This window comes from Olea europaea, chromosome 22 (genome assembly GCF_002742605.1).
Source record: "Olea europaea var. sylvestris chromosome 22, O_europaea_v1, whole genome shotgun sequence".
NCBI lineage: Eukaryota > Viridiplantae > Streptophyta > Magnoliopsida > Lamiales > Oleaceae > Olea > Olea europaea.
The window spans coordinates 1,153,231-1,224,035 of NC_036258.1; the positions used below are offsets into that span (position 1 = coordinate 1,153,231).

Here is a 70,805-nt window from a genome sequence, read left to right on the forward strand (position 1 = left end):
TGCTCCAATTAGTCTCCTCTTGTTAAGAACTCGTTCCATGACGTTGTCATCCAGGAGAAGACAACACCTTAATCCCGTCACGAGGAAATACTCTTGGATCCCAAACCTGGCGAGGTGGCCTTGTAAGTTAAACCATAGTTCTTGCCGCTTATCTGTTCGTATACAACAGAATACGAGCTGTTGGATTAAATGGGCAGAGAACTGGAGATCCAAAACCTCCGACAAGAACCCAAGGCATGAGCTGTGGAAGTCTTCTCGTTGTCGCTCGTTAAAATGTTCGACGACTGTTTTTACATAATGTAGATTGCTTCTCTGCGATATATGGCCCCGCAGACGTGCATTCTCTGGAACAAGAGGCCCGAAATTCATGTCTGCAAAGACAACAAGAAATGAATGTGTCAGACGAGAATATAAACTTTCTAGCAGCATATACACCAAAAACCACAAACATGTTGTGAAGTGTCATTCAATAGTTCCATGCAGTACAACGAGTACCACCCACAACATCAAAATCAGCAAATGAAAGCAAGGTTATGACACACATAACATAAACATTGAAATGGAAGATATGGCCACATCAATCAAGAATTCCACCAAATGCATAGGACTATCACCCATATTACTTCAAGTCATTGGAAATTGGATGCTGCATTTTGGTTAGAATCTTCATAATGGTTTTCAAACAATAAATAAAATAGCCCTAATTCAGCCTACTTCACTTCAGAGATTGTTGCATGCAAAAAAAAGAAAAAAAAAAGAAAAGAAAGAGGAATACCGAAATCTGAACGCATATGATATAGGAATTACATTTTTTATTGGTAGGGTAGGGCTAGGCAGGCAGGAACCGAACTGTCGGTCCCGACTTTTTATCCATCCACAAGTTCATCTGTCGAGAATGACTGAGGCTTACTGTTGAGAACGACAGTTCAGCCACAAGTGTCAATAGATGAACTATCGGGAATGAAACATGAAATCCACAAGGATGCTGTTAAGTGGATCGAGAGTTCCAAACGAATGCAGCGAGTACCATTGATAACAGATGGATTGCAAGTGAAAGCAAGGTTTTGTCCACATTACACAAGTAACATAAACATTTGAACTGAAGATATGAGTGTCAATCAAGATTTCTACCAAATGCATACGAGTACCATGCATATAACTTCAAGTCACGCTTTAGGAATGTACTTTTGTGAGATCGAAATAAGAACTGAACGTTAATTGTTCATCTCAAAATTTTCAACCCAAACGAATTGTCATATAGATGCAAAAGCTAAGTAATTTATCGATTCTAGAACACTTCCAAATTTAAATGATGAACATAATAGTGGTTTAGGGTCATACATTTGATTGAGAGCATATCTATTTACCAGATTATGAATAACACTCCACTCATTCAAGTATTGTACTTTGGTCATGTCATCCAGTCCTCCATGTTCAATTTATCTGTATCCCATAAATGCAATTTATCCGTCATATTGTTCACAGTGGAAAACCCAACAAATAACATCTATGCAATTTCCTTGATTTTTATTTCATACTATTCAAACCAACAGTCATATGTGCACTACATTTTTCGAAATGAACGTGTTTAACTGAAAAGTCGAGGAGCATCCAAGACTTAATCAAGAATTGTAAAACCATACATCAACAGTAAAATAAACATTTTATTATCTTTTTTAGTTTTCCCTTTTTTCTTTTCCTGTTACACCAGTTAAAATTGCCACGTGGGACTACCCTTATCCATTTAAGCATTTCTGTTATTTATACGAAAGGAATCCAACATGACGATCGAAACAAAAATGTAACTTAAAAAGAAATTCTTCCAGCTATTTTATGATGTGCTCTAGGAGAATTTACCTGTCTTTGCTTTCTAACGAACCTTGTAAACTCGGCCGAACCCACCTTCACCCAGCAAGCACTCTGGCCTAAAGTTTTTTGTAGTAGCTGCAACTTCACGAAATGTAAATGTTTGTGCAGCAGTGTTTGCTATTAGTTATTTTGGAATCATTGCTTCCTTCTTCGAATCATTGCTACTATGAGGTTTTGATTTATCTAGGAAATGTAGAGCAAACGCGGAAAGGTTAAGAGGATGGAATATATAACAAAAATAAAATTGGTGAACATGAAACTGTTGAAGAACAATAAACTTGAAAATAAATCCATTCATGTGGACAAACAAAATCCCTACACAAACCTAGGACCATCCCCTCCTACATATCCACACAAGACCCGAGTGAAAGCAAGGTTTTATCTACATCATCGTATGATCAATTCTTTAGTTTGATCCAATGATTTTGGTGACTTTTATCTACGCCTAAAGTCTATCAATAATATAGCAATAACATGATGTCAAATCTCATTTGGAGATTAATAATATTTTCACCTCTGATGCTAAAAGAACATCATATGTGACATATATTTGGGTAAATATGTAAGCTCAATTAAATGTGGTGCTATGAGACCTATTTATTAGACATATAATGTACTACCACATACAAGTATGTTTTTGTAGCTACAGTATTATATAGCATTACTCTTTGAATTCTAGATGAAACTAAAAACAAAAATAAGATTTGACATCATACCAATTTCAGTGCAAGGATCAATGTGTTTGTGTAACATTCATTACAGTTCTACTCTCCACCTTCCCTTGCTTAGGGCCATTACAAGCATTATTTACAATTGATGTTTAACTAATAAATATGAATTTGCTTAAGCAAGGGAACATACAATGGCAAAAGAAAAATCACTGCAAACCCTCATCGGGCATAATACATTATGAACTCATATTCAAGGTGTGTTTGACATAGAAAAATGAAGGAAATATTCATTGTGTTATAGATTTAGAAAATTATACTTTTATTATTTTTTTAAGCTATATGTACTAAATATTTAGTAATGTACTAAATATTTAGTAATATACTAAATATCGAAGTGCTTGAATTATTTTCATCTAATTTCTCCTTCGTACCTAGAAAGAAAAGAGTGTTTTCATGGAAAACCCATAAAAATTTGGTAAGAATTAAGAGTTCTAGGTGCATCAAAATGAAATTGCATTAATAAGTTCTACCAAAAGATCATAGAGGTAATAATAGGCTTAGCATTCCACCACATAAATACTTGCCTATCATGAAACTACGTTAAAATTAGATTACATTAAGGAGTTCTATGAGAAATCGAAGTACTAGTTAGCATTATAAATCAGTTCCACCAGAAAATCGTAGATGTAATAATGTCTCGAACCACTCGGGCCCACCTTCAACATATTAATAATCTAACTTACTAGTACTGTTTCGTTTTTTTTTTTTTACATTGTTTGGTACTTTTGTCCCATCAAGTTTTTGCTGAAGCTTTTAACAAGCTATTAATTGTACAGATAGCCATTCTGGAGGGTGTTCTGTAAATAAAATAACATTTTGATAAACTTGTTAGATTTCCACAATTTTTTGATCTGAATTGGTATCTTTAAAATATGTTTATCAACTAATTGTTTATCCCGCTATATATGAAAAAATGGGAAAGGACAATGACAATGGCCATTCATTGAGAGGATTATTACTAAGACAATGGAAAACATATGGCTTTCAATATAAAAAATTTCGTAGTCAATTCAATTACAATAGCTTCTTTGCTAATCAGTTGAAGAGGACGTAAGCGAACAATTTAGGTATAATGTGGACCATCAATATGAAATTTGTACCTCATGAATTACGTTTTTGAGCAAATTGTTTAAAAAAGTTTACTTATTGGCGGCCGAATCCAAACTAAGAGAAGAAAATTATCCCGATATATTAATATCAATAGTAGAAGCTATTTGAGATTTTTTAATGCCTTCATTTGATAGACTTTTGAGATTTCTTCACTTGGTTTTAAGAAGAAAACATCACACCATCACTTATTAGGGGTGGCAGGAGGTTGGAAAAAGACAACGCCTACACGAAGATCGATGGACTTGTTCTATATCCCATGGAATTTTTCTACATCATTGTTGTTGCTAGGTAACTTATTTTGCTAAGTTTGCAGTCACAGCATTGTTGAATAGCAATACAACTAGAGGAAGTCACCAAAACTGCTCAACAAAATAGAAATATCCAATCACCAAATACCAGAAAAGGTAACTTATTTGGCTAAGTTTGCAGTCAGAACATTGTTGCATAACAATACAACTAGAGGAAGTCACCAAAATTGCTCAACAAAATAGAAATATCCAATCACCAAACACCAGAAAACAACTTATTTGGCTAAATTTGTAGTCACAACATTGTTGAATACCAATACAACTAGAGGAAGTCACCAAAATTGCTCAACAAAATAGAAATATCTAATCACCAAACACCAGAAAACAACTTATTTGGCTAAGTTTACAGTCACAACATTGTTGAATAGCAATACAACTACAGGAAGCCACCGAAATTGCTCAACAATATTGAAATATCTAATCACCAAATACCAGAAAATAGAACCTTGCATAACATATGCATAAACAAAACTTGCCTTATGATTCAACTGGGACACTGTATCAGTCCCATATTTGCAGGTGTCTTTAGGAAGGGAAGATAGAACCAGATCCAAAAGAGAGTCTTTGTCAATGCCTTCAAAGTAAGAGTGGAGCACTTCTATTTCTTTCTAAATTGGCTGGCATCTTCTGAGACATACCCGTTCCCTGGAAGGCATAGAAAAATTAAAAGATAAATTCTCTACCAAATACAAACACAACACAATAGAAACTTAGATAAAAAATTTCTTCACTGATTTGAGTTAGACGAGATTTATGCGCAAAACCCCTCCCAACAAAAACTTAGATCAAATATTCAGCATGAACAAAACACAAAATGGATGGATTTCCATGAACAATTATTCGAAAATTCATTTAAACATTCAGCCTTCAGCATACTTGAATTGGGTACTCCAAGTTGGTTCACAGAAAATGTCTAGCAAAGTAAGTTTTCAAGAGTGAAAGTTGGGTCTTCGTCAGTGAGGGGGTCATTGACGATGATCGTTGAGTGTTCATCGTTGGGTTGTTACGATTCGCTGGTTTAACATTGGGCTGTTATGATTCAAACGACAGAGGGATGGGAGTGAGTTCGCCAAATGCTTTCGGTCTTTGTCATCGCCGACCTTCATCATGGTGGTCGTTAATTGGCTAAGCTTTAGTTCGGTGAGTGAGAAAGGGGAAAGGGTTTCACACTGTTTGGGCCTAATATGAGAGAGATATGAATGTGAGTTTAATTGTCTAGTTCAGTTTTCATCTTCTTCTTTTTTTCATTTTTTTATTTCCATCAATGAGTACAATTATACCTGACATGTCATAGTTCTTGTACAATTAGGAGTCAAGTCATGTCTAATTTATTGAAGGACATATAAGGGATTCAAATTAATTAGCGGGGGCAAAATTGTCCAGAATTGACAATTTTGCAATTGCTTTTAAAAAGTGACATTTTTGTAAATGATAACCCAAATTATGACATCCAGTGTAATTTCCACTACAATTAAAATATTACATCAGGAGAGAATCATTTTTTGGATGATTTTAACTCCCTACAATTCAATTATTTCAATAATACCATACTTTTCGTTTTTCGGTATGTAATAAATACTACATAATTATTGTCGTTTGTGAAATTTTTGTTCTTAATTCTCAATTAATTAACATTCACATTAATCTAGATTCAATGAATTTTCACTTGATGAATCTTGAATTACATAAATCTAAAGTTATTATAGATGAATTTATTCATATTCAAGTAACCAGAAATTTTAATGAGTGTTTAAATTTATGTATTAACAATTAATTTTTATGTATCAAATGTAATATAAAAAGATTGCTCATTATAGTATTTCATCATTACAAAAATTTGAATTATAGATATTGAGTTTTGAAAGTACAATTCTCCTCTTAAATTTCTATACTAAATTTTATTTTTTTAATTCGTCCGAGACTCATCAAATCCTCTAACAAATTGGTATCAAATATTACTTTTACATCACTTATAAAGTATTTTAGAATAGCATGCAAGGCACTCTCAACTTTGACTAGTATATAAAAAATGGAAATGGACCTCGTGAGCTAATGGATCGGACCAAATTCTAGGCCAATATACAATTGTTCAATTAAATAGTTCGAGACGAGGCTTCTTGATTTAATAGGCCAAATCAAATTAAATAGCTGATGCCACATTGGCCAATGTGGGACCACCTCCATCATGTGTATGCCATGTAATTAATGGATATAACACACTCGAAAAGAAAAAAAAAATTCAAATCATGCACTTCATAAAGCAAAAAAGAATCCAATCCACCATATTATAATCCCAATAATCATTACAACAATCAAATGATATATAAGAATTCCAAAACAAGAATAAAATCTTTCATTGCATAGAACACTAAAAACCCATCTCCAAATCATACTGAAATTGATAATCATCATGCTCGACAAGAAAAAGAAAAAAAAAGGAAGAAGAAGTAGCACGCACCCGTGACCATCAAGAATATTTCTAGATATTTTCATTTTCTTGGCACCACCCTTATTCAATGGGTTTTCCACCAGCCGTGCCTTCCTTAACCCCCACGCCACTCCACCAGCACCAGCCACTGAATAATCCCTACTCCCACCACCATTCATCGTTGAACTCCTAAAGTACCCATCCCTTTGTTGGAGACGACTTATAAAAAGGGCTATGTAAGGGTTAATTTTTGATACATTTGTTTGACCAGTTTTAATCCGCAAGAGCGTGATCAAAATACAATTTATATGAATGAAAATTTGGATAGAGTTTTGGTATAATGATTATGCAAAACAAGGATTAAGAAGGAGTAGAAATAGAGAATAATCCAAGGCGAGACGTTATCTCTTTCCTTAAAACAAATTGCCCGACTATGGTGCTCACGGTGAATGGCACTTATCTTCCAAGATACAATAGATTCACAACTTGTGGTAGCAACACTTCAAACCACAAGAAATCGATGAACTTTTGACAGAATTTCCCCTCTACAAAGGAAATGCATGAAAATGCTGTGGAATTAGAAATGAGAGAATTGCAAGAGGAGAATGAATGCTCAATGCAATTGGTGTACCCAAAACCATGTCCATAGGGTTCTATTTATAGATGTAGAAATGATGCAAATGAAGTAGTATGGGCCAAAACATGCATCCTTTCAAAAAGTTACAACACTTGGCCAAAACCTGCATCCTTTCGAAAAGTTGCAACACTTCATTTCTTCTGACTTTGGTCTGCAATTTCTCATTTATCCATAATTGGTTTTGAGATTCCAAATATACAATAAGTTATCTATTTACTTTTGTAATTTGACCATCGGATCAAGTCTGAATATTTGGTCGAAGTTGATATGTAGTCATACCTTTTCATTTTCCACTTTTACATACCTTTTCATTTTTCAATTTTTGGTTAATTATTTGAACCAATTTCTACAATCCCCCTCATGAATGGAAATTTGGATACGCATATGCAAATGCGATGATATGATGCAATGTAGAGAGGGTACGAAAAAATACTGCATCAGGGATGGTGGCTTCTAGCCTTGAACCTCCCTTAGTGAAATACTATCGGACTTGCTCGGCTAATTGGTAAACCATAGGTCTTGAATCACTCAACCTTTGGTGTAAGTCAAGACAAAAGAACTCACATAGGTATCTTCCCTATTCTGTACTTAGTTCTCATGACTTGGTTCATTTTGACCCTGAACCCTTCTTGGTTTCATAAGTGTTTACAGAATTCAAACCTTAAACAATTCTTATCAAAGCGGCCCCACTTCACACTTACATAGGTGACCTCCTATTAAGAGTATTCTGCCCTACTCCACTTGACTTAGTCAAGATATAGGAATCATTAAAAGATAATCTTAGCCTCTATCCACTCTGCAAAAAGCACTTTAGTATCATAAGAATGAGTTAGGAATTCTAATTTCCTAATTACTTCATGAAATTTTCACAACTTAGTTGTCCCTTTGAACTAAGATCTTGGAATCTCCAGTCAACAAGGTAGGGTTACCATTGCAAAAACTCTTACGTAGTAGACTTTAATCCCATTCCTCTCGATAGGTAACACACTTGATCTCTAAGCAAACTTTTCGTAAGTGGATCCGCAATATTCTCCTTTGATTTCACATAATCTATGGAGATAACACCATTTGAGATCAGTTACTTAATGGTGTTGTGTTTACGACGAATATGTCTAGACTTACCATTATACATTCTGTTTCGAGCCCTTCCAATTGCTGATTGACTATTACAATGTATACTTATCGCAGGTACTGGCTTGGGCAAACATGGAACATCTTCTAAGAAATTTTGAAGCTATTCTGCTTCTTCTCCAACTTTGTCCAAAGCAATAAACTCAGATTCCATCGTTGATCGAGCTATGCACGTTTGCTTTGTTGATTTCCATGATACAGCAGCTCCACCAATGGTGAATACATAACCACAAGTGGACTTGGAATCCTTCATATCGGATATCCAATTCACATCACAATATCCTTCTAGTACCGCAGGATATTTTGTGAAGTGTAATCCATATGTTAAGGTATACTTCAAGTACCTTAGAACCCTCGTCAAAGCCTTCCAATGATCACGGTATGAATTACTTGTAAATCTACTAAATTACTAAGTTTCTCCTGTATTCTTGACTAAGTGCATACTCGAATCAAGAGGAGTTCTCGTAGGACTTTTCTTAAACACGTCAAACTTCTTAAGTACTTTTTTATATAGTGAGATTGTAAAAGTACAATTCCATTCTGCGTTTAAGAGATTTTAATCCCTAGAATTACATCTACCACACCCATATCTTTCATATCAAAATGCTTTGTTAGCATCTTTTTGGTGTTAAGCAACATTTCGTGACTATTACCCATTATTAACATATCGTCCACATATAGACATACAATTACATAGGCATTTGGAGTATGTTTAATATATACACATTTGTCACATTCGTTGATCTTGAATCTATTTGACAATATTGTTTTGTCAAACTTTTGGTGCCATTGTTTAGGAGCCTGTTTTAATCCATACAAGGACTTAACAAGTTTACACACTTTGTATTTTTAATTAGGAGAAATGAACCCTTCATGCTACTCTATGTAAATCTCCTCTTCTAACTCACCGTTTAGGAATGCTATTTTTACATCCATTTGATGAATCTCAAGATGTGTATTGCTGCAATTGCAATTAACAACCTTGTCAACGTGATTCTAGTCATAGGTGAGTAGGTATCTAAGAAGCCAAGTCCTTCTTTTTACATGTATCCTTTAGAAATCAATCTAGCCTTATATTTATCAATGGGTCCGTCAGGTTTCAATTTCTTTTTGAATATCCATTTACATTCTAAAGGCTTGTTACCGAGAGGTAAATCAACAAACTCCCATGTATGGTTTTGTATTATAGAATCTATCTCATTATTAATAGCTTCTTTCCAATGCGGTGCTTCCAGTGTAGACATTGTTTCATCGAAAGTCTTTGGATCATCCTCTACCATATAGGTTAGAAAACCTGGGCCAAACGTCTTGGAAGTCCTAGCCCTTTTACTATGCCTTGGTTCTTCCTCATTTGAAGTTTCATTGGTAGTTTCATATGTTCTCTTCTTAGAACTCGTATTTTCCTTATCTTTGCGAGGAAAAATATTTTCAAGAAATGTCGTATTCCTTGATTTAATTATGGTCCCTTTGTGTACGTCTTGTATTTCAGATTTGTGTACAAGAAATCGATATGCATTACTATTATTGGCGTATCCAATAAATATACAATCTATCATTTTAGGATAGATTTTCACTTGTTTAGGCTTAGGTACCTCAACCTTAGCCAAACACCCCTACACTTTTAAGTATTGGTAGGATGGAGGATGGCCTTTCCATAATTCATATAGTATCTCTTCCATTTTCTTAAGAGATATTTTATTAAGAAGACTACTTGCCATTAAAATAACCTCTCCCCACATGTTCTATGGTAAACCTGAACTTATTAACATGGCATTCATCATTTTTTTAAGTGTTCGATTTTTGCGTTCTACAACACCATTTGATTGAGGAGAGTAAGGTGTCGTTGTTTAATGAATAATTCCATGTTCAGAACAAAAGTCTTCAAATGGTGCCCCATATTCACCTCCTCTATCACTACGAATATTCTTTATTCGTTTTTCAAGTTGTGTTTCAACTTTAGCCTTTTATGTTTTGAATGCATCTAAGGCTTCGTCTTTACTTCTCAAAAGAAAGACCTATCAAAACTTTGTACAATCATCAATAAATGTCACAAAGTATTTCTTACCACCTCGAGTTTGTACAAATTTTAGATCGCATATATCGCTATGGATCAATTCAAGAGGGGTTGTGTTCCTTTGTATTGAATGGGACGGTGTTTTAGCCAATTTTGCTTCAACACATATTTCACATTGATGATTAGAATTGATTTTATGCACTGGAATTAAACTTTGATTCATTAGTTTGCGCAACGATTTGTAATTCACATGTCCTAATCGACTATACCACAAATATGAAGGCTCAAGCAAGTAAATGAAATTTATAGTTTTATTTATAATGACTTGCTTTGGTACAATTGTAAGAACGTTCAACTTGAACATTCCATCACACATATATCCTTTCCCTACATACATCTCATTCTTAGACAACACAAATTTATCGGATACAAATACAAGTTTAAAACCATTCTTGCTAAGTAGAGACCCGGACACTAAATTCTTTCGTATATCCGGCACATGTAGGACATTGTTGAAGATGAGTTCTTTCCCGGATGTCATTTTCAAAGTGACTTTACATTGTCCTTCAACTTTGAAACTTGCAGAATTTTCCATGTATAGTAGTTCCCCATTCAATTCTTGATACTTGGAGAACATCTCCTTGTCCGCACACACATGGCGAGTAGCGCTGGTGTCAATCCACTACTCTCTAGTATTTCCAATCATGTTGCATTCGGACACTATTGCAGATAAACTCATTTCTTACAGTCCATCAGATAGAGTGTTATTTACAACCATGTGAGCTTGAGCATTTTTCTTTGGCTTTCGACATTCACTTGAACGATGTCCAGCCTTGCCACAGTTGTAACAATTCCCCTTGAACTTCTTAGCCTTCTTGGAATTATCTCTTCGCGGTGCATAATTAGGAGCCTTTCGTCTCTTGTTTGTTGCCTTTGATTCCATTTAAACAAAATTTGCACCATCTTGATCAATCGGCCTTCGTTCGGTTTTTCGATTTTCCTCTTCAATCCTCAAGCTCACAATCAATTCTTCCAAGTTCATTTCCTTGTGTTTGTGCTTGAGGTAATTTTTGAAATCTCTCCACATAGGAGGGAGTTTCTCAGTTATGGCAGCCACTTGGAATGATTCACTCAATTCCATTTTCTCGGCATGGATGTCGTGCAATAAGACTTGAATCTCTTGCACTTGGCTAATCACAGTTTTGGAATCCACCATACTGTAGTCCAAAAATTTTCTGACAATGAACTTCTTTGTTCTAGCATCCTTAGTTTTGTACTTTGTCTCCAAAGAATCCCATAGTTCCTTGGCTAATTCCTTTGAACTATACACCCCATATAGTGTATTATCCAATGCGTTTAGGATATAGTTCTTGCATAGGAAGTCTGAGTATTTCCATGCATCAAAAACAAAAATCAATTCACGATTATTTTCCCCTTCTTGTACAACCGGTTTAGTTTCCTTTAGAAATTTAGCCAAATTAAGAGTGGTGAGATAAAACAACATTTTTTGTTGCCAACTCTTGAAGTCTACTCCTGTAAATTTTTTCAGCTTTTCCCCTTGTGGGATAGTAGTATTATGCAACGGTATGCCCATGGGTGGTACCATATTATTGGAACCATTTTGACTTGACGAAGTCCCGATAATAGTCATTTCTGTTACACAAACGGAAGTTCAACAAAATGATGATAATATCGGTGGAGGAATAATACACAAAGCACTAATCAAACAAGGTAATGGTTGTCCACAACCAACCACAAAGACACAAAAATTTGTCTTAAATTTTTTGGAGACGACTTATAAAAAGGGCTATGTAAGGGTTGATTTTTGATATATTTGTTTAACTAGTTTTAACCCGCAAGAGCGTGACCAAAATAGAATTTATATGAATGAAAATTTGGATAGAGTTTCGGTATAACGATTATGCAAAACAAGGATTAAGGAGTGGAAATAGAGAATAATCCAAGACGAGACGTTATCTCTTTCCTTAAGACAAATTGCCCCGCTATGGTGCTCACGGTGAATGGCACTTGTCTTCCAAGATACAATGGATTCACAACTTGTGGTAGCAGCACTTCAAACCACAAAAAACTGACGAACTTTTGATAGAATTTCCCCTCTTCAAAGGAAATACGTGAAATGCTATGAAATTAGAAAAGAGAGAATTGCAAGAGGAGAATGAATGCTCAATGCAATTGGTGTACCCAAAACCATGTCTATAGGGTTCTATTTATAGATGTAGAAAGGATGCAAATGAAGTAGTGTGGGCCATAACATGAATCCTTTCAGAAAGTTACAACACTTGGCCAAAACCTGCATCCGTTCGAAAAGTTGCAACACTTCATTTCTTCCAAATTGTCCAAAATTTCCCATTCATCCGGAATTGATTTCGAGATTCCAAATATACCACGACGATCTACTCGACGAGTAGAATAAGTTGGTCTATTTACTTTTATAATTTGACCATCGGATCAAGTCCAAATATTTGGTCGAAGTTGACACATGGTCACACATTTTCATTTTCCACTTTTACATACCTTTTCATTTTTCAATTTTTGGTTAATTACTTGAACCAATTCCTACACCCTTCTCACCCCCACCACCTTCATTATTACTGCTACTACTATTACCAGCATTGCCATTACTACTGCTTTCCCCGAAAGCCTCCGCGTATATATCATAGGCATTTCTGGGATTGAATCGAAAATTCGGGTCGGGATGCTGCTGATTACTATAATAAGAACCCTGGTGGGTTCTTGTGCTTCTTGAAGGAGTTGAGATTCACCCAGATTGGAGACTCTTCTCTCCGTAAAGATCGTACATCTGGCACTTCTGTGGATCACTTAAAACTTTATACGCTTCCGAAATTTGTTTGAATTTGACTTCAGCTTCAATCTTGTTAACATTCTTGTCTGGGTGCCAAATCATGGCCAAACGCATGTAGGCCGTCTTCAAGTCATCCTCGCTGGCGTTCCGATTTACCATCAGTATGTTATAATAATCCATTAAGTTTTCTTTACTTTTTCTTTTGAATTATGCTATTATTCTTTTATATTGTGAGTATATATGTATATGTGTATATGAAGCGCCGAAGCAGGAGTACGAATTTTGTGGGGTGAAGGGGGGAATTTTGCTGAAATTTGAAGTAGAATCGAGAATGTGAATTTATAAAATTATAAAATTTGTTAGGACGAGCTGAGATTGGCGAGTAGGTTACTGCGGGTTTAGTGGGCCCCCAAAGGGTGGATCTAGGATAAACAAGAATAGTTTTGTGATGGATAAAGCTATTTGTACCTTGGCTTTTACCTCTTGGCCCCATTTCAATCTCACTGGCATTTTATGCATCAATGAATGATATATGAACTAATTTTAATTACTATTATCATTTTTAAAATAATAGAGGTAAATTATATTGTTAAAGGGAAAATTACAATTCAGTGTGTTTACAAGTTTTTATGAAATTATGTATATGACTTGAAAATGTTAAATAAACTAACATGTAATGATATGATTACAATATTATTTCTTTGTACACAATATTTTTTTTAGTAATCAAATGTCCCAATTAATATATTAATGCAACTTTTAGCACATTTCTTACCTCAATAATACATTAATGCAACCTTTCAATTTTGTAACATCAATTAAACAATAACCTAATGGACAGATTATAATGTAAATCATAAAGATTAATAAGGGATTTGTTGATAAAAAATAAAAATTGCTTTGTTAATAAAAAACAATGGATGAATTATAATGTAAATCATGAAGATTAATAAGGGGTTTGTTGATGAAAAATAAAAAATTACTTTGTTGATGGAAAATAAAAATTGTAAGAACAAAATACTCATTTGAATGATAAGTCACTAAATTTTCGTTAATTTTTATTTAATAATTGAATGTCAGTTCTCCTTATATTAATTCCAACCCAAATGATAAATACCAATAAAATATTTCACCACTTATATTAATTCTAAATCAAATGATAAATATTAATTAATTTGGTAACACAGGCTTTGTTGATGAAAATTACAATTTGTAAAGAAAAAAAATCAATTAATGTTAGTCATTATTGGTGTAATTTCTTTTTTATTCATTGAATGTCCTCATTAATATATTAATGCAGTCTTCAAAATATTTGTAACCTCAATTAAATAATAACTTAATGGATAAATTATAATGTAAGGCATGAAAATTAAAAATTGCTCTGTTGATGAAAAATAAAAACTTATTGCAGGAATTATAATGTAAATCATGAACATTAACAAGGGTTTTGCTGATGAAAAATAAAAATTGTTTGAACAAAATGGTCAATTGAATGATAAGTCATTTATTTAATATAATTGAATGTTAGTTTCACTCTTTATATTAATTCAAATCCAAAATGATAAATATCAATTAAATATTTCACTAATTATATTATATTAATTATACACCAAATGATAAAATACTAATTAAGTTGTTATTCCAATTATGAAGGTATAGTGGGCATATAGTTAAATATATAGGGGTAAATTTGGTATTTAAAAGTTTTTTCACTATCCCCACTTTTAATATACTAGTAGTAAGCACGTGCGTTGCACGTTTTATGTATCGGACAAGTGATATGCTTAATATTTTTAAGTACTAATAATGTTTTTGGAAGTAGTTGATGTAATAAATTTTACTAAAGGAAAAAATAAAATTGTTAAAAAAAAATATGTACATGAATAACACATTTTACGAAATTATTTATATAATGTGAAAGGTTTAATAAATTGAAATGTAATATTTTCATGTGAATAACACTTCTTCGCACACAATATTTTTTGTCAACATCCTACAACTTTTCTTCTTTGTGTTTTCTATTTTTAGTCTGTTATCAAGACTTTTGTTGTCTGCATTGAAACTCCACAAAAAAGTGTGAGATATAATTGTCCATAAGATAATATATGCCCAGAAATATATATTTTAATAGTAAGCATTGTTTGTCCTTAAACTTTGTTAATGATAATTGCAAGTATACGTGTAGTGAAAATTGTTATCTCTTAAATTTAAATAAATATCCTTCATCATTTGTTGGAGTTAATGGGATGCGCAGATACTGTTTGACAACAATGTATTTAGGAATTCCTCTTGATAAAATTGATTTGCATTTAGATTCCAGACAAAATATAAAAATGAGAATCAAATATGAAATGAAATTACTAAAAATAACATACCTTGAGGATAAAGAACTAAAATAATCAAATATTGCATTGAATTGACAATAAGGAAGCATGTCAAAGAATAACTAAATTCTATTACTACTACAAACAAATGGGGTGCTTAAATTCGTAAGAATGAATTATTATTATTTTTGCTTTATTTTTAATGTCAATTTCATATACATTACAAAATTTTTACTTTAACATAACAAAGTTCTTATCTGATTTGTTTGAATATAAATAGGTCAAATTAAATTTAAAAAGTAAAGTATGTATACATGTAAATATTAAAACACCAAAATGGATGCATAATTTATATTCATTAAATATATCCAAAATCACAAAATATAAAAAGTTATACTTATTTAATTTGTCAAAAGTAGTGACATATTTAATCTCTTGCTTTGATTTGCCTAAATTCAAGTAAATATATTTGACTTATTTCGATTCAAAACGATCTGATTAGATCTGGTATCATTGGAGACATGTATCTCTTTTTATACTAATCCTGTGAAAGTAGAAAAGAAATGATAATAAAAAACTATAAAAATAATTGGTACGAACTTAAAATAAAAAGCTAGTTTTCTAAATATTGTTTGCACATAGTATAATATTAAAAAAGAATTTTTATAACTTGAACAAAGTTATAAAGTCAAATTTAAGATCTTTCAGCATTTAATAATGTTGATATTTTTAGTAATAGTTAAATATAATAAAACTTTAATAAGCATCAATGATACTTACAATTTTTTTAGTATATCGTATAACAATATTTTAATACAATAACATTAAAATTTAAAATGTACATTTTTTTAGTATGATATAACTAATATTCTATTATTATAATTGATAAAAAAATAATAATAAAAAAAACTTTTGAAATGCCTACAAAATTTTAAAATATCAAAACACTTGGACAAAAAATTGTGGGTTGCGACATAAACCTTAAACTATTTGATTATGCAATTAGATTATTTACGTAATTAATTTTTAACTATAATTTTGCGTTAAAACCAATATTTAAAATAAAATTAAAAAAAAAAGTTGGGAGGCTGTGCATTCAAGAGCTTTCTTAATGATTAATAGTCATAATTAATTAAAAAAAATATCTTTCCTACAAATTAAAGGTAACAATACTAAGTGAATATAAATTATGGAAATGGCTATAATCAATAAAATTAATATCTCAAAAAATATTAATATTCCATGTAAATGTGTACTGAATCAAATTTTTAAGGGTTAAAAACTCTAAGAATATGACACTCAAAATTTGGGAAATTTTAATTTTAGATTTTGATGATTTTTTCTCTTTATTCAATATTTAAGTGAAAAAATAGCAAATTTTAATAAGCACCAAACTATTTTTCAAACTGACAGCTCATACCTAAATTCCTTGCAAGTGAAATTGACATTAGAACTTCCAATTCCTCAAAACTAACATTCACACATTGTAAGATTATAACAATAAGAAAGAAAATATATTCACCAATTAATGAATATAATAAAGACAAAAAGCACAAAATTCGAGTTGAGGAAATAACGAAAAAATTGTATTGCATTGAATAACAGAATGCAAGTAAATTTTGGTTTAAAATATAATATTTGTAAAAAATAAATTGAAAATAACTATCCAATGTAATAAATCTTTACATAATCCATACTATTAAAAGTCATCATTGAGAAAAGTAAAACGTTTTTTATTGGTTGTTGTGCTCTATAAGCAAAGAATGGCCATCATTCCGATCAAAAGAGACTATAAAAATTTGTGATTAATAATTACACATCAATAATTACTAGAAAAAGTAAAATAAGAAGAGAAATAATTTATAAACACATACTCAATATGTGATCTGTGAGTGATGAATTATGAATTCATAATTGAAACTTAAAGAGTAAGGAAGCTATTATGTAGTTTTTTATTTTTTATTTTTTTATTTCCTTCATTTGTGTTAAAACTTTTTTCGAAAAATATTTGTGTTATGGACAATGAAATGTCCTGATTATGTATTTGATTAATAAAATATTTAAAGATTGCGATTATGGATTGAATTTATTATTTTCAAAAGAATTTTTTAGAAATGTAATACTATTTTTAATATGTATTATTAGGTTTGAAAATATTTAATTATGTTAGTAATTTTATTTTTTAGTCAATTCTATATATTAATATTAGACTTAATAAAATATGTCATTTCAAGAAAATTATATATAAAAATAGTATTACTGTAATTTCTTTTAATTGTGTGTAATGACATTTTTATTAATTGTGTGCTAATAATTAGTAATAATTGTATTTAGTGAAAATTAATTGACTTAATTTTTGAAAGCAATAAGAATTATTAATTATCCTTTTTAGAAGTTATAAATTGAATATTAAGGGTATTGTTCACCACAAATATAAAAACGTATAAGTAAAATGCAAAATTGAATGTTTAACATTTATTCACACCCAGGTTATTGAAAAATGATTTTTTTTGTATCATATTTTATCAAATTAATATAGATTAATGGTAATTAAAAAGTTGATGGATTATTATAAAATGACTTTTTATCTAATCTTTATTAAGTAAACATTACTTAACGGGAATTTTTTTTTTTTTTTACTGTTATGTTTTATGAAATCTTTTAGGAATGCCTTTTAATCTATAATATTAAGTTTTAAAAAAATTAATGTATATATAATTTTATTGTTTTTATAGATCTTATATATTAATATTATTTAATAGTCTATTCCATTTCATGTTAATTATATATGTGGTATTGTCATAATTTTTATTTTGTTTTTATATAAGTTTTTATTAATCATATACTAATAATTAGTAATAATAGTGTTTAATGAAAATTATTTGACTTAATTTAAAAGATAAATAATTTTAATTTTAGTAATAATTGAATTTAGTTGAAATAAATTTAATTTTAAGGGTATTATTGACCATAATCATAAAAATATAAGGGTAAAATGGAAAAGTAAAGATATGAGGATAAATGAGGGCATATTGGGCTTAAAGTTAAATAAGTAAGGGTATAATTGGTAATCAAAAATTTCTTATCAATCCACACTTTTAATATATTGTAGATTAAATTACATTTCATTTTTTCTCTCTTATTTTTAACCATACAATCTTTCGTAAAATAATGTTACACGTATTTCAACCATCATTTTTTTATTTAAAAAAAAACAATTCCACCCATTTGCATTTCCAAAAAATGGGGGCCAAAGGGGACTTTGGATGATAGGTGGATGATGTGGCAAATTTATAATGGTGTCATGGATCCGGGATAAATTCTATAAATCATAGTGTAAAAGAAGGTATATATAGCAAGATTATAGGATTCACCAATGACTTTGTGAGCTTAAATGTGGGTGATCTTTGGGGTTCCAAGAAATTGAGAATCAGGAGCAAGTACATGGGTGTTAAGTGGGGTGATTGAAAACCAAACTCAAACAGTTCCATAATTAGATTTGGACCCAACAATTTCACTTTCTAAATACTTGAAAATTCTGGTTCGATTCGGTTCTCTTTAAAATCGAACTAAACCGGATCATGTCCAGTTCTAATCTAAATTACAAATATATATACATGAATCCAATGGATTGGTAATTTTGCGTTTAATGAGTTATAAAAGAAAAGAGGTGGGTCGAAACCAAACTGCGCCAACATTCGACATCATTTATTTCAAAATTCCTTTTTTACACATATATCTATTTTTACTTATGCATTTATATAATTAAATATTCTACATGTAAATTTAAAAGTTTTCTTACTTTTTAACCATACATTCTTTAAAATTTTACTATTCAGAACATTAAAAATTCCAAATAATGACAATCAAACAGGGGATGAATCGAGTTGTTCAAATTGGTTGTTTCAAAGTAAAAATTGATGGCTTAATTTAGTGTTAATTTTTGTTTACATTCCAAAACTAAGCCCCCCGTTTGGCCCTTATTTTTTTCAAATTTTAATGGTTGAAATTGTTGGGAAATTAAACTGATATTGTGCATATTATATTCATAAAACATGCCATTTATGTTCACGAAATTGAAATGCAATTTCGTCTTACCAAAATGGATTTAGGAAGATGAAATGATAGTTTCAGTCATTTTCTTTCTTTATTTCAAACCTACATGAAATCAAAAGAATGTTATTAATTTTCTGAAATCAAATACGAAGGAAGAAATCAAAAAGAATTAAGATGAGATGCGAGTGATGTGATCGGCTGAGGCAAGTGTTAAACACTTTGTCATTAAGATGAATTTGCCCTGCTTTTGTGCTAACGATTTTTCGGCAATCATCTCTCAAGATACAACGACTACGTCAAGTCATAGGAACACTCCAAATGACTTCGACCAACGAACTCAAACGGAGTTCCTTTCTACCATAACCATAACTTTGATGCAAGTGTTTTATGCAAACTAAAGTGTAAGCATGGAATGGAATGATATGGAACTATCTATTGACTTTCATGAATTTCTTGAATGATAAAATTCAAACACATGGGGTCTATATATGGTAGTTGGAAAGGTATGTCAAAAGACACAACTATACCAAAAGTCACATATCTTGAAATTCATAATTATTGGAAAATTATTATACCATAGGTCATAACCGTTCATATGAAAATACATCTTTTCATCCAACTCTTTTCTAGAATATTCCACAATATTCTAGACAATTTTTCAACAATTTCAAGTATAAGCAGCTTAAAATTGGCTTAATTTCTCATTCGCTAAATTAAGAAATCCACTTAAATAATCATGTAGAATTGATCACAACCAATTTTCGATACAAAATTCCAACAATCCCTCACATTAATGAAAACTAATGCGAATGTCTATGCAGACACTGATAGAGAGAAAGAGAGCAGAAAAACACTGCATCAGGTAAGGTAGTTTATAGCTTTGAACATTTCTTAGTGAAATACCATCGAATTTACTAGCTAATTGGTGAACGCGATGTTCTTGAACCATCAGTCATTGGTGTAAACCAAGACAACGGTACTCACACAATGTTTCCCATAAACCGTTCAAAGTTTTCATGACTTGGTTCATTTTGGCCTTGAACCCATCTTGGTTCTGTAAGTGTTTAGAGAATTCAAGCCTTGAATAATTCTTATTGAAGTGGCCCCACTTCACGCTTACATAGGTGATCTCCTATTAAGAGTATTCTGCCCTACTCCACTTGACTTAATCAAGATATAGGAATCATTAAAAATTTATCTTAACCTCAAACCACTCTGCAGAAAGAACTTTGGTATCATAGGAATGAGTTAGGAAATTAGTTTCCTAAGTGTTTTATGGAATCCTCATAGTTTAGTTGTCCCTTTAAACCAAGATCTTGAGATTTCCAGTCAACATGGTAGGGTTACCATCATAAGGACTCTTACTTAGTAGGCTTAATCTCATTCCCTTCGATATGCAGTATACTTGATCTCTTGGTAAACATATATAAATTGATCCACAAGTTTACAACAATGAGATCAACTGCTTATGGTATTATGTCGTCTAGACTTACCATTACATGTGACTTACTATCTTATCAAATTTAGCTAGCCAACAATCGATTCATTTGATAGATACACATTGTCACCACCAAGAAATCCTCTTATGATGCTACATGCATCTCATTAGCTTTATCTAAAGCTTTATCAATTTCTTAACATGATTGGAAGATTTCTATCAAACCATTACACTAGTCTATCATATTTACTACTGGATTTCATACATGGGTATTTAATATCATCATTGAAGCATTGCAATGCATTTGAACTTTATGAATATTCTCTAATATTCCAATTGTTCTTATATATCAAAATAACCTTCATGATTGGCTTTCATCCCATTTCATCCACTTTAGGGCTTTTATCCCTTTTCATAAATAGACTTAGTGTATACCATCGCATCACAATATCCTTCAAATACCACAGGATATCTTGTGAAATGTAATTCATAAGTCATGGTATATTTCAAATACCTAAGGGCCCCTGTCAATACCACCCAATAATCATGGCCTGGATTACTGAAACTACTTAGTTTATTCATAACAAAAGCATTATCCAATCAAGTACAGTTCTTAATATATATTATAATGCCAATTAATTGTGAATATCTCAGTTGTGACACCACCCTTATTTTGACCAAGTGTAGACTTGTGTCAATAGAATTTTTACTGAACTTTTCTCTAATACTTCATACTTTTCAAATAATTTCTCAACATAATGAGATTAGGAAAGTACAATTCATTCCGATGTTCTAGAGATTTTTATCTCCAATATTACATCTACCACACTCATGTCTTTCGTGTCGTAGTGTTTCGTAAGTATTTTCCTGACGTTTAACACGACTTCGTGACTATTGCCCATCACCAACATATTGTCTACATATAAACACACAATCACATAGGCATCTAGTGTATTTTTCACGTATACATACTTGTCACATTCATTTATTTTGAACTTGTTTGACACTATCGTTTTGTCAAACTTTAGGTCCCATTACTTAGGAGCTTGTAAGGACTCAACAAGATTACAAACTTTATGGCTTTCACTTGGAGATACCTTCAAGTTGCTCATGTATATCTCTTCTTCCGACTCACCATTTGAGAATCCTAATTTCACATCCGTTTGGTGAATCTCAAAGTTATGTATTGTCGTAGTTGCAATTAGTAACCTTATCGAAGTGATTCTATCATGGGTGAATAGGTAAAGAAGTCAAATCCTTCTTCCTGCTTATATCTTTTGACAACCAATCTAGCCTTATATTTGTTAATGGATCCATCATGTTTTAATCCATTTACACCTTAAGGCTTATTTCCATGTATGAATGAATTCACATTATGGAATCTATCTCACTATTGATAGCTTCCTTCCAATGCGGTGCTTCCAGAATAGACATTGATTCTTCAGAAGTCTTTGGGCCATTTTCTACCATATATGCTAGAGAATTCGGGCCAAACGAAGTGGACGTTCTAACCCTCTTACTATCCCTTGGTTTTTCCTCATTTGAAGACCCATTTGTAGTTTCATATATTATGTTATTCAACTTACATTTTTCTTATTTTTGCAAGGGAACACATTCTCAAAGAATATCACATTCCTTGACTCAATTATGGTACCCTCGTGTACATCCGATTTGTATACGAGAAAACGATATGCACTACTATTATTGGCGTATCCAATAAATATGCAATCAATCGTTTTGGGACCAATCTTTATTTGCTTAGGCTTATGAATCTCCATCTTTACCAAACACCCCCACACTTTTAAGTGTTGGTAGGAAGGATGATGACATTCCCATAATTCATAGGTATCTCTTCCATTTTCTTGAGAGGTATAGGAAAGTATAACTTTAAACTAAGTTACCCGCACAATTCCTAAATTAGGGTTATATATCCAAGTAGTAGCGTTATACCCACACGACTTGAACTTTTCACATAAGTTCTCAAGAATTTATGATAACCCTCACATTTTTGGATTATTCTTGAACTTAGAGTTTATCAACTCTTTCATAGTTCAATCCATTTATCACTTAGATAATATCCGAATCGGATGCTTGGTGAAAGTCTAAGTACTTTCAAAATATTAGTCGTTGCTTCACATGAATGAAAAATCATTTTCCATTCGAAATTGTACTTCAATCAACTATATTAATTTGATCATCACTATACGAACAATGCTTTTTCAAGAGTAAACCAACTTAATTGATTCCACGATTGAAGTCAAATTCAACAATGAAGAAGACTAATCATCTTCAACCATATGCAGCTTTCACATTTGTGATATTTCACAAATAATATTATTCACATCAAATAATGAGATACATTTCACCTTATTCAACCATTAGTTGAAAAGTTGTATTTGCAAACAACACAACCTTACAAGAGGTACACCTCTTAAAATTATTCCTAAAATATTTTATAATATTCTTCACAATTTTTGTATAACATAATTTTTATCCTTTATAAATGAATGTCATTTTACAATCATTATTTTTAAGGATTTTAGGCACCATCACCAACTATAGACACCATTTGTGCTCTATAAAATATTTTCATATCCCAATAATTGGGTAAGCAATTTCCACTTTAAAATGATTATGACAAAATCACATTTTGTCACTCTTATGCAACTATAATTTTACCCAAGTCATCTCATATAATTTCATAAAAATAATTGAGGCTATCATCATTAATCAAGGTTTGTATAATTTTCAAACCAAAATCCATAGACATATACCTGATTTACAACTTCTTACCGTATATGTCACTTACCGGATTGACGCATACCGTATATATAACTTACCGTATATGCGACTTACCATATACACCGCTTACAGTCTATGCCGCTCACCGTATATACAACTACTGTATATGCGGCTTACCATAGTTGCTGCTTACCGTATATGTAATTTACCGTATTTACACCAGCATACCGTATATTCAGTTTATATGCAACTTATAGTATATACTGGATTTGCATATACAGACCAAAGAGTCTATCCGAAATCCAAACCCTTGTATGGATTCGCCAAATGAATTCACTATTTGGAATTCACATTTATACAAATGACACTATAATGTCACATTCCATATTCGCTTTTCATGATTATCATATAGACATCCAACAAGGTTGTCTATCCAATGGAAGGAACATAGATTTCCTCCATGCATATTTGTATAATCATTCCAAACAAGGCGCAGGCCATTGTATTGACAAATAAATTCTATACGTCAAAATCATGAAACTACATGTCTGTTCATAATTTTTAACTTGTTTCATTGTATTTAAAATGAAAAGTCACATTATTCCAATCATTTCCTCCCATGGTAGTTACAAAATATATAATGAGTCGTCAAAACGTATTCCATAATTTCAATAAAGAGGAAATTACTAATTACATGAATCACAATCAAAATCATGAATTGTATTAAACATATATTTAATGAATCTTTATTTCACATGCAATAATTCGAAGTCCCTACCACTTTTAAATTAATTCATAAACACTCATTTCCGATTTTCAGTTTAAGAATGCAAATAGATATTGGCAAATGAAACTACCAAAAAGGATAGATTAACTGGTAAATGATTTTTATCTATTACCCACCATGATAACGGTAAATGATTTTTATCCATTGCCCACCATGGTAACATTATCTTCCAATTGTTAAATGATTTATACACATCTTATGTACAATTTTTTTTCCATGCAGTTTCTCCATTGACGGGCGGTTGATCAGACAAATATTCAAATATAATTCAACATATCTATAGGCAACAATTTAAAAGTAAAGAGATGTGAACCAATGGTCACAAAATCTTACACGTTCCCGTTGTTCATGAAAAAGGATCATTCATACTTATACACAATCATGTGACAGTGGTCATATTATTAAATCCAAATTACTCTACCATAATATCATGAATACAAAGATTGACTCTCTGATTCATCTATTTCCATGCAAAAACAAATTATAAACCATTTGCAGAGAATACACGTGATGGTATATTTGTCAATTCTAAATAAAGTTTTGGAATATAAATGCACAATAAAAACCACTTGAATTCATCTTAAGATTGTTGGAAAATTAAATCGGTATTGTGTATATTATATTCACAAAACATGTCATTTATGTTCACGAAATCGAAACGTAATTTCGTCTTACCGAAATGAATTTAGGAAGATGAAATGACAGATTCAAATGGATTTAGGAAGATGAAATGACAGATTCAATCATTTACTTTCTTTATTTCAAACATACATGAAATCAAAAGAATGTTATTAATTTTCTGAAATCAAATACGAAGAAAGAAATTAGAAAGAATTAAGATGAGATGCGAGTGATGTGATCGGCCGAGGCAAGTGTTAGACATTTTGTCCTTAAGATAAATTTTCCCCGCACTGGTGCTAACGGTTTTTCGACAATCATCCCCAACATACAACGACAACATTAAGTCATAAGAGCACTCCAAATGACTTCGACCAACGAACTCGAACGGAGTTACCTCTCTACCATAACCATGACTTTGATGCAAGTGTTTTATGTGTAAGCATGGAATTGAATGCTATGGAACTATCTATTGACTATCATGAATTTCTTGAATGATAAAATTCAAACACATAAGGTCTATATATGGTAGTTGGAAAGGTATGTCAAAAGGCACAACCATACCAAGAGTCACACCTTTTGAAATTCATAATTATTGGAAAATGATTATGCCAAAGGTCATGACTATTCATATGAAAATACATCTTTTCTAGAATATTCCACAATATTCTATACAATTTTTCAACAATTTCAAGTATTAAGCGTCTTACATTTGGTTTAATTTCTTATTTACTAAATTAAGAATTCCATTTAAATAATCAAGTAAAATTGGTCACAACCAATTTTTGATACAAAATTCCAACAAGAATAGTATTTTTTTTTTAAGAATGTATGATTGAAAAAGAATGAAAAATTTTCGATTTACGTGCAATATTATTTTATGAAAGATTGTGTGGTTAAAAATAAAAGAGAGAAAAATGAAAGAGAAATGGGAGCCAAGAAGCCTCCGTTTGAATCTCATTAAATTTCATTACATTATATTCAATTTTTTCTCATATTTTTTACCACATAATCTTTTATAAAATAATATTACACGTAAATTGAAAATATTTTCAATTTTTCAACAATCTATTTTAAAAAAAAACACTATTCCACCTAGGACTAGATATGGTTTAGTTCGGTTTGGTTCCATATTTTATTATGGATCTGTTTGAGTTCGGTTCCATTCGGTTCGGTTCGATTCCATTTGGTTTCCATGTTTCGCATTATAATTAAATTTTTTAATATTTACAAAGTTATATTAATTGAATTAATGATATGTTCAATTTTAACTCTTACAAAATAACGTAATCTAATCTTATATGGCTTTTGCAGCTCTCTTTGCTCAGTTTTTTAAAGATTTGATTGTTAAAATTACATGAAGATGGAGATAGCGAGCTCACAATAATTAAGAGAGGCGTTGTCAAACTTCAATTTCTTCAAAATGGTAAAAAGGGCACTACGGTAGAGTAATAGATTTGTATAAAACTTAGATCAATTTGATTAAGTTGGCTTCGGCTCTAAACTGAAAATTAGAGATAGGAAAATCATATTTTTGGGTTTGAGCTAAATTAATTAGTTAGCAAATTTATTTAAAAAAATAAAACAATTGGCTTATTCAAAATAAATAAATTAATTAAAAAAATTAGGGAGATTCGATTTTTGATCTAGAATCGAGAACCGAACCGAACCGAACCGAACCCATCGGTTTTTGATTCAGATGCTCATTCGAGTATTTAATTTAAGAATAACCGCTCGGTTCGATTCGAATTCGGGAGTTTTGTCCTGCCCTAATTTATTTCCATACATTTTCATTTCCAAGAAAATAGGGGCCAAACGGTGGCTTAAGTATTCATCATTTAAAGATTTCTCTTTAGCCTTCTTCGAAGCAACATTCTCAACTTTTCTATGTTCACGTTCTTTCTTCTCGTTCTTCCATTTGCTTCGGTAGTTTAATAAAAATCTATTGCAGATCTTCGTGTTAACTATGAGAGTATTTTAACTACCAAAATATTGTATCTTCTTCTGTACTCCGTCAAGTTTGCAAATGGTCAACTGAAAAAGAGAGCGAGAGTCACACACGAAAAAGTAGAAAGAAGATAGCGAGTCGTTTTATTCTTTAAATTTTTATCAGAAGACTATTACTCATCTCCGATGGATTGTTTAGTATTTATTGAATTTGCGTCTTTGGTCTTTAACCACTTCTTCTTATCGATTTTTTGATGTTCTATGACATTATTTTGAAAATTCTTTAATATGAATTTCGCGGATGATAAATTGTTATTCATGCAAGGCCTGTCGAGGACGGATGCAAACATTTGAGATGAAGAGGGTACAATCAAACTTATAAAAAAGTTGTTAAGAATTTTTCATTTGAAAATTTATTTTCAAAAAAATATATCCCATATAATTTTAAATCCAAAAATTTACATGGGTATTAACTTTTCAAATGTAAAATTTCAAAAAATTTTGATGTCATATCCTATTTAAATTTTTTTAATAAAATGACGTAAATTATATTGAAAATTTGTAACGCAAAAATAATAATCATTGAAAATTTTTAAAGAAAATATGAGTTATACATCTCTTTTTAATAAGCACGTTTGACTTATCTTTAACTATTTTCAATATCTGTTTGGATCATTCAGTATGTTCATGGTGTAGTTCTCGAAATGAATTTCAAGATGACATAGGGGATTTGTGGATTCGGTAAGCGTACAATCGTTAGAGAATTTTTAAAGTTGACATGTTATTATCAAAATATTTGTTTGGAATTATCTACTTTGACTGGCTGTAACATTTACTACGGTTGGCCCCGTTTCAAACACCATTAACAACGTAAAAAATTAGGCTATGAGCACTTCGAAATGATATTGAGAATATATTATTTCGCTTTCATTTGACATCTCATAATGATTTTGAAAATTGAGATAAAAACATAAAAATTTGAAGGGAGAAAAAAAGGGTTGGGGGGTCACGTGAACCCCATGCCCACCCCTATGCATGTATTTTCTATTGTCTTGATTAATTCAGTATCAATCAATTTGAATTTTCTATAGGTACTTTCTCTTATATGTTATGAAGGGGTGTAAAATTATCAAACTATATAAGGTCAAGTTGTTGGAAGTTAGCAATTTAAACCTCTACATACTTAGCCTGGACAGATCCAAGACTTCAATTCAGCTAGGGAGATCGTTGATCGTCAACGATCGTAACAACGATGTCGTTTATTTATATTAAATTAAATAATATTAAAAATTACTCCATCTATCTATAAATGTACAAAAACGTATAATTATATAAAAATATAAAATAAATGATACTGCCTCACTCTGTAACTATAAGTTTAGAAAATTGAGTTCTTCGAAGTCTCATATTTTGAATCCATCCAAGATTGCGTTATTCTCAACTTTTTGAAAAATCTTTCTCCACATAATTTTAAAATATAATTCAAGTTTCAATTTCAAAATTTCAACACCAATTTATCACAAATCAAAAATCCCCAATTTATCATTTTCCATTTTCAAAAATCACAGTACACTCCTATTAAATTTTAACATCACATATTCTCAAATTTTCAAATAACTCATAATCTATAATCATAACTCATAAATCACTAAATCATAAAATACCTAAAACAACATTTAAACAACAAAAACCAAAATAATTAAAATAATAGTAATTATAAAGAATCGAAGAAGAGACTGAACGGAGCAAGCCCCGCTTGACAGCGACAGGCAGTTAGAGGGAGAAAACTGGAGGCCATGTTCGGCGTCTAGATATATAGGCTATAGGAAGAACCTAGAGCGCAAATCTGGTCTAGACAGCAGGAGCGGATGGTTGAAAATAATTAAATGTATGTTGGTTTTGTATAGTTTCTATTTAGACTTTTCCCTAAAAAAAAAAAAAAAAAAAGGGGCCAAAACAAAAAAACCCCCCACTTTAAAAAAATTAAAAATGGCCCAACACTACACTTTTCTTCTTCATTCAGAATTCATCTATGGCGGTAGCTGTTCCCTCCAAACGGAGCAGACCTCCTTTATAAAATTCACTTTGGCAACTCCAGCATGCGCGATCACATCCCCTCGTCGGATGCTAGATTGGCCACTGCTTAGCCCCTATTTGGTTTAGGTAAAAGATATATTTTTAGTTAATTTTGAAAAAATTTGAAGAAATATGTAGTTGAAAAATTGTAAATCCATGAAATGTGTTATTAAAATTGTTGACCCCAGAATATGTTGTCAATAGATGCCAGACCCACCCGTGTACACGTAAGCAAAAATTCAACACGTAAAGACACTTAGACGATCTAAAACGGACAGATCAAGGGCGTGGAGTAGCTCAACAGCGCGGGACGAGAACATTCGGAATCCGGTGAGATGTTCGTAGACCGATTGTACAATAATTACCAATCGATTTTTGTAAATGTGTATTTAAAAATATGTAAACTCGTATTGTGTTGCAAGAAAATAAGAAAAAGTTGAATAAAGTGTTGTTCCCTGTATTGATTCTTGCATTACTCTCGTGAGAGATACATGGGGAGTATTTATAGTATTATAACTTAGATCGTGGCCTTTATTTGGGAGTACACATGGCCTCATTTCGTAAATTTACATGTCCAATTATAGGTGTCACGTTTGGCTTCGTAGCCTGCTACACATTAATTAATTGATAGCTCTATCACTACGTTGACAAGACAAGACACTTTTGCTCTATGATGGGTGTCCCATCAATCACTCAGGAAGGATCCTTGTGTAAGATCGGATCTCTGGGGAGCAGTGCTGCTTAGAGCCTCAGGACTTCGGATAGAAGGGCCTCGGCTAAAAAGGGCCTCGACTACGAGATCTCCTCGGCATATTAGCTTCGGTGGCAACACTTGGACCACGCCTAGTGCTGTTATAATATGCTGGTATTATTGTTGGGATGGGTCCTCGGATAAGATGCCATGTGGTTCGACGAAGTGGGCCATGCTCTAAGTTATAATACTATAAGTACTTCCCATGTATCTCTCACAAGGGTAATGCAAGAATCAATACAAGGAACAACACTTTACTCAACTCTCTCTTATTATCTTGCAACACAATACGAGTTTACACATTTTTACATACACATTTACAAACATCGATTGGTAATTATTGTATAATCGATCTACGAACATCTCGCTAGATTTCGAACGTTCTCGTCCCGTACCGTTGAGTTACTCCCACGCCCTTGATCTGTCCGTTTTAGACCGTCCACATGTCTTTGCGTGTTAGACTTTCGCTTATGTGTGCGCGGGTGGGTCCAACATCTATTGGTAACATATTCTGGGGTCAACAGATTGACGCCATCTGTGGGACATCATATTATAAGCACGAGCAACCGTGTGGAAGAAACTTACCAAAAAGGGCATCCCCCTTGAAAAAGGATTTGTTCTTGCAAAAGAACATGTGGAAGCCCCACAACTTAGCAACAATATGAGATTAGAATAGAAGAGAATGAGTTCAGACGAGGATGTACCCCCTAGGAGGGTAAGAGAAAATGTGGGAATGCCCCCACCCACAGCTGCCCCTGTAGCTCGACATCAGCCTCACCACCACCACAGAAGAGGTGGCATGGCCACTGTGGCCACAAACATGAGGGACATTGCTAGTCAAAACATGGTCATGAGAGAACTTATGGCCCAAATGCAAAGCCAGGGAGGCTTCCCCATTCTTCCCTAAGAACATTACGACTAAGATGAGGAAGTTCAAAGCCAAAGGGTTGTACCGGCAGAATACAGTCGAGGTAGGAGCCCCATGGAGAGGAAAGTAGAAGTTGATGTTTCTTCCAATTATACTACTAGCCAACCCATCGAGGCCCGGCAAAACCAAGACAACTTTTCACCAACATATGAGCCAGAATAAAGACCTAGGAGGTCTAACAGCGCCTTTAACAGAATTAGCCCCACAGTATTGAGGCACAGCAACAACAAGAACAACGCGAGCCTCGGAATAGACCGCAACCCCCACCTCCAATGTCTCATCATCCGGAGGAAAGGCATGAGAATGGCTCTCGTGCTGCTCCGCTTAGAAATAGGCCCCAAAGGAGGAAAAAGGAGGTTAGGACCCAGATTGACCCTCTCATCAAATACCCAGGTATGAAGCCGAGGAAAATAATGACTCAGATGAGCAGCAGAGGTCCTGTGACTTGGACGACAATGATGAAAATCTGACATTCTCAAGGGAACTAAGAAATGCCCAGGTTCCGGGCCACTATGCGATGCCTAAGATACTAAAGTATGACGGGAGATGCGACCCAGAGAAACACCTAAGCGCTTATAAAACTCATATGAGCCTGAGAGGCGCCACCCCAATTGTGAAGTGTAGAGCTTTTCATTTAACACTTAGTAGATGGGCTGAAATCTGGTATAGTCGACTGCCGTCTGGGAGCATAAAGAGTTGGCCAGAATTTAAGACCACTTTCCTAAAGAGGTTTGCAGTGAGCAAAGAGGGAGAGTCCCCCATCTAGCGCCTTCAAGACATGAGGCAGGCACATGGGGAATCCCTGAAAAGCTTTTTATCACGTTTTACCGACTAAATGACGTATTGTGTGCAAGTTACCGATCGTGAAGCTTTGTCAGCCTTAAGAGGAGGTCTGAATATGAACACCCTGTTTTGGAGGGACGTGTAAAACTAAGATCCCAGCACCTACGATGCCCTGTTGGAAATGATGAGGCGGGAGATTATTAATGAAGAATTAATTAAGCACTGGAATCGGTATAGCAGAGGCCTCCCACCTTAACAAAGACAGCGCGCCAAGGGACCGACCTCCCACCTGATGGACTACCAGATGAACCCACCTGGTAATAGAAATTCAGGGCAAGCACTTGCCACAACACTTTGAACGCAGTTTCAACTAGGGTTGGCAACGGTTCGGTTATGGGTCGATTCGGCCAAAACCATAACCGCACCACCAATTTTTTGACCATACCATAACCGCACCATAACCACGTAAATCGGTTTGGTTCGGTTCGTATCTCGGTTCGGCACGGTTCGGTTCGGTTAATAACCACGAAAATAAATTATTTCTTATAGGTTCTTCCGTCAAATTGATATAAAACAATTTATGAAAAAAGTCAAAGAAAATAAAAACACAATAATCCAAACGAAAATGCAAACATTATCAAACAATATTCCAAACAAAAATGCAAACATTATCAAACAATATTCCAAACAAAAATGCAAACATTATCCTAATTTTCAATTACAAAATACAAATTTAACAAACAATATTATAAATATAACCATACTAAACTTTTCCTTCATTCTTAATTGTTGTGCATCGAAATTGCTTGATTCATTCTTCTCTACAAGTCTTACTAGCATAGATCAGCACTCAAAGTTGATTCCTATATAATAAATAAGAAATGTAAGTAGAGAATACAACGATACTACTTATTCAGAATGGTCTTAACTAAGATTTAAATAAAAAAATGTACATCTTCGTCAACTTCCTTCTCGCTAAACATTGTATAAGCTCTAGAGTATGATGAAGAAGTAAAATTTTCTACACACAATAGAAAAAAATTAACAATAAAAGGAGTCGTGCGTAAGGTTGTGGTTTGTGGAGAGTAGATGGGTTAATGGTAAGTGGGCTGGCCGGCTGAGTCAGGTAGATATAATAGGGGGATTTTGCTTTGGGCTAGAGAGAAAAGTAGAGTAAAGCCCAATAATCAATTCAATTGTGTTTTTTTAGCGGGTAATCGGTTCGGTTTCGGTTCGACGGCGTAAATACCATACCCGTATCGCCACGAACCGATTTATTAAAATCAAAACCATAACCGCCCCATTGCACCATCGGTTCGATTTTTTTGCCCCATTCGGTTCGGTTAACCGCGATTTTCGGTTTTGATGGTTCAAATTACCATTCCTAGTTCCAACGTTGACATATGAAGATTTCAATCCAATAACTACTGACCCGCAAGCAAGAATTTCACAACAGGCCCCCTGTAGAGGAAGAGGTCGGGGGCGCGATTCAGGACCTAGGAATAGGCCTAATCAATACCCCCCCGATTATTATACATACCACCGCTCCTACGGTCATGACACATCTGAGTGTCAGGGGTACGTATACCGCAATCCACGAAAAAATCCCCAGGAGGAATGATTCGCCACAGGTAAATAGGCCCCCGCCTAGGGACAACTAGCGACCTAGGCATGAGGAGGTCGCTCCCCACTAGCGAGATATATCCCCCCGTCGAAGGGAACATGGCGTGGAGAGACCCAGGGAAGGACATAGGCATCGTGGGAATCGCCATGCTCGAGAGGAGGCCCCTATTCATGAGATAGACACCATATTTGGAGGCCCCTACGTGGGGAAAGAGTCGGAACGCGAAACGAAACTATGCCTGAGAGGCTAAACGCCTCTCACAGACTAGTTATATCGTGGACAGTAGCTCCAAAAGAAACTAAGTACTACCCATTGTCTTCACCCAAGAGGACTATGAAGGGATTCATTACCCCCATTGTGATACACTTGTAGTAAGAGTTGTGGTGGCCTGAAATGGGCTCAAGCGAATGCTAGTACACAACGGCAGCTCCTTTAACATCCTATTCTGATCCACTTTTGATAAGATGATCTTGGACCACGAGTTGACGCCTACCACCACTCCTCTATACGGATTTACCGGAGATAGCATCACTCCGAGAGGAAAAATAACGTTTGCAGTAGAGATGGGAGAGTTCCCTCAAATCACGATGAACTTTATGAAATTTCTTATTGTAGACAGTCAGTTGGCTTATCATGGAGTCTTGGTTAGGCCAACCCTGAAGGAGCTAGGAGCCGTCACTTCTATCCACCACTTATGCATGAAACTCCCAACTGAGAATGGTGTGATAACAGTGAGAGGTGACCAAAGAGGATCCAGAGAATGCTACCTGAGCTCTATCAGGAAGGTCGAGCCTCGAGACGTACATGTCATCCTGACAAATGTTGATATGGCAGAAGTCCCAAATGAGGCCCCTCCCGAACAAGAGAATGTTGACATGATCGACGCACCTCCCGAGCAGGAAGAACTCTCCATGATCAATGAGATCGATCCTTGCTTGATTGAGCACGAACCGCAAACAACCCCGGTTGAGGAACTAGAAAGCTTCCCGATTAACCTCCGTAACCCCACGAAGGTGTTGAAAGTAGGCGTAGGCCTGAGCAACGACATGAAAGAAAGATTGAAAGACTTTCTCTGCAAGAACCTTGACGTCTTTGCTTGGAGGCATGAGGACATGGTGGGCATAGACCCCAAGATCAACTGCCACCACCTAAAAATAGATCCTAAGGTTTTCCCGCACAGACAGAAGAGAAGAGCTCTCAACCCAGAAAAATATGAGGCTCTGAAGGAAGAGGTACAGAAGCTAATCGAGAATGGCTTCATCAGAGAGGTCATCTACCCAAAATAGGTCTCCAACCTGATGCTAGTCAAGAAGCACAACGGTAAGTGGAGGGTATGTATTGACTTTACCATTCTCAACAAGGCATGCCCCAAATACAGCTTCCCACTTTCGAAAATTGATCAATTGGTAGACTTCACCACCGGGCATGAGCTCCTGAGCTTCATTTATGCCTACTTTGGCTACAACCAAATACCCATGTACCCGTCTGATGAGGAGAACACTTCCTTTATCATTGACAGAGACATTTACTGCTACAAGATGATGCCTTTCAGGTTGAAAAATGTCGAGGCCACCTATCAAAGGCTTGTCAACAAAATGTTTGTAGACCTCGTCGGCAAGACAATAGAAGTCTTTGGCCTTTTATAGGGAGCCAAAACGAACCCCAGTCCTTGGATGAAGGCCCCATGAATCTCAGTCCTCCAATTCTGGGTTAAATCCGAAGCGTAGAATTCAAATCGTTTTGAAATATACGCCTCAGACTCGAACGTGCTCCTCACACACCTCTTCAAACGCGTCCCCTTCTAGAAGGTCCAGCTGTAACCATCGTTGCACATTCAATGCTACAGTCGTACGTGCCTTGGAAGTCAAAACGATTCAGTTGCCTTTTCTTGGTAACATGCGCAAAACATCAAATCATCGACACAAACATAAAAAAATCATATTTTCACGACCCTCGGCAGGTTCGATCCACTCACCGCCTCGGCTTCTTCTTTGCTTCCTCGTAGTTCAGTCACCTTTTCCAACCACAGCAACACCACCACTTTCAACTCCAACCATGATATAAATATCTATACTTGGACTTGGGGGACTATTGTTATGTGTTGACACACTTGGCCGACCGACTGGGGCCCATGGCCCACTTCTGCCAAACCACATGACATCTTATCCGAGGCCCCATCCCAACAAGAACACCAGCATATTATAACAGTACCAGGCGTGGTCCAAGTGCTGCCACCGAAGTTAATATGTCGAGGAGATCTTGTAGTCAAGGCCCTTCTATCTGAAGTCCTGAGACTCTAAATAGCACTGCGCCCCAGAGATCCGGTCTTACACAAAGATCTTCTCTGAGTGATTGATGGGACACCCATCATAGAGCACAAGTGCCTTGTCTTGTCAACATAGTGGCAGAGCCATCAATTAATCAATGTGTAACAGGTTAGGAAGTCAAATGTGACATCTATAATTGGACATATAAATTTACGAGATGAGGCCACGTGTACTCCCAACCAAGGGCCACGATCTAAGTTATAATACTATAAATACTCCCCATGTATCTCTCACAAGGGTAATGCAAGAATCGATACAAGGAACAACACTTTACTCAACTCTCTCTTATTATCTTGCAACACAATACAAGTTTACACATTTTTACGTACACATTTACAAACATCGATAGGTAATTCTTGTACAATAGGTCTACGAACATCTCATCGAATTTTGAACGTTCTCGTCCCACGCCCTTGATCTGTCCGTTTTAGACCGTCCACGTGTCTTTGCGTGTTGGACTTTCGTTTACGTGTACGCGGGTAGGTCCGACATTTGTTGACAACATATTATGGGGTCAACAAAAATTAATAACTAAACTATTTTTTTAACTGAATAGAACTTGAGCATAATAAAAATATACATGTTTTCACGCATGATACTTGAAATAAAATAAATGAAAAATCAATTTTTGGTTTCCTCATTATTCACATATAATAAATATCCACTAATAGATACCAAAAAGATTGGATTGATTTAAAGTAATAACTATTTACGTAATGAAATAAATAAATATATCTTGGTGGCCAAGAAACCTTTCACACACACATGCATTTTTTGGGGGGATCTACCTTGGGCCTTGCTATGCGTGCAGAGCCTCTGTATAAGCGGGGCCGAGCTAGCTCCTTGTGATAGGTTAGGGGTTGAAACTAGCTCGGTCCCCTGTATACAGGGGCCTTTCCCATCTACCTCAGTCCACGCAGTTCTAGCAAGATCAACGTAACATACACGTGCATAATTTATTTAGAATCATGTTACTTGTGCATAATAATATTACCTAAAGATTTATTAACAGATGAAGCGTCAAAATCTGAGTGAAGATGTTTTTTAGAATTTTTTACCCAATCATATTTCATTGCATCGTATGTGTGTAAATCATTATATAAACTATTATGTACATATAGTACAATCGATTTATTTATTAGTCGTGCTTTACGAATCATTGAATGAATTTGTATTTTTGCGCTACATGTATTTAATGATTTACCTAATAATTTAAATACATTTGTATGGCGAGTTTTGATTGGATCATAATTTCTTTAGTCGGATAATAATTTTAAAAAATTCACTCTATTTTCGGTACTTCATCTATATGTAAATTATTATATACAAGTGGCATTATTCGAATTTGAATTGAGGATGTAGGTCAAAATACACTCAACTTCATTTTAATATTATGATAATGTTTCATAAATTTAATTCAACTAAGAGTCGAGAAGTTTATGAATTTCAAAAGATACCTAAACTCCTTGCGAGAGATCCATTGAAGGGTTAATTGTAGCCATGGTCCCAAATCTTTCATTCTCTACCGACTTTATTGAAACCTTTCATTTTTGCCATCTAAGGTCCCCAAATATTTAGCCTTTGTTTGTCAACCATTCTACCATATTCTATCACATTATTTTTTTAAAGTATTCATTTTCAACCACACAGTCTTTACTAAAATAATATTATACATAAATAAAAAAAATCCTTATTTTTTAACTATACATTTCAACATCAATCACTATTCCATAAAATACTTTTTGAAATTAAGGGGGCACAAACAAGCCCTTAATTTAGTTGCTAGTCAAGAACAAATGGACAATTATGTCCAGTTGACTGTCAGTTGATTAGAAAAATAAAAATTTGACATCTTCCAAGTCTTCATCTTTTTGCCCATCCCAACCTACTCACCTTTGCAACTCGTCTGAAGAGAATTTTGATGTGAACAATCTAGTAGTCTGCAATCGCCATCCCCATAATGGTCACCTCTTTGATCAATGATTTATACAATGTTCATAGCGAATTCAACAGCAAACCATCCCAACATATAATTCATAAATTCATTTGGCTTGAAAATCACGTCATTCTTTTCAAATTTGAAAAGAGAAGAATTTAAGAAGTTTGACTAATTTATTCAATAAAGCTATAGGTATAGGAAATAATTGAGTGCGGCTGCGAAGGGAGGACCCAAAGCGATAAGTAGAATTTATTATGAGTCTATTGGATGCAATTAGAATTCAAAAAGGAGTGAAATATAATCAAAGAATATTCACAAATCAATTTCCAACAGCACAAAGTAAATTCTAGATTTTTAGTATCAGATTGAGACCCATTTCTTAGACAGCAAATGTTCCCGTTGGATAAATTCCATTTTTATAAGAATTATAGTTCATTGAGTTAGATTTTCAATGCACTTTAAATCATTTCAATTGGATATTGAGAGACAAAGTAATGATAAAAATACTTGCAACTGTGCAGATACATAATCATGCCCGTGCGAAAAGACAACTTTCCTTATTTGATTGAAACTCTTTTACAACTCAACTTGGACTTATTTTTTGACCTAATTTCATTTTATATAATACAAGAATGGGCAGCCATTGAAGAAAATTTCTCTCCCACCTCTCAAATCACTTCTATATCATAAAATCATTCAAAAATGAATGGCAGATTCATCATAAATTGAAGACAAGAATAAATCTAGCATGTAAATTGACTCAGTAACATCAAGAACTTGAAGAATCAAAGCTCAAGGTTGAACAACGATAGCAATAATTAGACCACGACATCTCTTTCTTATAGTAATCAAATTTCGGGTGATGCTTTTTCATTTTTCTAGCTGTTTTGTCCTTAGAAACAAGATGAAATATGGCGAATGATGGATGAAATGCATCATGTCAAAGATGATTGATCATCAGGAAGCATTTTGAAGTTTGATGAGTAAATCGTGATTTAGTGTAAATTGGATAAGTAATAAAATAATGGTTAGGCTAAGTTGTAATTTTTTTAAAGATCGTAACTTGTTGTGTCAGATTTTCTTTAGCCACGTCAATAAATAAGGAAACGAATTTTTGAGGTGATGAATGGAGTACAAACAGATAAAGATCTGTGAGCAATGTGAAGCATTTTAAAGTTTAGTAACTAAATCATGATCACAGTATAAATTGGGTGATTGTCGAAACAATTAACTCTCAATATTTCATAGCCGAAAAGGAAAAATAAAGTTAGAAAAAGGAAAAATGTGAACACGAGAGCAACTAGAAGTATCCGACGACCACAAATCAACCATAGGAGACACAACACGTGGCATGTAAAGGCATTACAAAACTCCCAGAGCATAAAACTTGGGGTAACATAATCAAGCTCCTATTTGAGCCAATTCTTCTAAAAATTTATTTTTTCATAATTCATTTTCAATTACACATTTTTAATAAAATAATATTACACTCAAATTCAAAATGTTTTTTTAATTTCTAACCATACATTCTCAATCAATCATTATTTAAAAATGTATTCTTCCCTTCAAAATGGGGCTCAAACAAGGGGCAAATATCACAATAAAATATTCACGAATAAATATGAAAATAGAAACACAAAATTAGTAATAGTCCCTCCCAGTAATAGGTTGACACAAAATGCTGAGCAGCAGCTCTCCGCCTTCATACTTCTCTTTTTCCATTTTTGTCTCTAAAATCGTTGATTCTCTTAGATTTGGAGAAAATACAATTTGAGGTACTTTTCTCTTCTTTGATTCTCTTTTGATTTTGAATTTGCTTAGATGTGAATGTTTTAGTTTTTGAGTTTTGGTAGGCGGGCTTCAGCTGGATGGTATGTAACGTATGTTATGCTGTCTGTTACGGCCCTATCTGAACCACTTCAGAAAGTCTGCCACTGCGTCATACGAGGTGTCCAACACTCATCCGAAGTGGTTCCGAAGTGACTCTACCACTAATGTTGGCGAGCTACTAACGAGCTGTGAGGCACAAACAGTTCTACTGAACCAACTGAATCATTCTTGCCTTTGACGCCGAAGTGCAATGCACTCCGAGGATCTCTGTCCGAGGATCCGCTGCCAATTTCAGAAAGAGATCCGTGTCAAGATCATTTCTGCCCCCAAGGTTTAATTGATTTGACGTCTCCATGGGCCTAGTTGATGTGACGTATCAACTTTATGTCAACTCAACTCGGGAGAAGTTATTCCCCGCCCACTCTATAGACACGGCTGATTAACGCGTATGAGCAGACGCCTCACACCATCAGATGCATACACGTGTCCCACATCTAACGGTTCTCCTTAACTATAAATACCTAAGGTTTAACAAGAGGCAAAGGTATTAAACTTTTACAACTTAGCTCTCCATAACAAGTAAATATATATTCTCCTCTCCACCATTTTTAGACAACCTTGGCACTGTTCCAATCACCAGAAGCTAACTTGACCGTCGGAGTGTATGCGGCAGCCCCCACCCCCACTAGTTTTGGCCATCTGCATCTGACCGTGCATTGACTGTGCGCAGGGAGGATTACGTGGAGCAGTTATCGGTTGGCCATGTGGAGGGTCCAATTCGCGAGGTCAATAGATTGACGCCGTCTATGGGAAACTTTCCATCCAAAGTTCTACATTCTCCACTGGAAAAGCCACCGAAAAATCCTTAACTTACCTTGAAAAGGGGACGTTTTTGAAAAAGAACAAAGTCGAATTACAACCCAAATCCTCATCACCCTTGAAAAAGGAGTAGATAAGATGAGTTCTAGCAATGAGGACGCAAACCCCAGGATGGACGCCTCTGAAGAAGAGGTGCTCTGAAACAATGTCACTCAACAAAGACCCCATCATCGACGTCGCCGAGGTGAAAGAACGGCCATGCTCATTGAAGGAATGGCCAAAATAGCTGGGGACATGAGAGAGATCGCAGCTCAGAATATGACGATGCATGAATTCTTCATGTGAGCCCAAGATCACCAAGGCACCCAAATGCCCCAAGAATCTTACCCAGTTCATGAAGTCTCTACGTCTCGTTCCCGAGGCCATATGAACCAGCACAGAGAACCCCCCTCGAGAGTGAAGTGGGTACGGAAGTCACATCCTATGTGCAAGGGAGCCAGCTAGCAGAACCGCAATTGGGGGACAACTTCCCACTAGAATATAAAGCACAAAGGTCAGTCAGCGTCTTTGACCGAATAGGACGGGACCCTAGTAATAGGGTCCGCTCAGTGGAAAGATCAGTCCGATAAGGGGAAGAGCAAGAACAAGTACCCCTTCCACCTAGAAATAGGAAGGAGAGAAGAAACTTAGTTGATTGAAGTAGCCGAGGAAGAGCATTTCCACCCCCCAGAACATGCAAGATGATGGGAACTCCGAAGGGCCGTATCGATCTTACGAGATTGATGATGATGATGATAATCTCCCTTTCTCAAGGGAGATCGAGGCTACCCAATGCCTGCGAACTTTGTATCACCTAAAATCCCCAAGTATGAAGGAAAAGAGGACTCGGAGAAGCATCTCACGAAGTACATGACACAGATGAGTCTCAAGGGAGCCTTGCTTTGAAATGTAGAGCCTTTCACCTAACCCTGGCCGGAGCCGCTTTAGTGTGGTACAGCAGGCTGCCTCCTCTGAGCATTAGGAGTTGGCCAGAGCTAAAAAAGGCCTTCTTGAACCAGTACCTCTCACGTAGAGAAGGAGAGGCCCCAGTGCAACCCCTGTAAAATATGAGCAAGCCCCTGGAGAAACGCTGAAAAGCTACCTCGCCAGGTTTACGGACGAGATCACCTACTGCGAATAGGTCACTGATAGAGAAGCCCTTTCAGCCTTGAAAGATGGCCTCAACATGAACACTTTGTTCTGGAGGGATGTGCGCAGCAAGAATCCTACCACTTATGACGAGCTAGTGGAAATGATGAGAGTTGAGATCGTCAGTGAAGAGATGATTGATCATCGAATTCGTGCCGCACAGGGACTCCCTCTGCCTCAGAGGCAGGTAGGTCGAGGACCCACAGTGTACCTTGTCACCCAGCAATAGACCCAGGCAGGGCATATAATAGCTCCCACGTCCGGACAGGTAGTAGCTTCTGCCACGCTAAATGTAGTGTCGGTATTGGCATACGAGAATGCCCCTGTTAAGGCGGGATCATCTAGGGGTACTGATAGTAGTCGAAAGAAGAAGAAGAAGCGGTCAAGCAGGCCCTTAGAAGGGGCAAGGTTCTGCACCTTCCACCAACTCTATGGACATGACACCAGCGAATGCAGAGACACTGCGCGGCACTCAGATCGAAATAATCCACATCCTTCCAGGAGGAGCCAACATCCCTGCAGATCCACCTCCCCGAACAGGACTGAAAGGAGGCATAGAGATCAATCGCCCCGAAGAAGAGGATCAAGGGACAGAGGAGAGTCCGGACAGAGAGATCAGGCCCCATTTTTTGGAGGCCAAGTCATCAGGGAAATTGACACGATCATCGGGAGACCCCAGATAGGTGGCAACACTAGGAATGCCCAAAGGAACTACACGAGAAAAGCAAATGATCCGTCAATGCTCACGTACATCGTCAACCAGTCCCAAGAAGCCAACAGGATGGCCCCGATTATCTTCTCCCAAGAAGATACACAAGGAGTTCACCACCCCCATTGTGACGCATTGGTAGTAAGAGCCGTAGTAGCAAGAAACGAACTTAAATGCATGCTTGTCAACAATGGAAGCTCGGTGAACATACTGTTTGGCTCTACCTTCAACAAAATACAAATTGAACATGGGCTAATCCCTATGACCAACCCACTATTTGGATTTACTGGAGACAGTATCATCCCACGAGGACAAATTACTCTGTCCGTCGAGATGGGTTCAGCTTCCCTAGTGGCCCAACATTTCATGGAGTTTTTGGTAGTAGACCACAGGTCAGCCTACCACGGAGTATTAGGTAGACTCACCTTGAAAGATCTTTGGGCTGTCACCTCCATACATTACTTGTGTATGAAGTTCCCAACTGAGCATGGAATTGCTACGGTTCGAGGCTACCAAATGGGCTTCAGAGCATGTTATCTAAACTCTTTGCGAAAATCAGAGCCCCGCACTGTTAATGTAATCATAATGGAGGTTATGAACGAATCTGACCTGGATATGGAAATGCTCGACGCCCCTGAAATAGGACATACCTCTGAACAAGATGAAGACGTCGACATGGAAGAGGCCGCTAAAGAAGGGCACCCTCTTGACGAATTAGACCCCCAAATAACTGGCTTAGAATCGAACGCGACCCCAATGGAAGAACTTGAAACTTTCTCCGTCAACCCAGAGGACTCCAGTCAGGTCCTGCGGATAGGAAAGATGTTCTCCCCTGAAGCTAAAGAACAAATGATAAGCTTCTTGAAAAGGAACATGGATGTCTTCGCTTGGAAGCACGAAGACATGGTAAGAATAGACTCAAGGATTAGTTGCCATCACCTAAACATCAACGCCTTCTGTGCCCTACATCGGCAGAAAGGATGAGCCCTCAACCCAAAGAGGTACGAGGCGCTCAAAGATGAAGTTAATAAGTTTAGCCGCAGTGGCTTCATCAAAGAAGCCATTTATCCAAAGTGGATATCCAACTCGGTCCTTGTGAGGGAGCCTAGCAGGAAATGGAGGGTGTGCGTAGACTTCACGAACTTAAACAAAGCATGCCCTAAGAATAGCTTCCCACTGTCGAGGATAGACCAACTTGCGGATTCCACTGCCGGACATGAACTCTTGAGTTCCATGGATGCGTACTCAGGATACAACCATATACCTATGTTTCGACCTGATGAGGAGGCCACGTCGTTCATCACAGACAGAGGACTGTACTGCTAGAAAGTCATGCCCTTCGGATTGAAAAATGCCGGAGCTACATATCAGAAACTGGTCAACATGATGTTTGCCGAACTTATTGACAAAATCATGGAAGTCTACGTGGACGACATGCTAGTCAAAAGCCTCCAAGCAAATGAACATGTAACTTAACTCGACCAGACCTTTCAGATTCTTAGGAAATACAAAATGAAATTGAACCCCCTCAAATGCACCTTCGGCTTGGCATTGGGTCAATTTTTGGGGTACATTGTGAACCAAAGGGAAATCGAAGCAAATTCGATAAAGATTAGGGCCTTACTGGAAATGAGATCGCCTCAGAAGCTGAAGGAGGTCCAGAGCCTTAATGGTTGGATAGCTGCGCTCAGTCGCTTCATCTCCAGAGCCACTAATAAGAGCCTACCCTTCTTCAAAGTGTTGAAGTAAGGGAAGAAGTTCCAATGGACCGATGAGTGTGAGGAAGCCTTCCAAGCGCTGAAGAAGCACTTAGGAGAGGTGCCTCTATTATCCAAACCTAAACTACAAAAATCACTATTGCTATACTTGGCGGACTTGGACGAGGCAGCCAGCTCAGTCATAGTTAGAGAAGAAGATGAGCATCAATTGCCGATATACTATGTCAGGAAAGCACTACTCTCGCCAGAAACCCATTACCCGGGCATGGAAAAACTGGCACTCGCCCTCGTCATGACGTCAAGGAAACTGAGGCCATAATTCCAGGCCCACTCAATTGAAGTTTTCACCAACTTCCCATTGAAGCAGGTACTACAGAAAACTGAAGCTTCGGGCCGCCTGCTAAAATGGGCAATTGAGCTCAATGAGTTCGACCTACTGTTCCGACCCAGACATGCCATCAAGGGACAAGCCCTTGCAGGTTTTGTGGCTGAATTTACCATAGCACCAGAAATAGAGGTGATAATGGAACCATCCGAGCCCCCAACATGGAACTTGTTCGTGGATATATCCTCAAGAGAACTGGCTCCGAAGCTGGGATCATCTTGGAAAGCTGGGAAGGCCACAAGCTAAATTGCGCATAAACTTCGGCTTTAAAGCCTCGAACAATGTTGTCGAATATGAGGCCCTTCTAGCAGGCCCTAGACTGGCAAAAGAAATGTAGGTCAGAAGGCTCCTGGGAAGCAGTGACTCTCAACTTGTGGCGAGTCAGGTCAACGAAAACTTTGCCGCCAAAGACAGTAGCATGGCTGCATATTTAAAATTGGTCCTGGACCTAATCCCACATTTCGAGAGGTTCGAATTGATCCAATTCCCACGCCTCAAGAACACTCATGTAGATGCCTTGTCAAAATTGGCCAGCAACAAAGACTCAGAGCTACTAAAGATTGTTCCCATTGAACACTTGTCGAAGCCCTCCATCTCCGGAGGTGAAGAGTTGTTATGGATAGAAAGTACCCTAGTATGGATGCAACCCATCATGACCTATCTCAAGGATCAATCACTACCAGCTTCAAGAAGTGAGGCGAGGACGTTAAGAAGGAGAGTCGCGCACTTCATCCTACAAGAGGATGTCCTCTACAAAAGAGGCTTTGCCTCACCACTTCTCCGATGTGTAGGAGGGGAAGAAGCCACGTATATACTCAGGGAGATCCACGAAGGGATCTATGGAAATCACTCCGGATGAGTGGCTCTGACACACAAAGTGCTCCAACAAGGCTACTTCTGGCCAACCCGGAAAATGGATGCTTGCCAATTCGTTTAGAAATGTGACAAGTGTTAACGCTTCTCAAATATTCAAAGACAGCCTTCTCAAAGCCTCTCCGTAGTCACCAGTCCATGGCTATTCGCCAAATGGGGCATCGACTTCATTGGTCTACTCCCAAAAGGGAGAGGAAGCACAACTTTTGCCATTGTCGCCATGGACTACTTTACTAAATGGGTTGAGGCTGAACCTCTTGCCAAGATCACTGAGGCGAATACTACAAAATTCGTCTGGAAGAACATCATTTGCAGGTTTGACATTCTCCACTCCTTAGTGTCTGACAACGAGAGATAGTTTGACAACAACAAGATGCGAGATGTCTACAATGAATTGGGGATAAAGAAGGATTTCTCGACGCCTCATCACCCCCAAGCAAATGGCAAGTTGAGGCAGTGAACAAAACCATCAAGCATACCCTGAAAAGAAAGCTTGACGCTTCGAAGGGGGTGTGGGTTGATGAGCTTCCCCATGTCCTTTGGGCCATCCGCACAACTAGCCGAACCGCTATAGGAGAGACACCCTTCTCGATGACCTACGGAGCTGAAGCCATGAGCTCTGTCGAGGTAGGAGTCTCATCGCATCGTCGGATACACTTCAATGAGATCGCTAATGATGAAGCTCGAATGAACGAACTCCACCTCCTTGAAGAATGAAGTGATACCTCCCAAGTGAAATTGGCCAAGTATCAAAGGAAGATGACCCGCTATTACAACTCCAAAGTCAGAAATCGAACTCTTCAGTTGGGGGACCTCGTCCTTAGAAGGATCTTCCAATCGTCAAAGCCAACTGGGGCCGGAGTGTTTGGACCAAATTGGGAGGGTCTTTATCGCATCTGCGAGGAGTCCCGACCTGGTACTTTTGAAATTGAAGATATGATAGGGAGAGTACTGCCTCATCAATGGAGCATGGAACACTTGAGAAAGTACTATCAATGATGAACGTATGTTTCGATCCGATCTCGATGTTGTCTAATATGTGTTTGTCACGATCCAATCTCATTTGTAACTTCCCTATCTTACTAAATGCTGAAATTGCCTTAGTGATGGATGATGTAACCTCTAAGTAATGATACTTCAGTTCTTTATGTCAAATCAGTTAATGAGTTACCTTGGGTTAGTTAATATGTTGTTGCTCCGATCTCCTTTTATCGACTGGTTATCGATAAGTAGTGCTTATTGTTTACTTAAGTGCTTATCATTCATTTACTAAAGTATGAACAATTCAACACAAGAAAAAGGAGGAAGCACCAATACATGAAAGAGAAATTTTCATTACATTCATCTTAAAATCAAGTTACAAAAAGGGAGGCCGAAGCCATTACAAAAATAGTTCTACTCTACTGGGGCATCGTCTACCCGAGCCCCCGGCTCTTTCTCTTGGGGGGCCTCTGGAGCTTCCTCGGCAAACCTATCAGGCTGGCCTCCAATAGGCCCACCGAACTCTGCCTCTAAAGAGGATATGTCCAGAGTAGGGTGGACCTCTTTTAGCCGACCCAACAGTCCTTGGGCACTCCAAGAGGCCCAGTAATTAGTAAAGTCGTCGTACATGGGGTGCTCCTCAAAATGGTCAATAAAGTTTTGCACCGCCACCTCCCCTACCGACTTCATCTCCCTCTTCAGAGAGGCAATCTCCTCAACCTGGGCCTCTGCCCTCTGCCTCAGCTCAGCTTTTTCTTTATTGGAAGTCTCCAGAGCCTCCGTGGCAAGCCAATGGTGCTCATTGGCATGATCTACTCTTTTGGTCATTGTAGCCACCTGACACTCCACTTCATAGAGCTTCTTCTTTAGTCGCTCTATCTCTCCCTTGGCAGTCGCCAACTGGGCCTCGACTTCTTTCCTTATTTTCTCCTCCTCTGAGACCTTGGCCCGGGCTTCTTGAACTACGTCCCCGTAATACATCGCCTCCTCAAGGCACTTGGCGAGGTCCTCTCTCTTGGCACTGAGGTCTTTCACCAAGCCCTCAAGTTAGATGCTTGTGCTTAGGGCCCGGGCCACACAGGCACTGTTTGCAGTGACAAGGTCTTCGACGGTGTAGGAGGCAGTGTGGTTTCTCCATTCCTCTATCCAATACTTGTTGTGGACCACCGCCACTACTGTCGTCTCGGGAGGAAGAGCCTCCAGCACCTCTTTCACTGGCTCCTCATAATTTGTGCCCAAGACGTCCTCCAACTTCGAAGGACGAGCTCTTTTCCTCTTCGGTTGCCCCGACACTTGGGCAATTGGAATAGCAGCAACTAGGGCTGTAGCCAGGGCAGGAGAAGCCTCGGAGGGTGCAGGTCTCTTCTTCGGGATGGCCACTCCAGTGGGGATGGTAGTCTGCTTTAGAACCGGGGACGGCCTCACCACTGTTGGGTGCTTCGAAGGGCCAGCAAATTTTTTGCCCTTTCACAGCAAGTTGGCGTCTGGATCCCTCGCCACCTCCTCCTCTGTCGGAGGCTAGAGCCTCTTGTTGGCATCCACCAGATCCTCCATCTGCTTCTTGTATGCAAAGGAGGAGGTCTTCAAGGCTCTCGCCTCTGCCATCATCTTCTGGATGGTCTTGAAATTAGGCCTCAGGGGCATCTTCCTGTTAAAGTTATCTACAAAGAAAAAAGCAAATTATTACAAGCGTAAAGGGTCTAAAAAATTACTAAAGAGTATTCACTTCGGGAAATTTACCTTGAGAAGCCATCAGATCGTGCATCACGAAGTGAATGTTCTTCCTAATCAGCTGGTAGTATGACCTCTTCTTCGGAGGCAGTTGGTAGATGATGCAAATGATATCGAAGTCATCGGTGGATATCTCACATCGAGGAATAGTGCCTTCAAAAGCAAACAAATAGCAGTTACGATCCGAACCGAAGAAGAATAAACATAAATGCAAAGCAACAATACTCACTAAGTGTAGAATCTTCATGGAGACCATAAGAGGCGCCAGGGGGTCCCTCGCCATCGTGTCCTATCTCCCGATAGCCCAGCACCACGATCACTTCCACTCCTTAATGGAGCTTGACAGATCGAGTACGAAGAGAGTATGGGAACCCCATGAGGTCAGGTAATACCAGACCCTGGTCTTATCCCCCCTCCCCCCCTAGCCGCTACCTTGGGGATGTAGAGGGTCTGGAAGACAAAAAAAGGCATTTCTATCCCTAGTGACGCCTCTTTCCATAACATCCAGGAGCCCACCATTTGACTCCAGGAGTTCGGGTTCAATTGGGTCGGAGCTAAACCATAAGACCTAAGGACTAGGTGGAAGAAAGGATGGATTGGGAGCCTAAGGCAAGTCTTAAGAATCACTTCACTAATTGCCACGCACCTTGACCTAGGATAGCAGGCTCTCTCATCGGGTTCGGGTAGGATCAAATCTACACTGTCTGGAATCCCATATTCCGCCCTAAGTCTATCTAGGTCGACACTTTTTAGCTTAGAAAGGTAATCCGATGCCCCCAATGCACAGACATGTCTATTGGACTATCAGGCCTCTTCTAGATATTCTCCCCCCCAAATTATTGCTTCGGAAAGTTCAGAGAAGGTCGCCAAAATGGGCTCGTCCATTTGTACTAATTCCAGCCTCCTCCCTGACCTACCACTACTCTCAGAAGCCATTTTTTTAAGAAATGAATGATGTCAAATACTTACTGAAACTCACGAAACGGGGGTTCCACAGTTGGAAATGGTCAGGAAACACTGTAGAGTCGCCAAAAACTGGAGTTATCGTCGAAAAATGCTTGAAGAACGTCGAAAAATGCAAGAGTTTTGAGAGCAAATGGAGCTTCTGATTTCGCAAAAGAGAAAAACTCTCCAAACGCTCAAGTGCGCCTTTTATAGAGTGTCCCAGCTAATCTCCACCGTTGAATTCAAATGTAATCAATCTAGGCTGCCCGTCGCATCATCAATCTAGGCCGTTGAAATGAAACGCTAGATTTAATCTATGCCCAAGATCTAGCTGTGACCCTCACGCTCACGTAAAACGTGTTGCCTCGACACCATCAGACGTCTACATAAGTAGTCGCAGCAGCCTTTTCTGGGAATGGGTATCACACACAATTGTCGCCTTGGAAATATGCGACAGCTATCAAATCATTTAACGTTAGAAATGTTTGCCTCAGATCGAGCAGATGAGCTTCTCACTCAGTTTTACAAAGCTTAGACGCACCTAACATAAAGTCCCCTGTGGGTCATCGCCTCGGTAGATACGTTTCCTCCTAAGCTTTACAAAGTTTTAGTCATCTCCCAACGTGTCGTCCCCTGTAGGTCAGCGCACCGATGGTAGATGAGCTCCACACTCAGCTTTATAAAGCTTAGACGCACATGATGCGAAGTTTCCTGTGGGTCATCGCCTCGGTGGCTGCGTCCCCTCCTAAACTTTACAAAGCTTTAGCCACCTCCCAACACGTCGTCCCCTGTGGGTCAACACACCGGTGGCAGATGAGCTCCACACAGCTTTACAAAGCTTAGACACACCAGACGCGGAGTCCCCTGTGGGTCGTCGCCTCGGTAGCTACGTTCTCTCCTAAGCTTTACAAAGCTTTAGCCATCTCCCAACATGTCCTCCCCTGTGGGTCAGGGCACCGGTGGCAAATGAGCTCCTCACTTAGCTTTACAAAGCTTAGACGCACCTGACGCAGAGTCCCCTGTGGGTCATTGCCTCGGTAGCTACATCCCCCCTAAGCTTTACAAAGCTTTAGCCGTCTCCCAACCTACTGTCCTGTTGGCCAACACATCGATTACGGATAAGCTCCTTCCTTAAGCAGTAATGAAGCTTTAGTGCGTCTGTGGAAGATATGTCCCGACCTTCATCTCTTCGATGAACACAGAAAACCAACCCACAAGCTCTCACAAATCGCGGTTCCTTTCCCGAAGCAGGAATACCCGATAGGGAAAATAAGTACACCCATGATATAAATATTCATACTTCAACTTGGGGGGACCACTGTTACGCCTCTATCTGAACCACTTCGAAAAGTCTGCCACTGCATCATACAAGGTGTCCAACACCCATCCGAAGTGACTCCACCACTAATGTTGGCGAGCTGCTAACGCGCTGCGACGCACAAACAATTTTACTGAACCAACCGAAGCGTTCTTGCCTCTGACGCCGAAACGCAATGCACTCCTAAAATCTCTGTCAGAGGATCCGCCGCCAATTTCAGAAAGAGATCTGTGTCAAGATCCTTTTTGCCCCCAAGGTTTAATTGATTTGACGTCTCCATTAGCCTAGTTGATGTGACGTATCAACTTTATGTCAACTCAACTCGGGAAAAGTTATTACTCGCCCACTCTATAGACGCGGCTGATTAACGGCTATGAGCAAACGCCTCACACCGTCAGATGCATACACGTGTCCCACATCTAACGGTTCTCCTCAACTATAAATACTCAAGGTTTGGCAAGAGGCAAATGAATGAAACTCTTACAACTTAGCTCTCCATAACAAGTAAATATATATTCTCCTCTCCATCCATTTTGCACAACCTTGGCACTGTTCCGATCACCAGAAGCTAACTTGACCGTCGGAGTGTATGCAGCCGTCGCCACCCCCGCTGGTTCTGACCTTGCGTTGACTGTGCGCAGGGAGGATTACGTGGAGCAGTTATCGGTTGGCCACATGGAGGGTCCAATTCGCGAGGTCAACACTGTCTGTGAAGTTTTTATGGGCACTTTAACGAGACTCTTGTCGTGACTTATAATGCGGTGGCTTTGGTTTTTTGCATTTTTATCATGGGTGGTTTGGTTTTTCATGCATTTTGAGTAAATGGTGGTTTTTTCATGCATTTTCAATTTTCCTACTTTTGGTGGTTTGATTTTTCATGCATTTGGGTCGTATTTTGAGTAAATGGTCGATTTTATGCTTTTATGTTGGTTTATTTTAGTATTTTGGAGTGTATTTACTTTTTTTTTTTTTTAATTATGAAAAAGGATTGCATTTTTATTTAGTTGTAATTTATGAGTAAATGATGATTGTTGGTGTTATTTATTTTGTTAATGACGCATTAAAGAATATATTCTGCCTTGTAGATCACGCTAGTCTTCGATTTCATGGCACTTCAGCATCTAATTGTAGTTTAAGATTTCTGTATTCAGAAGCTCTGCCAATATATTTTTTCAATTTAATGTGCTTAATATAGACATTTGAATCAAGGTCCCTTGGTATTTACTGAAACTATTCTTATCTTTGATCACTTGATTGTTCTGATTGAGAAACGAAGAATAATAAATTGTGTCCATTGTCTTTGTAAGTTAGCCATAAACGTGCCTTTTTGACATTCATTAAATGTATATTCCATCTTCTTATTATTTGTCATCTCTACTGGTTTTGAAACCTATTATTTATCTGTAGACTGTAATGACAATTTTCAATTAGATATTATGCAGTTGCCGTCTGATTTGTTTCTTTCACCAGTTTATCTTTCTCTAAAAGTTCTTGACATTAAAATTTCAGTTTGATTAATTGGTAGCAGCTCTGTTTGTTCAAATGCATATCAATGCATGAATCATTTTTGGGCGGCTAATTAAGCGTCAAAGATATGTTTCTTTCATTCTTTTTCTGAAGATATAATTAGATGTCTTTTGAAAGATGTTACTTCTGACTAATCTTCGTACGGCCACCACTTGTTTTCAAAAATTTAAGGGGGGTCCCGATATTGCTGCTGTTTATTAAATTGTTATTTTTTTTATTTGCTATTGATGGCAATTAATTTCTTTTCCCTTGTTAGATTGAGCTTAATATTTTACCACCCTGCTGCTCTTTTTAGGGTGTATGCTCACTTGTTCCTCTTACCGTATTTATTGGTAGATATCTCCTAGCATTTATCAAGTTTTTCCTCTCGGTACCCATTCCTTTGGTTTTAGATGCATCAATCATGTCATCTTCAGGGCATTATATTGATAGTTTTATACTGAATAATTTATTCCTCCATTCTAAGTTATTTATTTTTTCGCCAACTATACCTATGTTTCAATCATCTGTTATCAATTGCATCTTGATGTGTTGTATATTCTTTTGTGCATCAGATGCTGTGATGGTTATGCGACTCCTCGGCTAGCTAAGATAATGGTAATATGTTTATTATGGTTTTTCTAACATTTTATTGAAGTTGAACATAAGTCTTATTTTCAACACGGAATCTACAGACTATGTTAAGAGCAAAACAGCTTGGTACGCTATCCCAGTCTGCCAGAACTTTTTTCCTAAGCGGGCCACGATGCAGTGCAGCAGATGGGAGTTCATGCACTTGCTCTGAAGATGAGACTTGTATTTCTAGGAGGCCTCTCAGAACAAATGTCCAACATTTGCAAGGATCATCGGCCTTAGTAACAAAAACTTCATTAGAAGTAGATTCACGGATTTCAACTGATGCAGGAAAAGTAGCAAATTCTATGGTGGGGAGTTCTCCACCACAAGTAGTACGGGTTTCCCACTCATTGGACAGAGGAAATTGCTTTAATTATGCACATGGTGTGGATGCAAAGGAAATGATGCATTTGTCACCTCCTATTACAGATCAAATTGTTAAAGCAGGTTTTGTGGCAGTTGGCGTTTTATCCGACTTGGTAAATAATAAGATTCCAGTTTTAGATGGAATGCTTAATACACCACCAAACTCTCTGGTTGAACGTTCAAAGCCCATTTCTAATATCAGATCAGTAAATGTGAAAACCTCTAGAAAAGATAAAATCCATGGAAAATCATCTGCTGAGTCATCTCATCTGCTGAGTCATCTGAGTCGAAATTTAACAATGTCTCTTATGGTACAAAAGGTAGAGCTGATAAATTGGATACAGACAAAGCGTTGAAGAATGTGCCAAGTAATGGATCAGGGAATTTTGTAGATTCCCATGGTATCTCCTTGGAGGCTCGTGAGAGGAAAAGGTCAATTCCTCAAAGATCAAGAGTTTATCCAAGCTGCTTTGTGGCTGATGTACAGCATTTAGAAAGGAAGTGTAATAGCAGCATGACAGCAGGGTTTTGCTAGGCCCAGAAGAGAGACGAAAGTAATAACAGAAGTCGCTCCGGTAGCGAAGAGATTTTTAAGTTCTAGTTATGTGGTTGAAAGTGTTTCTCGCATAATACAGAAGTTCAGATGGAGCCTGGCAACTAAAGAGGCTCTTGGAAATCTGAACTATTCAGTAGATGCCTTCCAAGCGAACCAAATTCTTAAGCAGCTACTTGATTATAACGTCGCTCTTGGTTTTTTCTACTGGTTGAAACAACAACCAGGATTCAAGCATGATGGACACACATACACTACCATGGTTGGTATCCTTGGCCGTGCAAGGCAGTTTGGGTCAATAAACAAGTTGCTCGATCAGATGGTCAGTGATGGATGTCTGCCAAATGTTGTTACATATAATCGTCTCATTTACAGTTATGGCAGAGCAAATTACTTGAATGAAGCGTTAGGTGTTTTTATCCCAATGCAAAAATCAGGATGTGAACCTGACCGTGTAACCTATTGTACGCTGATTGACATCCATGCAAAAGCTGGGTATCTTGATGTTTCCATGGATATGTATCAGCGGATGCAGGAAGCTGGACTTTCTCCTGATACTTTCACTTACAGTGTAATCATTAATTGCCTTGGGAAAGCTGGCCACTTGGCTGCAGCTGACAAGCTATTTTGCGAGATGGTTAACCATGGTGCGTACCTAACCTGGTGACTTACAACGTTATGATTGCTCTGCAAGCAAAGGCTAGGAACTACCAGAGTGCTCTGCAGCTATATCGTGACATGAAGAACACTGGATTTGAGCCTGACAACGTAACTTATAGTGTAGTTATGGAGGTTCTTGGTCATTGCGGCTATCTTGATGAAGCTGAGGCAGTTTTCATGGAGATGAAGAGAAAAAACTGGGTTCCTGATGAGCCAGTTTATGGTCTTCTGGTCGACCTTTGGGGAAAGGCAGGGAATGTGGATGAAGCTTGGGAATGGTATCAAGCCATGCTTAATGTAGATTTACGCCCGAATGTTCGTACATGTAATTCTCTTCTTAGTGCTTTCCTGAGGGTACACCGTCTATCTGATGCATATAACTTGCTACGGAGCATGCACAGTTTGGGTCTTAATCCTTTTTTGCAAACTTACACATTGCTTCTTGGTTGTTGCACAGACGCCCACACATCGTTCGACATGTCATTTTGTTGTGAGCTTATGACAGTCACTGGCCACCCAGTGCATACATTTTTACTGTCTATGCCTACTCCACGACCTGATGGGCAGAATGTGAGGGATCATGTAAGCAACTTCTTGGATATGATGCACAGTAAAGATAGAGAAAGTAAGAGGGGACTCGTGGATGCAATTATTAATTTTTTCCATAAGTCGGGGCTGAAGGAGGTAGCTGGATGTGTTTGGGAGGTGGCAGCACAGAAGAACGTCTATCCAGATGCGGTCAGAGAGAAAAGCTCGTGTAGGCTTATAGACCTGCATGTTATGTCAGACGGAACTGCTGTAACTGCATTATCAAGAACACTGGCATGGTTTCGTAGACAAATGCTTGCCACAGGAACTGGGCCAAACCGCATTAATATTTGTTGGGAAAACGACCTCCCAAGATTGCCCAAGAAATAAAACTTGACAATGTGAAAAATCTCAAATCACTTCAAGAACAAGAAAATGGGGAAGAAATGATTTTCAATGTATATTGAAAGAACAATGTATTTGGATTACTTGAACAAGCATCAAGTTAATCCCCAATAAAGAAAATAACTTTGAATTTATACCCAAGATGAACAACCTCAATCTTTTAAAATTCTATCCAAACTTTCTCCCTTTTTCTCTCTAAAAACGGGCTCTAGGTCTTGTTACGAATGAAAGGGCAAAAAATTGGAAATATAAATAGGTATCGGGGCGCTTAGGCGCCCAAGAGTGGCTATTTGTTAACTAATATTTTGAGAGCAAATACTATTATGCCACGTGGCTATTTGTTAACTAAATTCAAATAATATCAACTGACTGCAATGTAGTTATTCTTCCCGCCTCCTATGTATACAACTCGATGATATATCTCTGTACATTCATGCGTACATCCAATTTCAATAGCTGTAACAAGAAATTAATATGGGGCGCAAGAAGCGAAACATTGCTTCTGGCTCAAAATCCTCCAAGCCGCCGGCGGCGTCTTCTACAACCGCCGCCGCCGCCGACTGTAACGCAATTAAGCTCGAGTGCGAGAGAGCACTCACTGTTCTGCGCGAAGGGAACCACACGAAAGCCCTAAAGATGATGAAGGATTTGTGCTCTAAACACGAGAATTCTCCTTTCTTGGCCTTTATTCACCATGTCCTTGGGGATGTTTGTGTCAAGATAACCTCGAATATCACTGAACCGAATGCCAAACAGCGGCATCTGAAGAACGCTGTAGAGAGCGCAAGGAAGTCTGTGATGTTGTCCCCGAATTCTATTGAGTTTTCTCGTTTCTATGCGAATTTGTTGTTTGAGACAGCTAATGAGGGGAAGGAGTATGAGGAGGTGCTGCAACAGTGTGAGAGGGCTTTGGCAATTGAAAACCCCACGGACCCAGCCAAGGAGACTCTACAGGAGGAGAACTTTCATAGCATTTCCTCGGTTGAAGATCGAGTTGCCCATGTCCAAAATGAGTTACGGTCTTTGATTGAGAAGTCTAACGTCGCATCTGTTTCGTCTGGGATGAAGAATCTGGGCTGTGAAGAGGAGAAGTTTGGGTCTATTCCAATGGAATTCAGATCGGTAAAGAAGGCAAATAAGACTCCTGAGGAACGTAGGAAGGTGATAGAAGTGAGAGTGACTGCCGCTCGGATTCTGCAGCATAAGTTTGAGTCTCCTCAATGTAGTAATATTGATAGTAATGAGGGGTTGGATTATAGTTCAGGGAAGGTGCAGGTAGTGGGAGAAAGAAGGAAAAGTGGGAATATGAGGAGAAACATTTCTTCCATTGAGATAAGGGACCGGGTTCGGTCTTATTGGAACTCAATGGATTTGGATTCAAAAAAAGAGTTGCTTAGAGTTAGAATTTCAGATCTCAAGGCACATATTAGTTTGTTAAAGGAAGATTCAGTAAGTGTGTTGCTTGATGAAGCTCTATCTTTTGGGAAAGAGAATAAGGTATGGAAGTTTTGGCTGTGCTATCGATGCAATAAAAAATATGCAGATGCAGATGCACACGGGCAGCATACCATTCAGGAGCATATGGGAACTTTGTTACGGGAATTTCAGTTGATTATACCCAATAGAGTGGAGAATGAGTGGGCTGAGATGCTTCTTAATTGTTCTTGGAAACCATTAGATTTAGATGCTGCAATCTAGATGCTTAAAGAAGGGTCAAAATTGGGCGATTCATCACCTGGAAAAAACAAAGATGATTCGTCACCTGGAAAAAAGCAATTGGGTTAGGAAAATCAAGCCCATAAGAAAAGTTTACTTTGTAAAAGATGGCCTTCGACTGATGACTCATACTGTGCATTGCTTCTGGAAAAAATCCATGCCAAATTTCAGCGGCTTATCCATCACAACTATCTTGCCTCAAGTAGTCTAGGCCAGATTATACACTATGCAGTTGAGGTGCTGCATCGTCTTCCTGATTGTTCTCATCTTCTTAACTCCGGTATGGACCAAACACCTCTGTGTATCTGCTTTCTGGGTGCTCCCGATCTTAAAAAAATCCTGCTTTTTTTGCTTAAAATTGAGAGGGAAATTTTGCAGTCTGAAGAAAGGAATTTCATGGATGATTCGACCAGTGGGACTCAGATTGTTAACACTACGGAGAAGATAACTTTTACTCAAAATGATTTAGTGTTGGAGCTTGATGATGGTTTCCTTCGCTGCAAGCTCAATTCTTCATTGTTTGATGATGATTCTAGTTCAGCAACTTCATTGCGCATCTGCTATGAGAATGACGATGCCATACTGGATTCAGATGCACTAATGTCCTGGATATTTACAGGACCCTCAATTGGGGAACTACTGGTATCCTGGACATTTGCAAGGGAAGAGAAAGCACAACAAGGTAAGGAAATTCTTGAGTTACGAGAGAAGAAATTCAACGACCTACAGAGCTTGTGTCAGAGAAAATATGATCATTTAAATTACCTTAAGGCAATGAGTGATGTGAAAAGTCTCTGTTGTGAAGAGAACTTTAAAAGAGAGCACGTTGTAGATTCTGTCCCCCAAAGATATGACTCTGTCCTGAGGAAGCGGCTAGAAGATCTCACTGGAAGTGGCAATACAATTACGGTTATAAAAAATGGGTATGAGCGTGCTGCTATAGAAAATGTTTTAAAGGATGCAGAATCTGATGATGACTCCTCCATTATACATGCAATGCAGAGAAAGAAGCACGATGTGTCTTTGGAGGTTGGTGTGCCAGTTTTACTTTTTGTCTTTTCATTATTAAGACCAAACTATGTGTACACTTTTGTTGCTTTATCTCACTGTTCTATTAGTACAGCTCTGTAAAGTTGATGCAAGGATGCTGCTTGACCCTGCATCTGCCTATGATTTCAGATCAATCTTGGTGCCTCTAGTGAAATCATATTTGCAGGTAGTATCTGGCATTCGGTGTTTTTGCACACACCCCCTCAACCTTTTTGTATCGTTTCCAGATGAACTAGAGGTTCTTTTGTTCACCTTTTTTCAGGCACATTTGGAGGATCTGACAGAGAAAGAGGCCACAAAGAAATCTGATGCTGCCAGTGAAGCACTTTTAGCGGAACTTGCTTTTGATTCTGAACATGTTTTTAGTAATTCAGGACATATGCGTAAGAGGATGAAGGATAAGAAAAAAAGCAAGGAGAAAAGGAAAAACAAGGATTCAAAGGTTTGAAATGCATGATGATATCTGTTGGTTACTTATCATAAATAAGAACTGTAGGGTGCACGGCTATGATTTACTTCTTTCCGCTCTAACTATTATTTTCGCAGGCCACTGGTGGCAATGAGCTGGTCATGATTCATGATCGGACATCTGAAGAGATGTATATCTCTTTTTTACCAGAAACCCTATTCATGTGCATGTTCTTCATGTATTTCATCTAAATGCATTTGAATAATTTGTTGTATGCTATTTCTTATATCACAACAGATCACATATAAGTCCTCCAGATGGGGATGATCCTAATGCTGCGATTGCTTTTGCTGGGACTGGTGTTGATTTAAGACAACAGGATATGTATGGCCCTGGTCTGAAAAATGAAGTTGGTGAATATAATTGCTTTCTCAACGTGATAATACAGGTGGAATTAGAGAGGACACTTTTCGTTGTTGTTTCCTAATAGTTATCTTTCTCTGATTATTCTTTTTCTTGGTAATAATTTTCCTTGGGCCTGAGAGGCCCTTAAGCTTTTAACTTCATTCATTCGAAAGGTTGATCATTGATTCTTTATTGTAATTCAGTCCTTGTGGCACTTACAACGGTTTCAAGATGAATTTTTGAGATCAACATCTGGACATGTTCATGTTGGTGTTCCTTGTGTCATTTGTGGTTTATGTGATATCTTCATTTCTCTGAGAACACCACCTATTGCTACTTGAAGAGAAGCTGTTGCTCCTACATCTTTGAGGATTGCTCTGAGCAACCTGTATCCTGATAGTAATTTCTTCCAGGAGGTAAATTACGCAATTTCTACATTGGATTTTTATTCATTTTATTACAATACATATTTCTTCATCTCCTCGACATCTTTTGATCCTATTTTTTTCTAGATTCCTGAATAATATTCCTACAAATCTGCAGGGACAGATGAATGATGCTTCAGAAGTGCTGAGGGTAATATTTGATTGCCTTCATCAGTCATTCCCTTTCGCACCACCACCTGTCCTACGGTTTGGCTCATTTAAATGCACGGGGTTATCTTGTATTGCACATTCTCTTTTTGGAATGGAAATATTTGAAAGAATGAAGTGTGACAGTTGCAGTTTGGAGTCCAGACATCTAAATTACAAATCATTTTTTCATAATATCAATGCCAGCTCTCTCAGAACAATGAAGGCATGTTTTCTTGGATGATATATTATCTAACAAAGGTTCTACTCCTGGCGGTAGATAAAATTTGGAATTTCAAGACAATATGTGCTTGATTCTTGAAATGTAGTGCTAAAAAGTAAGTCTTTTCCACTATAGGTCATGTACCCAGAAAATTCATTTGATGAGCTTTTAAACCTGATTGAGATGAATCAGCAGTTAGCTTGTGATCCAGAGGCTGGCTGCTGTGGTAAGCTCAACTACATTCACCCTGTTCTCTCAGCTCAACCTCATGTTTTTGTGCCTGGTAAACTTTCCATTTCATTTAATTCTTTACCAACTCATTTCTTTAGCTGAAAGTAGTAATATACTTGGATTGTGTGAGATGCTTAACGTAGTGCATTTTTTTATTTTTTATTTTTATTTTTTCATTCTTATAGTTCTGGGTTGGCAGAATACTTGTGAAAGCGTTGATAACATAACAGCAACATTAGCAGCCTTATCTACTAAGATTGATATCAGTGTGCTTTATCATTGGGGTCTTGACCAAAAAGGCACACATTGCTTGGTTTCCATGGTATGCTCTAGTCTTTTTCTGCATAGTTTCTATTTTCTATATTTTACTTTTGCACGACTTTCTAGTGCCGTGGGGGCTTTCTTCTTGTGCATTAGACATATCATCTTAAGCAGTCTATTGGTTTGATCTGAATCATAGAAGGAAAAATTGTATATGAGAGCATAACTATCCTGGTAGGCATACTGGTATTCCTGATAGCACAAGGACATCAATTTGTAGTTTTTTTGTTTTTGTGAACTCCCGTAATTATCCTAATTGCAAATAAATTATCAATGGCCTGGTTGTACAAATATTGGGGACTAGCCCCTCGTCATTTGCTTTAGTTAGCTTCACAATTATGGGGTGTCTCTCACATTTTATAAATCAAACCATCCGATGGTTTCTCCTGTTTCCCTTCTTTGTTCAGAGTCACAAGAAGATGGTTAGGAACTAGTAAAAGTTTCAATTTGAGTTAGTGTCACCTTGTGAACCTTTTATCCTTCATCCACTAATTGCCGCTTTCTAGGGGACACATTTTAACTCAGCATGCATTTTATGATCGCATACTTTATAGTGTCTTTTTTATTTATTCAGGCCAGTCTAACATCATGTTTTATCTTTAGTCTAACGCAAACACTAAGAATATTGACTATTTAGAGTAACATGGTTCTCTACCTATATGCCATCTTATTTTTGCACTTACTTGCCCGATTCTTTTTCTCCTTTCAACTTTTGTCATATATAGGTCTGCTTTTATGGGCAGCACTATTGTTGTTTTGCCTACAAGCATGAATATGAACAGTGGATCATGTATGACGACGAAACTGTAGAGGTAAAATTCCCTTCCATTGCCATGTAATTCCTTCTTTTTCTTGTTTGTCGTTTAAATATAATTGGTATGTGATGACTAGGAAATTGGAGGCTGGAATGATGTTCGTACCATGTGTGAAAGAGGACACCTGCAACCCCAGGTCCTCTTTTTTGAAGCTATAAGCTAATACTTAAAAACAGAGTTGAATTGTCATCCGAAGATATGCAGTCGAGCACCAGCAGTTTGAACTCATTGACGTGATATCTGGCTTCGCAGGTTTTTTGGTTAAATTGCAACTGAACATTCTGATGTTATAATGTTGTTGTGAAGGCTAGAGTTGCATATAAAGTTGGGAGTTTTGTCGTATAATGAAGAGAAATAGGAGCAATTACGAGTAACGAAGGAGTGAAGTTTGTAAATTGGTTTGACCGAATATACGAAAAGTATGAGCACCTATTGTTGATGGATACGAAATTTGTATGCAAGAAATTCTTGTAATTGGACATCCGATTTTTATTGATTTTTTGGATGATAGATAGTTGTCTATAAAATGAATTTCGACCCTTATCTGTTGTTAATAGGGATTATATTTGTTGACGTTAAAATTAGCAAGGATAACTTTGAACCAACTTTAAGAAAAAAAGGCGATTTATGCTTGAAAAAGACCACAAAAATGTCATTTTTTGTGTGTTTATGCCATAAGTCGTTATCTGAATTCACTTGCATTTTACAAGGTTTATTCAACTATTTATAGATAGTTTCAGTCGAAATTACATTAAATCAGTCAAATCAGCAATAGTGCCGAGCTCAGAACTCGGGTCGCCAAATTCTCCTATGATTGGTCGATGAGGTCGGTGATCATGTGTCAATATATTACCCAGGTAATGATGACCTATAAGGGCTGGAGTTCGAGGACTTGTAATTGGTTGTTCTAGGCGGCGATGATGTTACCTGCGGCAAGTGTATCTGATTGATAAGGTGATGTGACAAGGGGTAATCATGATGTTTTCCTGAGATAACGACGGGTTGTCCGACCTGGGAGTATGGGCCGAACTTACATTTAACTGAGGTGGGATTAGCAAACTATTTTTATTAGGTCGGAGTTCGAATGTCACAGTTACCCCCCAGGTCAACTCTACCGTAGGGGGGCTGACCTCAGTGATGCTTTCTCCAAGAAGGGCATTTATTGCTGTGACAAGTGTCATCTTTTGAGGTGGATAAGCTGTACGCCATTTATAACTAGCTTCCTCAGCAAGCTTGGCCAAGCTGTTGATTTTTTCCCTCCATTTCTGGATGAACTGTTCAGATCGCGCCCTCTCAACTTCTCTTTCTTTAAATTCATTTTTGGTTAGTCATTTCTCCTCCTATTTCGCTGGTTTTACTTTCTCAAATATTTGGGCAATTTTCTGAGTTCGTATTTGAGTGAGGTCGTTTTCCCAGTTCATTTCCCAGGTATTCTTCAGTTCTTATCTGCTTCCTCCTTTCAGTTTATGCTTTGTTTTCTAGTTTATACATGAGTTCGAATGAGTCTAGAGTTCATTCCTAGGGCAACCAACAGGAACAGTCAATCTCCTTCTCGATGAATTCGTCTTCTAGTTGTAGGGAAGTTTTTATCCCTGTTCCTATTTCCATAATTAACCCGATCGACTTAGGGCATCCTGTTATGGACTTAGGATGTGAGGGTTCCAAGGGAGCCTATAGATCCGGTAAGGATGTTGAGGAGAGTAATTCTGGGGAGTGGGGGCAAGTTCTTATAGGTCGGTTGTGACATGGGATTTGTTAGCCAGCTGGCGAGATAAATACGCCATCTTTAGTTTAGTAGTGATGATAATACCAGAACCATCTGACTGGGTTGACACTCCTCCTGAGGGATGTGTTGCTCTGCTCTCGGCAATCCTTCAGGCCGGCCTTAGGCTTCCCTTTCCTAGGGCGATTCGTAAATTCCTTTCTTCTTGGGGCATAGCTCCTAACGGGTGGCAAACTTTAATAGCCACCCTTATTCTGTGGAACCAAATGGGGAATCCCGAGCTAAGTGTCCAGCAGTTCGATTCTCTTTTTACTTTTAAAGAGGATGGGAAGAACTTAAGTTGGTGGTACACAAGCGTTAGGCCTAGGACGGGAGGTTCTCTGGTGTTAGACACCCCTTCCTCAATTAAAAAGTGGAAGGAAGAGTGGTTTTATGTATCAGGGGAGTGGCAGTTTCATTCTGCCGAGGTGAATAGGGAGGACGTGGTTCCCGGGCTCTATCATTCTTTATGTAAGTGTCTTTTTGGGTTTTAATCTTTTAGCAAGGCATATGTTGACGAAATACTGACCTCGGTATTTTTCCTCTGTGCAGATTACAAGAAGGAGATGTTAACCAAAGATACACAGAGGCAAGCTGAGGTAATAAGATCATTACCTAAAAAGCAAAGGTCCTGTAAGTTTGTGATCTCAGATTCGAAATTATATCGGGCCGGTTTGTTGCAAGTACGAGCTTCAAGTTCAACTCCATCCAGTTCAGGTACTATTTTGACCTTTATTCGCGGTTGTGGCTTCTTTATGTATATACATGTTTATTGAGCGTTTCACTATTTTCTCACATCATCAGGACGAGATGCGGGGCTACAATGTAGCAAAGGCGACGGCTGCAGCCAAAGGAAAGAAGAGAGAAGTCCCAGAACGGTTGGAGAGCCGTTCTGAAGAGGTGAAGGAGGAGGATCCATTGAAGAGGAACCGATCTGCGCCCCCGGCAGCATTGAGAATTCCTGAGGCAGTGCCTTTGCTGAGCCCTACCCCGCTGTCTCCTTCTTTGCCTTCCCCAGCTGGCCCTTTTGCTGTTGGGACCAGTTTTGCGAACTTACAGGATCGGTGCCCAGATTTACAGAGGCCGAGTTGGGAAAGTTTGGTGGGATACAGACCATAAATATTTTTAGATTATCTCCGAGCTCCTTCTCCTTCCAGGGGAATGACTGCCATGCTCACTTCACCTTTGAGGGAGTCGGCCAATCTGCTTACCCGGAGCTGGGGTGAGAGAGAGCAGTGCTATCTGAATGAGATGCACATTGGTGAGGCCTTGGTCACTGCTCAACTCCATGGTCACCGATCAGTTTTATATATGATGGCAGTGGCGGATAAGGTATACCTCTTACTTGATTTTTGATCAATTTTATAATTGTTTTAATGACTTACTTGATTTTTGATTTTTGAAAAACAGGTGAAGTCCGAGCTGGACAAACTCATAGAAGCAAAGGATCAAGCCTTCAATCTTTATAACAGCATGGAGGCTGAAAAGCCCCAATTCGCTCTAAGGGAGGAGTATGAAGAAAAGCTGAATCAAATGGGGATCGAGCTAAACTCTAGGCTCGATGTCGAGGAGAGATTGATGGGGGAGATCAAGACATTGAGGGCCTCGAAGGAAGAGGCCAGAGCTCGGTAGAAGAGGAGCGCGACAAAGTCAGAGAGGCCATCCAGAAGGTACAAGAGGCCAGCGAAAGGGCAAGGCAGGCCACCAAAAGGGCTGAAGAGGCTGACAGAGCGATGGAGGCCTGGAAGGAGTCCTCCGAGTTTGACATCGTAGCCCAGGGTGTCTATGTGGTAGCCCTGGAGGAGTTAGTGGGGGCACATCAGGAAGGAAAGGTCTGATATTGATGTGGCCTTTCTGGATGAGGCACTGAAGGGGCAGAAGGAGGGGTTGCGGAGGTTGTCTGAGTCTGCTGGAGTCCGGGTATTACCGACAGCTCAGGATATTGAAGATTCTACCCCAGCCCCCCAAGACCCTTAGTCGGTTAAAAACATTGTTTCTTGGTATTTAGTTTTGGACTATGTTTTTGGCTTTATGAGTGAACTTTGTTTTAAATTTTTATGACATTTTTGTTTGGAATGGATAATTGTTTTAACTTAGCTAAATTTGTAAGAGCGTTACAATAGCATGTAGAATTACCTTGAATGAATTTTACTTAGTTATGCAGTACTTCCTTTCCAAACCTGGCTTATGCATTGAAACTTTTTTACTAAGTGTAGTACGTTTTTACTAAGTGTAGTACCACGTACGGCCTTAGCTCGTCCTGCGTGTAGAGCAAGGTATCGAAACTTTCCACTAAGGGTTGCAGTACGTACGACCTTAGATTGGCCTGCGTATGGGATAGGACTTTATAAGATTCCTTAGGAGGAAATTTCCACTAATTGTCGCAGTACGTACGACCTTAGATTGGCCTGCGTATGGAGCAGGACTTTATAAGATTCCTTAGGAGGAATTTTCCACTAAGTGTCGTAGCACATACGACCTTAGATCGGCCTGCGTATAGAGTAGGGCTTTATTAGATTCCTTAGGAGGAATCTTCCACTAAGTGTCGCAGCACATATGACCTTAGATCGGCCTGCGTATTGAGCAAGGCTTTATCAGATTCCTTAGGAGAAATCTTCCACTAAGTGTCGCAGCACATACGACCTTAGATCGACCTGCGTATGGAGCAGGGCTTTATAATATTCTGACAAATCACTGAGTAAAATGTTCAAAAATAGGAAGTCCCTTTTTATTGATGTGATTGTCATTACAAGGGGGCTTTATATGGGCTTTTTTTCATTCACTGATAGTACTGCTTAAGGTGTTCGGCATTCCAAGGATGGGGTAAGGGTCTACCCCCCAAATCTTCCAGTTCATATGCCCCTCTTAGCAGGACCTTCGTTATCAGATAGGGACCTTCCCAATTCGGACCCAGGCATCCACTGCCGGTCTTTCTTGTGGGGAGAAATACCTTCCGTAAGACTAGTGATCCTACCTCAAATTCTCTTTTTCACACTTTTTGATTGTAGTACTTGGCGTTTCCCTGTTTGTAAACGGCATTCTTGAGTTAGACGTTGTTCATTTTCTCCTCGATTAGGTCGAATTCTGTGCGAAGAGCTATGTGGTTCATTTCTTCATCGTAATCAGTTATGCGTAGCGAGGAAATGTTGATTTCTAGTGGGGTCACGGCCTCTATGCCGAAAGCCAGTGAGAACAGGGTTTCTCCCGTGCTCGTCCTTGCAGTAGTGCGATAAGACCATAGCACACTGGGGAGTTCTTCGGCCCATCCTCCTTTAAACAAGTCAAGTTTTGCTTTCAATGTGTGCTTAATAATTTTGTTAATGACTTCGACTTGGCCGTTTGCCTATGGATGGTACGGTGATGAGAAATATTTCTTGATGCTGAACTCTTCGCAGAAATCCAAAAGTCGTGCGTTGTCGAACTGTTTTCCATTATCCGTAACAATGGAGTGAGGTATGCCGAACCTGCAGATCACTGATTTCCACAAAAAGTTGGTTATTTTTTATTCGGTGATGGTGGTAAGGGGCTCCGCCTCGGCCCATTTAGTAAAGTAATCCACTGCGACGACGGTGAATTTTACCCCTCCTTTTCCAATGGGCATGGGTCCAATAAGGTCGACCCCCCATTTTGCAAAGGGCCAAGGTGCTGTTACTGGGTTTAGTTTGCATGGTGGAGTATTTATGATGGGGGCGAGGCGCTGACACTTGTCGCATCTTTTGATAAATTCAAGGGAATCTCGTCTTATTGCAGGCCAAAAGTATCCTTGTTGTATGATCTTGTGGGCTAGTGAGAGTCCACCGGTATGGTTTCCACATATTCCTTCGTGAACGTCCTGAAGGGTGTGCTGAGCTTCTTCTTCATTCAAGCACCTTAACAAGGGTGTAGAATATCCCCGTTTGTATAGTATATTATCAATGAGAGTGTACCTAGCCGACCTTGTTCAGAGCTTTCTAGCCTCTGCAGAGTTTTTGGGATATTTTTCGATTTTCAGGTAAGCGATGATCTCGTCCTGCTAAGTTGGCTTGGGGTCATCATAAGGACCACTTTATCTAGCTCGGTGGATGGTAGGGATATTCTTCCCACGAGGATGCTGTCGAACTCCTCGATTCCCTCACTGGTGGCTAGGCGGGCCAGTGCATTGGGGTGACTGTTCTGAGACCGAGGAATTTGTTTGACTTAGGTGGTGTTGAACCTTTCAAGTTCTTTTTTCACAACTCGTAGGTAGCTGTCCATCTTGTCTTCTTTCGCCATATATACACCGTTGACCCGATTCATGACTAGTTGGGAGTCGCTTTGTAGGATCAGGTTGGAGATCCCTAACCCTGAGCCATCCTTGCTCCAGCAATGAGAACTTCGTACTCAGCCTCATTATTTGAGGCTTTAAAGTCAAATAGCAAGGCTTCGTAGAATATGCGATGATCAGGGCTGATTAATACGACATCGGCTCCAGATCATTCTCCAATGGATGAACTGTCGACATAAAGTTTTCAAGGGGTTTCTTTCTGTTGTTCTTCAATTGGGACGTTGCAGAACTCAGAGACAAAGTCGGCAAGTGCTTGGCCCTTTATGGAGGAATGAGACGTGTATTTGATGTCGAATTGTCCGAGTTCTACTGCCCATTTTACCATCCGTCCAGAGGTATCGGGCCTTTGTAGCGTTTGCCTCAATGGAGAGTTGGTAAGGACCTCAATGGGGTGTTCCAAGAAATATGACATCAGTTTTCGCGCTGCATCAGCAGGGTGAATGCCAATTTCTCTACAGGCGAATATCTGAGCTCGACTTCGTGAAGCGCTTTGCTTATGTAATAAACTGGATGTTGAACGCCATTTTCTTCTTGGGTTAGAACGGCACTAATGGCATGCTCTGAAACAGATAAATATAGCTTCAGGGCCTCGCCTGCCTTAGGTTTTGAAAGCAACGGAGGTTGGGCTAGTTGTCTCTTTAGCTCGTTAAAGGCGTCCTGGCATTCTTTGGTCCATTTGAATTTCTTTCCTCTTCGCAATGTGTCGAAGAAGGGTTTGCAGCGCTCACATTCTGTGTTATTCAAAACTTTAAAGAAATAACATTAGAAAACATTTCATAAAAATAAATCCAAATCACTTATTTACCGGATTTCCATGGGCTCGTTGCATCACTCTCCATCTTCTCCTCCATCCATGCCCAAGATAGAATTTCTTTAATCTGTAGAGATGAGATTAAATCCGTGAGTTGAAAAACTCAATAGGTGTTATAGGTGCATTCGTGATCAAGCTATACATTTTAAGACATTAACTTTATAACTTTTCATACATGCCGTACCCGGAGGCACCATTTGACATAAAGGGGTATGCCGTACCCGAGGGCACCATTTGACATACGAACATTTCTTCAACATAGAGGGGTATGTCGTACCGGAGTACCATTTGACATACAACCATTAACATAAATTGAAACTTATAACTTAACACGATTAAACACATTGCACCCCTACCTACCTTGATTGATGCTTTTGAAACTTTGAAAACTTGGATTGAAAATTTCGATGAAACTTGAACGTTGAAAGAAATGCACTCCTTGGATGTTTGAAAATCGTTGAGAATTGATGCTTGAAGACACTCCTTGATAGCACCCAAAACTTCTATGAAAAATGCTTGAAAACACTTCTTAAACTTCTAGGAAAAATAGTTTTCCTCCCTCTGTTTTTCTCTCTTGGAAACTCTTTCTTTAGTATGTAAAAACTCTTGCTTTTGGTATGAGGAAAAATGAGTGAAATGAGGTCTCTATTTATAGGCAAATATCCCATAACTTAAAGCAAATGAAGGGTCAAATTTCATTAAAGAGTGAAAACATGGGTGCCATTTAAGTTTGAGGTTAAATGCTTCAATTTAGTGGGTTTTTTATTGCCAAAAATGTGGATGGCCCTTTGAGAAAATAATTGATGAAAATAAATATTTAAATTCTAGAGGAAAACGAGAATTTTCATTTCAGGCAGTTTCGGTCAACTGGTTGTAGTCCGGTTGACACTGCACAGCTTTCAGTATTTTTAGTATAACTTCTTCTCCTGATATTCGATTGAGGTAATTCAAAGTGTGTTGGAAAGCTAACTCAAAGAACTACAACTTTTATTTAGATATCATTTTCCAAATCGAATTTTTCCTATGTCGAAAATGGGTCTCAAGTGAGACTAAAAATCTGAAGTATACTTTAGTCATCCAATATTTATGTCTTAGTGCCACTAAGGTGTCTAGAATTATTTGGGGTTCTACAGTGTACATGAAGCAAGTTCTTACCGATTAAACTTTGCTATTTGTACACCGATTTTTGACATGTTGCTTGACACTTGCATTGTTGTTAAGTGTCAATTGGATGCAAAAACTGTTTGAAATTTAACCCGTCCAATAGGGTAATGTCAAGTGGCAAAGTGTAAACCAAAGTGTACACCATAGTGTACATGTCGCAAGGTTCTTACCCATTGAACTTTGCTATTTGTACATTGATTTTAGACATGTTGTTTGACACTTGCATTGTTGTCAAGTGTCCATTGGATCGAAAAACCGATTAAACATTGCTATTTGTACACTGATTTTTGACACGTTGTTTGACACTTGCATTGTTGTCAAGTGTCAATTGGATTGGAAAACTGTTTGAAATTTAAACTTTCCAATAGGGTAATGTAACGTGGCAAAGTGTAAACTAAAGTGCCCATTATAGTGTATATTTCGCAAGATTCTTACTGATTGAAATTCGCTATTTGTACAATGATTTTTGACACGTTGTTTGACACTTGCATTGTTGTCTAGTGTCAATCGGATGCGAAAACTGTTTGAAATTTAAACTATCAAATAGGGTAATGTCACGTGGCATAGTGTAAACTAAAGCGTGCACCATAGTGTACGTGTAGCAATGTTCTTACCGATTGAACTTTGCTATTTGTACACTAATTTTTGACACGTTGTTTGACACTTGCATTGTTGTCAAGTGTCAATTGGATGCAAAAACTCTTTGAAATTTAAACTTTTAAACAGGGTAATGTCACGTGGCATAGTGTAAACTAAAGCGTGCACCACAGTGTACGTGTAGCAAGGTTCTTACCGATTGAACTTTGCCATTCGTACATTGATTTTTGACACGTTGTTTGACACTTGATTGTTGTCAAGTGTCAATTGGATGGGAAAATTGTTTAAAATTTAAACTATCCAGCAGTGTTCACGTGGCAAAGTGTAAACTAAAGTGTCCACAATAGCGTACAAGTCGCAAGGCTCTTACCTATTGGAATTTGCTATATGTACACTGATTTTTGACACGTTGTTTGACACTTGCATTGTTGTCAAGTGTCAATTGAATGGAAAAACTATTTGAAATTTAAACCATCCAACAGGGAAATGTCACGTGGCAAAGTTTAAACTAAAGTGTACACCATAGTGTACATATCGCAAGGATCTTACCTATTGAACTTTGCTATTTGTACACTGATTTTTGACACGTTATTTGACACTTGTATTGTTGTCTAGTGTCAATTGGATGGAAAAACTGCTTGAAATTTAAACTGTCCAACAGAGTAATGTCATGTGGCAAAGTTTAAACTAAAGTGTACACCATAGTATACATGTAGAACGATTTTTACCGATTGAACTTTGCTATTTGTACACTGATTTCTGATTTTTCAATTAAACCCTCTACAGAGCTCCAATGGATACACGCGCCTGACCATCCAATTACCCATGATGAGGCGAACCTTCGACTGAAAAATCATCCAATTCCGACGCCGGACGCGCCCTCACCGGCGATCGCAAGTTACGGCCAGTCCCTCGGAAAAACACAAATTCCGGCCAATCCTGAACTCATTTCGGAAAACGGAACATACCATGATGATCATCATGAAATTCTGCATCTACCTGTGAAAAATCATAATTTTTTGACACCGTTGGAAAATCGCAGCCGGTCAACGGCCGCTGCGTTGTGGTCACGCGCCGGTGACCCTTCAGCAGAATGTGGGGAATTTTGCTACGAACCCAATTCCATCATCGGATTTGCACGGGAGGTCCCTACAGTAATTAATCAAGCTAGGAAGTCATATGCAGCTGCACTTTCCGGTAAATTTGTAGTCTCTCAAGCTGAACGCAGCCAACGGAAGTCTTTTGCACAGGTTTTGCAAGCCCCACCGGACTCCAATGACCACAGGTTCACCTCTAAGGAACCTTTCATGCATATGGGAGAGCCGGCTATTGCCTTTACCGAGGAAGAAGAGGACTTTCTTTCTGAACCGTATAAATTTACTCTTGTTGGCAAATTCTCACGTCGCAAGCCCTCCATGATTAAGGTACGTGATAGCTTTCAAAAATTTGGTTTTTGTGGTGATTATATGATCGGACTTATTGATGCGACTCATATTCTAATACACTTGGCACATGAGGATGATTACTCACGCCTATTTCTCAAGCCCTCTTGGAATATCGATGGCTGTCTCATGCGCATTTTTAAGTGGACGCCCAGCTTTAATCCTAGGCATGAGACTCCTATTGTCCCTGTTTGGGTTTCATTCCCATTATTGCCCATTCACTTTCGGGCAAAGAGTAGTCTGTTTGCCCCAGCTAAGGCCATTGGAATCCCACTACGTACTGATGAGGCCACTTCAGATCTACGACGACCCAGTGAGGCACGGGTATGCATTGAGGTTAATTTGGAGTATAAGCTTCCAGATAGGATTTGGATTCAGCGAGAAAAGTGTGGAGGATATTGGCAAACAGTTGTGTATGAGAAGAAGCCAGATTACTATTTT

The 70,805-nt window shown here is 37.8% G+C and overlaps 1 protein-coding gene and 3 pseudogenes across 1 annotated transcript; 2 read left to right on the forward strand and 2 right to left on the reverse strand.

Moving 5' to 3' along the window:
* The window catches only part of LOC111371852, a 22,931-nt pseudogene extending 16,306 nt beyond the window's left edge, over positions 1-6,625 (reverse strand).
* Positions 6,626-11,171: 4,546 nt separating this feature from the next.
* LOC111371853 lies at positions 11,172-13,232 on the reverse strand. The gene is made up of 4 exons (XM_022994022.1): positions 13,012-13,232; positions 12,794-12,915; positions 11,747-11,881; positions 11,172-11,611 (listed from the first exon to the last, which is right to left on the reverse strand). The coding sequence occupies exons 1-4, from the start codon at positions 13,230-13,232 to the stop codon at positions 11,172-11,174; spliced, it is 918 nt and encodes a 305-aa protein (XP_022849790.1).
* Positions 13,233-52,093: 38,861 nt separating this feature from the next.
* On the forward strand, positions 52,094-54,528 carry LOC111371854 (annotated as a pseudogene).
* Positions 54,529-55,017: 489 nt separating this feature from the next.
* Positions 55,018-60,609, forward strand: LOC111371855 (annotated as a pseudogene).
* Positions 60,610-70,805: the final 10,196 nt, after the last annotated feature.

Coding starts and splice junctions, on each gene's coding strand:
- LOC111371853 (XM_022994022.1), bottom strand. CDS start 13,232: ATGGATTATTATAACATACTGATGGTAAATCGGAACGCCAGCGAGGAT. Junction 12,916..13,011: donor GAGAAGAGTCTCCAATCTGG/GTGAATCTCAAC, acceptor ATTCAATCCCAG/AAATGCCTATGATATATACG. Junction 11,612..11,746: donor TACAGGAGTAGACTTCAAGA/GTTGGCAACAAA, acceptor GGAAATACTCAG/ACTTCCTATGCAAGAACTAT.